This window comes from Lathyrus oleraceus, chromosome 5 (genome assembly GCF_024323335.1).
Source record: "Lathyrus oleraceus cultivar Zhongwan6 chromosome 5, CAAS_Psat_ZW6_1.0, whole genome shotgun sequence".
NCBI classification, from domain to species: Eukaryota; Viridiplantae; Streptophyta; class Magnoliopsida; order Fabales; family Fabaceae; genus Lathyrus; species Lathyrus oleraceus.
Window position 1 is genome coordinate 203852549 of NC_066583.1, and position 72089 is coordinate 203924637.

A 72089-nucleotide genomic window follows, 5' to 3' on the forward strand; every position below is an offset into this window, starting at 1 on the left:
GGGTATAACACATATTTATCTACTTTTCTATAATATGTTGCGATATTCTCATGTTCTATTTCAAATGATTAATAGGGTAAGTCAAAATAGATGATCACTACCCCATGTCCTATTTTTATTATTTTTTAATTCTATTTCAACTTTCACTAAACCATCAAAATCACGATCACTTTAGCTAAACACCGTTAGGATAAAATTCAATACTCATACACATCTCCCTGCGGTTCGATCTCATATATTACTTCACATTGTCGTGCACTTGCGGCCTTGCACATCAAGTTTTTGGCGCCATTTTCGGGGATATAATTTTGATATTGTAATTTGATTCTAATAAAGCTCATTTAATTATTTTTTTGTATTTTGCAAATAGCCCCTTTTCAAAATGATTCTCTCTAGAGGTTCTAACTAAGATATGATCAATTATGATAACTATTACCGTGGAAACCCACACACCTGCACCTATAATCCAAGGTGGATGAATTGCCCAGATTTTCCTTACAAGAACTACCCGTAACTCTCATACCCTAAATTTTATCCTGAGTTTATTTCATATACATCAGCATGGTATAATCATTCCATTTGACCATACATACCATCATTCATTTTATTTCATGATTATTTGCATTTAATTCTCTATTCACAAATCAACTGTATCATTGTCAGCATGTTTTGGAATAAAAGTAAAAAAAAAGTCAAAGTTTGACTTTGATAACTTTTGTTGCTAATTCATTTGAAATTGTTTCAAGGTTCATTTGCATTGTTTACATTTTTGCATTTTTATTTTCCTTACCATCTTATACCAAAAGTTGATTGGACTTACATCTTTGATATTTGAAGTTGCATTTCAAATATTAAAGTTGTTTTATTTAATTAACCTTTAGTATAAGAAAATAGATAAAACAAATTGCATTTTTTATTATTTAATTCAAATAATAGTTTTTTATATACACCATATTGTTGTGCATAAATTTCCACTTAAGCCATACTGCCCACCTGTCAAGCAAAAGCTCGAAAGGACAAGACCTAATATGGCCCTTAAAATCAGGGAAGAAGTCAAAAAACAGTTTGATGCAGATTTCTTAACCGTGTCTAACTACCCGCAATGAGTACCAAACATAGTACCCGTACCTAAGAAGGATGGTAAAGTAAGAATGTGTGTAGACTATAGAGACTTAAATAAGGCAAGCTCAAAGGATGACTTCTATTTGCCTCACATTGACGCGTTGGTCGACAATACCGCACAATTCTTTGTGTTCTCGTTTATGGACGGTTTCTCTGGATATAATAAAGTAAAGATGTCTCCTAAATACATGGAGAAAACAACTTTCATCATCCCTTGGGGAACATTCTGTTACAAGGTAATACCTTCTGGTCTAAAGAATGCATGGGAAACATATCAAAGGGCCATGGTGACTCTCTTTCATGACATGATTCATAAAGAGATCGAAGTCTACGTGGAAGATATGATTTCTAAATCCCAGACTGAGGACGAGCACCTTACTCACTTAAAAAGATGTTTCTACGACTGAGGTAGTACAAACCACGACTGAACCCGACAAAGTGTACCTTTAGGGTCAGATCTGATGGGCTACTTGGACTCATTGTCAGCTAACAGGGAATTGAGGTTGATCCTAACAAAGTTAGAGCTATTCAAAACATGCAAACTCCTAGAACAGAAAAAGAAATTTGTGGCTTTCTGGGCAACATGAACTGATCTCCATATTCATCTTACATCTAACGGCAACCTGCAAACTGACATTCAAGTGTTTAAGAAAACACTAAGTGATCGAGTGGAACCATGATTGTCAAGGGGCATTTGATAAAATCAAACAATACTTTCAAGATACACCGGTCCTCATACCACCGGTTACAGGAAGACCACTCATAATGTACCTAACAGTGCTCAATGAATCTATGGGGTGCATGTTAGGCCAACACGATGAAACAGGCAGAAAAGAGCATGCCATCTATTACCTGAGCAAGAAGTTTAGTGATTGTGAGACCAAATACTCGCTATTGGGAAAAACTTGTTGTGAGACCATTTATTACCTCAAGAGTGATGTACTCTACAAAAGAAACTATGACATGGTTTTGCTCAAATGCTTAGATAGACACGAAGCAGACCTAATCATCACTGAAATTCATGTAGGTTCTTTCGACATTCATACGAAATAGACATGCAATGGAAAAGAATATCCTCAGAGCTGATTACTATTGTTTGACGATGGAAACTGATTGCTTTCACTTTTAAACGTAGCACCAACCCTTTTGAACGTCCTGACATCACCATGGCCAAGAGGGGTCCTTGCCTTCTTATGTGGCGATTAAACTGTTGGATCCCTTAAGAGGGGTCCTTGCCTGCCTATGAGGTGATCGAAATGTTGGATTCCTAAGAGGAATCCTTGTCACCATACGAGGTGACTAAAATGTTGGATTCCCTATGAAGCGATCAAAATTCTAGAATCCCAAGAGGAATCTTTGATGTCTTATAACCCAATTAAAATAGTGGATTACCTAAGAGGGATTATTATCGACCTATGAGGAAATTAAAATGTTGGATTACCTAAGAAGGGTTCTAGCCTCCCTAAGAGGCGATCAAAATGTTGGAACCTTAAGAGGGATCCCTACCACCCTTAGAGGTGTCCAAATTCTAAATTCGATAGGAATCCTAAGTGTTCTCCATAGTCAAAAATCATTTAACCTTAGGATATGATATTACTATCAAGTAACCTTAAATAAGGGCTAACAGAATCACCCGGAATAGACAAAAGCTAAAGATAAATGAAGTTAATGTAAAAGGCTTCATGGGGAGCCCCATTATCTTATAAGTTTACAAAAGCACCATAGGAGCTAAGAAATAAAATAAAATCTACTAAGGGCTAAGGAATACCACGATAAAAACCAAACCATTAATCCATCTCCATAACCGCCTCCTTTTTTAGGGAACCCTATGGTTAGGGAGCTTTAGATTCAAACATTTCCATCGCCATGTCACCACCCTAACTTTGTTGGGAGGAAGCATAACCTTTAGGCTCTGAAGGGGCCACCGTCTCTTCATCCACTAGCTGGCTATCATAGAAAAATTTAAGGAAGTCCAATATCCTCAGATCCAGTTTGGGATAAAAGAAAGAAACCGACTCTTTTGCCCGCTTAAAGTACATGGCATAGGTCGACACCAACTCGTCTTTGAGCTCTGACACCTCTCTCTCCAAGTTCTTTTTGGAAAAGAGAGCAATATCCAGAGAATCCTACAAGAATTTCTCCTTAGCGGTGATCTCTATAGCCTTAGCCTTCACATTCACCAACTTTTCCTCCCAAGTCTCCTTGTCTTTCTGCAAGGCCTCTAGCAACCCCTGGCTTTCATTATAACCATCCACCCATTTCTGAAACTTTATCTCCATTTCCTTTTCGGCCTGGTATCGCCTTATTCAGTCGACGTCCTCCAACATCAATTCCCTTAGTAGAAGGTTATCCTTAATACCAACAAAGACATGAGGCAATTTACATTAAAGAACCTTATAATAGAAAGGGAACCCCTTAGAAAAAGGGAGATGGGAACCTATGAACTAGATAGGATCAAAGCTAGTGTCACTCCACAAAGTAGGAGGAGGTAGTGAAGCCTTGCCCCCAGGAGCCCCTCCTGCAGCAGACAAGATGTTACCAGCAGCCTGTGAGGAGCCCTCTTCCAGCCTCTGGGCCTTCATATTGGGTGAGTTAAAACAGGGTCCTTAACCTCACTTTTTCTTCCTTTGATCATAAATCCCTCAGGGTGAGTCTAGGGGCTACCAGACTCCCCATGAGCAACCTGGATCTTCTACCATATATTCCTTTTTTTCTCTGCATAAATTCTCATCATCTGGTATGAAAAATAGTTCACAGTGGCCAGACGCGCTATTTGAAAATACGTATAAAAGAAACAGGTTATCCAAAACTTACATTGGTAATCAACAAGATAATTTCTGCCTTTCAGTCATAGAGGAACTACTATGTACGAGCCCTTAGGAGGAGAATTATCCTCGCCTCTTCCAGGATAAGATATTTCTGCTCATATCCTGCAATCTCCACAGGCTCATCCATCCAGGCCTATGGGGAGAGGGGTTTTCATCATCCCTTAACACTACGAGAGAACCCTCTCACCTCATCATGAAGAAAGACTTGTCTCTCCAATTTTTTCCGTGGTTTGAGTTAAGCGTAAAAGGGGATCTTCCAGGCAGACCCCCTAAAAACACTCAACTGCCTTTCGCATGTCTAGTAGCATAAAATAAGAAAAACTCCTATAGTAGAAGAAATCTCTAGCTCTTCATAGACTATCTCAAAAACCATAATAAAACCCCAATTGTTAGGGAATAGTTAGGAGGTCACAACATTGAGAACCCTTAGAACCTCCACGAAAAAAGGGGAAGAGAACCCCCATATCCTTGATGGGGGGGGTAGAAGTAGAAATAAAAGAAGGGAGGATCAGAAGAGACATGCATGGTCATCCTCTCTGATGATGAACAAGCTTCTAAGATAACATCTTTTCGTCTTCTAAGGAAGAAATCCACACTTTTGTTTGGAAAGAGAGGATATGTTTGTCAGAAGTATATTAAGGCCAATGTCCTTGGCGTTCTTAGGCATGACGGAAGGGGCAACCATTGTATTTTTGTTCTTCGAAAAACATATGAACAAAAATAAAACACCACCATTGTCGTAATCGTTAAAGGGGATGATTATGATCCTTAAAACCTACAGCTTTACACTAACCTAAACTATATTTAGAATATTTATTTATAATACCTACTCTCTACAGAAGGAAGGGAGAGAAAAAGAAATCAATACATGAGAAGGTTGTGAACAAAGAATCATAGGTGTGTAGAGAAGCTATGTAGTTCAAAGGAACTTGCAGAAGTCATGGGAGCAAAGTACAACAAGGAAGCACAAGGAGAAACTTTTATAAGGGAGTTAAAACCACAAAGAAAATTTTAGGCTCCCATAGAATTTTGAAAATCTCAGCACGCTTCTGGCACGTTGCATTAATGTTTAAGGTATAAAAAAATAGGTCATAATTTTTTGCATTCAATGGAAGTAAGCATGACCATATAAATGACTGATTGACATTTCTAACTAATATCTGGTTAATCATGAGACATCTGGAAATGGGGGAGGTGACTCGTCCCTAATTAGAGGGGTCCGCCTCCCATTAAAAAAGTCGCCTTCACCTGAGGGACTCGTCTCATATTAAAAAGTCCCTTTTATCCGAGGGACTTACCCTAAGCAAGGGGACTCACCTCCTAAGAAAAAGGCCTCATTCAGATGAGGAGCTATCCTTAAGTTAAGGGACTCACCTCCCATTAAAAAGGTTTCCTTCGACTTAGGTACTCGCCTCAAGACGAGGGACTCGTCTCCCATTAAAAAGACCGTCTTTAGTTGAGGGACTCGCCTTCCCTTAAAAAAGCCTCCTTTAGCTGAAGGACTCACCCCAAGCTAAGGGACTCGCCTCTCATTAAAAAGGCAACATTCAGTTGAGGGACTCACCCCATGCCGAGGGACTCACTTCCTATTAAAAATACCTCATTCAATTGAGGGACTCTCCCCAAGTTAAGGGAATCTCTTTCCATTAAAAATTCTGCCTTTAGCTAAGGGACTCGCCCTAAGCCGAGGGACCCACCTCCCATTAAAAAGGTCACATTCAATTGAGGGACTCACACCAAGCTAAGGAACTCGCCACCCATTAAAAAGTTTGCCTTCAACTAAGGGACTCTCCCAAAGATGAGGCATTCACCTTCCAATAAAAAGGCCTCTTTCAGTTGAGGGATTCACTTCCCATTAAAATAGGTTGCTTTCGGTTGAGGGAAACACTCCAAGATGATGGTCTTGCCTCACATTTAAAAGGGCCATGTCCCAAAATATTGAACCTACCTCTTATCAAAAGTCTCGCTGTAGACTACAAGACGGAACCCAAAAGAAACTTTAAAACACTTCGACCTTTACAAATCCTTGTGCTTAAGGGATTGTATAGTGTTATATTTGTTAGGGTTCCTAAATAGGGGCGACGCGAATGGTCTTACCCACGAGATGACGCATGGGCGCTATCTTTGTAGTATATGGGCTCATCCTTCTAATAAGACACGTTCACGATGCCATTATCCCTCAATCAGTTATGCAGACTAAGTCATACCACAACTTCATAAAGAATAGGTAGTCAACAACCTCCCTCTGTCAAAAGGGAGCAATTACCACCTCATAGGGTTTCCTAATTCTTAGGCCCAAGAGCCTATATAAATACCTCCCCCCTAACAGGAGAAGAAAAAATTATAACTTAACCACATATCGCATACTACACAGAGCCTCTCACCTAAGGTGAACTGGCCTCTAATACCATTCTAAACATCGTAAAACCACCATACATGACTTCTCACCGCAGCGGGCAAGCCCTAACTGTTATAAACCTACTAAGACCTCTGAGTATCCCCTACCCTTGTAGGGATATAACACACAACTGTACTTTTTGACCAGTACAAACTTTAAGAAATTTCTACCCTTACCTCTCTAAGTTTCCCTACTAGAATTGTCACTTATTCCCTCGGTCTTTCAGACTACATTTTGAAGGTTGTTTTGGCAAGAATGATAAAGTTACATAAATATAATGGCTGAAACCCAACAAATCCACAACAGGATAAAAACATATACCATTAACAAATGGATCCACAAACCAAAACAACCAATCCCGTTACCCATAAACCCCACAAACTGGACCTGTTGCTTGAGGACCACCTCCCACCAGAATTGACATGCCGTCGTGTGCCAATGCCCGAACGAATCCACCGTGCAAACCGTTGCCACCCCCGCCATAACTAATGCCACCTCCTTGCCTCCGACACCACTGATTATTCGGTCGACCGACGGATCACCGCCTTATGGCTCCAATTTCCTCCGTCAACTTTTCTGTTGCTTTCTAGTAGTCTCAATACATTTTTTCTTTCTCTTCATCACTTGAGATTTTAAGGCTTACTTTTCATATGACATTCAAGTTGGGATATGTTACAAGAATTGATAGAGTTTTGTTCACCCTAATAACGGGTCCAAATACGAAGTAGGTCACTCGAATATTTCACAAGTAATTAATTTTAAAATTTTAGATCAATAAAAAGTTTTTTAAAATCTTAATTTAATTATAAATAAGTATCATTTTGTTAGTATAATGCTAACAATACTCTATTTTCAACACTCTCTCTAACACTCACTTTTTTATTGGATGAAAGACATATAAGTCATACAATTTTATGCGAGATCTATTTTATAAGTGAGGAACTTGCATGTATTTCACCCAATAAGATAGTAAATGTTAAAAAGAGAGTATTCCTAACACTTCTTTTTTTAAATAGGAAAATCTATAATTAAATATAAATTTTATAAAAAAATATTAATTTATAAATATCAATGATTTTTTTACATTATTACTTAAATATAAAATAAATTCTATCACTAGACATTAAACCCTATTTGGCCTAGTTAATTTAGATTTAAACCTTAGAGTGAGCAAAACTCGATATCTGTAAATCCATTGAATCTTCCCTTAAAAGATTAATTCTATATTAGGTATAAAAAATGTTACTACCTCCATTTTTTATTATAAATCGTTTTGAAAAAATATTTTGTATTACAATATAAGTCATTTTATAATATCAATAAATCATTAATATTATTTTTTATTATATTTTTAAATATTTATTATTCTCTCTTTTTAATTCTGTCAATTTATCTTTCCAATATCATTGATGAAAAATAATTCTATAAAATTGTTTATAATTCTTTTATACCATAATTATTATGTTTTTTTAATATATGTGTAATATGAAAAACAATTTATAATTAAAAAAACAGAGAAAGTAATTCATAAAGATGCATTCAAATGCCATAAAACGTGTTAAATATCCTAACTACTATCAAGTAAAAATATCAATTAATTATTCCATTAAATCAGTTCATTTGACACATCCTAATTAAATATGTACATTTTTACTTATATTTAAGATTGAATAGAATAATTGAATAAGATAAAGGATACTTTTTACTATTAAAAAAAGTGATTACATCATTACTTCTTTTGTTGTCTGTGGAATGGCATTACTCCTTTGGTTCATTTAAAAGCATTAAAAACAGTTTCATCATTTCTAATGTTAACATTTCAAACACACTCCTCAACTAATATTCTCATAAAAGAAGTTATCCCAAAGATAAATGATAGTTTTTTTTATCTATGATTTTGATTAATACTACTCTCTCCGTTCCTTTTTAAATATTATTTTTGACTTTTTACGCGTATCAAAAAAACTAATCATTATTGTTACTTTTCACACAATAATTTTTCTTTTACCTATAATACCCTTAATTATATATTACATTCATTTTACTTTTTTTCTCTCTGAAGTAATTATCTACGAGTAATTTTGACAAAAGAACAATTAATACTACAGTGACAATTAAAAAAAAATATTTTTTCTCAAGAAAATGAAATTTATAAAGGAACGGAGGGAATATTATATAGATATATTTTCATTAAATTTTGAAAATTATTGAAAAAAAGAAAGAAGTAATAGTTCATAATAGACTAAGTTTGCTTATATAGGGGTTGAATTGAAAGGAATCTTTGTCTATGAACTAACCAAAGCACCTAAAGAGCTTGTGTTTGGTCGAGTAATTAAGTAGTCCTGTAGCTACACTAGAGCTTCCAGATACATTGAATCTAGACGAGTTTTTGAAGAGCACTCTAATTAGGCTCTCCACAGTCTCTACTTTACATTGAATTAAAGAGAGCGTGACAAGTGAATGACATGGAAGCCATCCATTACTACTATGGTGCGTAACGATTGCACTCATATCAGGATTTCAGAATTTTAGTGGTTATTATTGTTAGGATTATTTTTGATACTATTTTTTTTTAATTATCAATCACACATATTTTTTTATTACTTTTAAATATAATTAATAAAGTATCTTTGCTTTCACTAGAGTTGGTAGAGTCAAATCAATTTTGAAGTTAATATTAGGGCATGTGAAAATCACATCACATATTCATCTAAGATTTTAAAGTAATAGGTGCGTGAGTTTTTTCACTTATAAAATATTCAATCTCTACTTTTATTATTAATATGGTGTTAGTCTGAGATTTTTAGTTAAGTAAAAAATCAAAAAAATGATGGTCAAACTACGTTGACATTATAAGTGTCTAAAAGCTTAAGCCAAAAGCTTCGACATATTGACTGTATTGACCTGTTGGATCGACTAAGTTGTAAGTGAATTCAAGGGCAATAATTGTTTGGAGAAACAAATCCACAAGATTAAGACCACTCTCTCTTCCAAACATGTTCTGAATTTTGCAAAATCACATAACAAACTTTTAACATGAAGTCGAAGTCGACACTTTTAAGTATTAAGGACTTAGGATATTTTTTAAGTCTTAAGACTAAGTGATTTGGAGATGTATTCGTCTTCGACAGAGGCAAGTAACACGTTCAGAAATGGTTATCTGTATATTTATCACCATGTTTGTTTGTTTTTTCAGGAATTACATCCTTGAAGACGCATGAAGGCAAGTTGGAGCATGAAGGCCTAAAAAGTGGGATACATGCCAAATTGATAGGGTATAACCATTGTCGACGGTTTTCTTTGTAATATTATATAATGTAAGCTTATGCATTGTAGTTGAGGTCGTAAATTCTCATTAATTCCCGGTAGAACCAAATTACTCAAGTTATAGAATGAAACAATTTGTTTGTGAGACATGTGAGTATGCGTACAACATTTAAACTTTCTACAAATCTTTTTTATTCAAAGCATTCACATTAAATGTCATTTAATTTGTTTGTCGTTTATTGCATTTATCTGAAGTCTATCTTTTCACCATACACTACTGCAAAATAGACTCCTTGTGCCACCAATTTTACAACTCTCTCTCTCTCTCTTAACTGTTGAAATAGTTTTTTTTACACTTGTTTTTTACTAATGGACATTTCACAGCGGTCATGGGTACCAACTATAGTGAAATGTATCTGGAGTGAAATGGTTCAATAGCACTGATCTCCGAATTTCAAAATTTTAGTGGTTTTATTGTTGAGATTATTTTTGATACATTATACATTATTTTGTTTAATTATCAAACACACATAATTTTTTATTACTTTTAAATATAATTAATAAAATATCTTTGCTTTTATTAGAGTTGGTAACGAGTCAAATCTATTTTGGAGTCAATACGAGAGAACATTTGCATTCGTTAATGCATTTTTTTATGAATAACATATCTTATAAAAGATATACCACATATTCATCTAAAATATTAGGATCATAGATGTGTGAGTTCTTTCACTTATAAAATATTCAATCTCTATTTTCATAATCAATAAAGTAAGTCGATTCAATAGACAAAGTTAAAGCAAGCTGAAAACGAAAAAAGTCAATTAGTTGAAGGTGATTTGCAAGAGTGGAAATTGGGCAGAGCGGACAAGCTCGCCAAGTGAAATTGAACTTAAAAATTTGTCCAATCTGACCCTTTTATGAGGGGCTTAAGAAGAGACGGACTGAGCGGATAGACGGACATAAAATTTCAACCCAACACGCAATATTTGGCGGGTACGCGGGCCGACCCAACGGAACACGATCCGATTTACCACCCCAAGTGGAATCATTAAGGAAATAAATGCTTATGTAATGATTTAAGAGACATTAATGACCTCTAAGATGACTTGTTATTATCTTTTTGAAAAAAAATAGTAAATTATCTAAGCATTTGTTCACTTAGGGAATCTTCACTTTTATTTAACATATAAAAGCAGTTGAATAAATGAAGAATTCAATTTTAAAGATACGATGTATTTTGATATTTTACTTATTTTTTTGTAGTATATGTTATTGTAAGTATGTGTAGTTAATTTTCTTTTGTGTTGAATTAAGTGTAGTTAACTATAAAGTATATCTAAACTAAATATATATAGTCGATCAAACGTATACATTAGATGAACAATTAATAAATATAATCTAAATACAACTTTTTAATCTGTGAAATATCATTGTATATGCGACATTTGTTTATGTTACAAGAAATTCACCAAACCCTAACTTAAAATAGTGAAATAGACTATCAAATGACGCTTTTGCCAAGCACTTGTGTCAATATTTTAACATTGCAATGATTTACACTATTCTAAGAAATTTTATTTTTATATTTTTATTTCCTGTATATATCTAATTCAATTTCACATTGATGGTTTGTATAGTTTTTATTTTTATTTTTTTTAGTTTATATGAGATAAGATTCCAACTGATCAATTTCCTTCTTATTCCAAAATCAAAAGAAATAGAAGAAAACACAACAAGACCAAGAAGAAAAATAAGTTTTTCAAATTCCTAGTTCAACATGGTGAATCTTCCAATTCCATGACTTTTAAAATGACAATTCTATATACATTGGAAGATTCAGGTGATCCTCAACCTCAAATCAACAACAACAGTATGAGGAGACTTGCACATATCAAGAGGCATGATGTCCATAAATGGAAAACATAGATAAAACCATGGATATAACTTAATTATACTCTAATGTGTTCACTGTATTGGATTATGAAGATCCTATCTATCATCTAGTAAATCATGGAGGCCGCCACCAAAATTTTTGTTTTTGTGAATAAAGTGATTCGAAGATTATCCAAAGGTTGACAATCTAAAGTGAAAATAAAAATAATAACGAATCCATTAATCCGGACACAACGATGATACCTACACTATTTAGGAAATAGGAAGAACATAAAAAGAGCTCATTGAATAAACTAATCACGAAGAGATATTGAAGAAGAAGAAAGACAATGACACGGAGAAAGAGAAAAGTAAAAAGAGTTTAAGTCTTGCACCATCGTCCTCTAAGAATAAAATGGAGGAACGTGTTGAAGTGTAATCCAAATTCAATATAAGTTGTATTTAGATTTAATTTGAGTTTCATTTAGTTTATTGTGGTATAAATACTGAACTCAAGTTTCAGTTTGTAACAAAATTCATCTTGTAATTGTTTTCATTTCAGAGTAAAAGTTAGTTAGAATTCTCTCTCTTCCTTCATCTTCATCTTCATCATTCTTGTGCACCAACAATTGATATTTAGAGTTTCGGTTCTGATTCAAGAATGGGAAATACGAGTGTACGTGAGACGTCTGTGATTGTTCTGTTCATTCAATTCATAGTGAATTGATGATTTGAATTGAAACAAAATCACATTTCTTGATTATGCGGGATTGAGAAACACGAGCATTGGTGAGATCTGAGTGAATTTGCACAAGAACGAAGGTGAACAGTGGAAACGGTAGCTTGAACACAAAACTACCAATATTTGATGGAAATAATTGGAATCGGTGGATGATTCAGATGCATGTGTTTTTTGGCACTCAAGATGTTCTTGATCTCGTTAATGACAATTATATGGAGGTTACAATACATGCAACAAAAGCCCAAAGAAATGTGCATAGAGAAATGAGGAAGAAGGGTCAAAAGGCGGTATTCTATATCCATCAGTGTATGAATATGAATGTGTTTGAGAAGACCGTTGATTCAGCGACGACGAAGGATGCCTGAGACACACTGGGACGGCGGTACGACGGTGATGAATTAGTGAAGAAAGTGAAGCTTCGGTCTCTATGTAAGCAGTATGAGAATCTCAACATGAAGAAGAATGTGAAAGTACCTGATTACATCTCTAGAGTGATTTTAATCACAAATGAGATGAAATCTTGTGAAGAAACTCTCTATGAACAAGTAATCATTGAAAAGGTAATAAGATCACTTACTCTTCATTTTGATTACATTGTTGTAGCAATTGAACACTCTGAGGACCTTAACACCATGAGAATTAAAAAGCTGTAGAATAGTCTAGAGGCACAAAAGTTGTGTCTGATTGAGAGAAACTCTGAAAGAGAGGTAAAGCAGACTCTGAAAGCGTCTTCTGGTAAGAAGAATCAGAAGCAATCTTGGCTAGAGGCCAATAAGAGACATGATGATGGTTATCAGAAGTCAAAAGCCTCCAACTCTAATGAGAAGAAACATCATAAGAGAAAGGAGAAGTTTAACAAGAAGAAGGTTTAATACTATTGCGGTAAGAAGTTTGGTTATTTTGCTACTGATTGTTGGTCAAACAAGGAAAGGAAACCAGAAGAAGAAAATATAACTAGAGGGTATTTTGATGATGAAAATGTGTTATTGATGGTTTCTGAATCTAATGGTGGATATTTGGTAGACTGGTGGTATATGGACATTGGCTTCTCAAATAACCTAACTGGAAACAAAAAATGGATTATTGATTTTGACTCTAGAAAAAGGACAAAGATCATATATGTTGATGATAAGTATCTTAACACTGAAGGAATGGGAAATTTAAAAGTCAGAGTGAAGCATGGAAAAACTGTTCTGATCAAGGATGTTTGGTATGTTCCTAGCATGAAGAGTAATTTGATGAGTGTAAGACAACTAATTGAGAAAGGCTTCTCAATTACTATGAAGGACAATCTCTTGAAGTTGTATGATTCTGATTAGAAGCTGATTATACAATCTAAACAGGGAAGCAACAGAACATTCAAAGTGAATATGGAAACAAATGAAACTAAATGCTTTAGTGTAGAAGGTGCTAAAGGTGACAGCAAACTGTGGCACAAAATATTGGGGCATCTGAACTTCAGAAGCTAAGGAAATTTGAGTTCTAAGAAGCTGGTATATGGAATTTCTAATATTATGAAGCCTGGGAAGTCATGTGAGATATGCATGAAAGGAAAGCAACCTAGATTGTCATTTTCATCATAACTGACTCCAATGGAGTAATGCATTCTGATGTATGTGGACCATTTGAAGCACCTTCACTTGGAGGAAATAAGTATTTTGTGTCATTTGTGGATGACTTCACAAGAATGACATGGGTATTACTCATCAAGTTTAAGCATGAGGTGTTTGATGAGTTTACGAAGTTCAAGATGAAGGCTCAAAAACAGAGTGGTCAGAACCTAAAAGTTCTCAAAACTGATGGCGAAGGTGAGTACAACTCATTAGAGTTCAAAAGTCTGAAGAAGATTTTGAAGGTGAATCTGATTTTGATCTAGATTATGATGATGATCGAGACTCTAGTGATAATCATGCCTATGAAGGTGGTCATGCTTCTCAAGGTGGTCTAACCTCTGGAGGTAGCCTAACATTTGATATTGTTCCAGCATCTGGAGAATATTTTGACCAAGTTCAGAGGCCACAAAGAATCAGACAAATACCAAGAAGATTTGCAGAGTTTGACATATTGCAAATACTAAAATAGACTCTGAAGGAAAAGTCATTTAATGCGTCATATTGATAGACTCCGAACTAGTTAGTACTGAAGAATCTCTCACGAAAAAAGTGTGGTTGAAGGCCATGAAAGAAGAACTTGAGTCTATATAAAGAAACAAGACTTGGAAGTTGACTAAGCTTCCAAAGAACCAGAAAGCCATCAACATGAAATGGGTTTACAGGTTGAAACCGAAGCTGGATGGATCAATCAACAAACACAAAGCAAGGTTAGTAGCTAGAGGATTTATACAGAAATATGGCTTAAATTACTTTGAGGTGTTTGCGCTTGTAGCTAGGCATGAAACAATCAGATTGGTGATTGTTATATCTGTTAATAGAAATTGACCTCTGATGTTTTTAGATGTGAAATCTCCTATCAGGATACTGATGTATATTAAGGGGACTCTGAGGTATGGAGTTTTGTTCCCTTCGGGTGCTAAATCTGATTCAGAGCTGATATGCTATTCAGACTTTGATTGGTGTGGAGATAGAGTTAACAGAAGAAGTACTTCTGGATATTTCTTCAAGTATCTGGGAGGTCTCATTTTTTGGTGCTCCAAGAAACAACGGTGGTTGCATTGTCAACCTGTGAAGTTGAGTACATTGCGGATGCTTATCTGATCATATAAAGAGAAAGTGCCCAACTCTCATAAAAAAAATGAAAACCTTTAACAAAAATCAAAATTTAAAGGCAAATGTCAAAGAGCATAAATATAATGAAGAAAGACTATAAAATATCTTCAAATAGATCTAACGACAAAGAAATATCAAACTTGAATCTCATGGCCTATATCCATGAAGACCACAAGATGCATTAGAGAAGTTTACCTTCTTATGATGAACTTCAAAATGCATTAGAGAAGTTTTATGATGAAGAAAATAAATGGCAACTAAAAGTTTAGGATCCCAAAGAAGAATAATTCTATCTTTGGAGTCTCAAATTTTAAATTACAAGAAAAGTTAGCAAATACCTTTCAAGTTCTCATGTAAAACTTTAAACATCTAATGTCGAACCATGTTGGTCGATGAGTTATGCTAGTTATCTTCTAAAAGTCAAATTGGTATCATTTTAAAATAAAAGCTTGAAACTTGAAATGTGAAAAAGCTTTTTAAAATACTGCTTTTATACAAAATCAATTTTTGCAGCACTTTTTTCCAAATTGCTTTATACATTATTTGAATTTCTCTAATTTTTCTAATCAATACTAACTTTTGAAATTTCCATTTCCATAATAAGACAGTGATCAAATAACATCAAAAACAAGTTTAGATCAAATTGTTACAAGTGATGCTGAAACCCTATTTTCTTTTTTGCAAAAATTACCTAGGCCATAAAATTTCACCCAAAGTAAAACAAATAATCACAAATTTTAATCCTTCCCCCACACACTAAAGTTCTTATAAACTAGCAACACAAGATTCCACGATGATTTAGATCAAGTAAGCAATGAAATGTAGTCTCATGGGAATCAATTCAATAAAATTTCAAAGGCATCTATATGTAGGTATTTTGGAGGTTTCAAAGTGTAAAAGATGAAATGGAAAATAAGAAGAAACTAAAATTCGTGGGTATTAGAATGACCCTGTATCTAAAAAGACGTACGAAAGGAACCATGTATGAAAGGAGTCATCAAAATTAATAGAGTAATTAGATTAGGACCCGTGTGATGCGCAGATGGTAAAGAAGATCGTGCGGATAATAAATAAAAATTATTGAAATAAAATAAAACTTTATTTATGGTAAATATTATTTATTATAAAAATTCTAATATAGATAATAAGATTAGCATAACAAAAAAAAATAGTCTAATTTTAATTAAAAAGTAATACATTTATAAATATGAAAATGCAATGTGAGACGTCAAAATAAATGTTAAAACATGAAAGATGACTTCAAAATTAGAATCATTTTTTATGATTTTTTTAGTTATTTTTTTCTTAGATGAGCCGTTGTTATTCATTTGTTTTGTTTTAATGGATTTTTGAGTCTTTAATTTATAAATGAGAAATGACTCGTCGTCAGAGTATAATACCTGAAATTCATTCTTTCTAACAATAAAAAATATGTAGAATTGATTGAATATAATATAATTAATCATTGAATACCTATATTTATTATTTATAATTTAACAAAAATATGAAGAATATTATTTTGATTATAAACAAAATAAATATAATTAATTATAAAGATGAATAAAATGATGTATAAAATGATATTTTTTATATTGATAATTTTCTATGTTATATTTTAAAAAAAATGATATTAATCTTTTATAATAATAATAATAATAATAATAATAATAATAATAATAATAATATATAAGTAAACCATGTATATTGATTATTAATTATAAATTATAATGCATTAAGAATCTAAAGAACAATTAATTGTCATAAATTTAATTATTAAATATATAAAATATGATTGTCATAATAATAAATGAATATCATTTCTAAATTATAATACAATTAGAATCTAATTAAACTCTTATTAATAATGATAAAATTGAATTAGTCAATTATTTAATAAATAAGGAAACAGACTTATCAATCCATTTTAAGAGTATGAATTGTGAGTTATAAAATTTTTTAAACCATTATAAAATTTTATTATTATATTCACCAAAACGTGTAACTCAATTCCATCCATTCATCTTCAATTCAATTCTCAAATGAAATGGATAATTTTTTATTATCATTATGAAATAAATAATTATAAATTTGATATAATTTTATTGTTTAGTAATAAAAATAAAAATTAATTATTATATTCTCAGTAATAATGTAATAGAATTCAATTAGTTTTTCAATTCTCAGTAATAATGTTAATAATAAAAAATTTAATATTATTTATTATATTCATTATTGCATTTAATTGGGAACAATTTTAAATATAATTTATTATAAATATTTTATCTAACCTTCAGTTTTTTTTTTAATAATGACATTACTGTTTTGAATAATTTTTTTCATTGATTTATGATGTTTTATCTTAAGAATAATTATTAGTGGTAAATAAACTTTATTTTTATAGAGAATAAAATTAAGATTTTCTATTAAAGAATAAATTTTATATTTTGTTGATTCAAATTAAATGTTGATAGATCAATTTTAATAAATATTAATTATGAATAATTTTTAGAGTAATATTTGTTTTTATTGAATATTTATCTTAGTAACCATTTTTATTCCGTGTAATTTTATTACTATTAGAGATAATGATGAATATGTATAATACATTGTACATATTTCGTATGCCTCTAATATTTAAAGGTGTAAAATTTAGTTCTCATAATAATAATATAAAATATTTACTTTTTTATCGAATATAATCTAATACGCCTTTATTATCTATATTTATTATTTATAATTCAAATAAAATAAAATTTATTATTAAAAATAATAAATATAAATAATTATTATCAAGAATAAATTAATATACAAAAATGATATCTTCTATTTATTTTCATATTGATTGTTTTCTATGTTATATTTAAAAACATTATATGAATATTTATAATAATATTAATGTATAAGTAAACACTTTATTTTGGTAATTTTTTGTCATGGTCCTTGTGATGCTATTAATATTTGGGATTAAAATATTTTATATTTTATATTTTTCAAAAATTGATTAAAATAAAATAGTATATTTATTATTCATAAAAAAAATTAAATTGACCAAAAAAATGTATAAGATTATATATTCCTATAATATTGATAATACAAATTAAATCAATGTGAACCAATACAAATTTCCCCATAGTTTCACTTCAGTAGAAAAAGTACAGCATTGTAATCATAGATCATGGTGATATTCAATCTCCATCATTGGTTTGATCGTGGGCATGAGATACTAAATTACCCCATAGAAATACAATCGCCAAATATACAAATATAACAAATTTCAATTGACATTGTAAAATAAATTGGTAAAATGAATGCTTAAACTTAGATAAAAAATAATTGGATTTATATACCCCAGGGACATGAGATAGTAAATTACACCATAGAAATACAATCAGCAAATATACAAATATAACAAATTTCAATTGACATTGTAAAATAAATTGGTAAAATGAATGTTTAAACTTAGATAAAAAATAATTGAATTTATATACCTGTCATTTTAAATTTGAGTTGGTCGTGTGAGTGAGGTCTTAAAGAACTTCCTTGTACATAATGTTTAAGACAATATTTTCACTTGGATGGAAACTGTAGGAAGGGGAAACTCGAACAATAATTAAGGAAATCCAAAATCAAATTCTGCAAGAACAATAGGAAGTAGAAAATTAAACTGTAATTGGAGAATTACAAAATCTATGTGTCGGTAACGATAGGAAGAAGAAAATCGAACGATAGAAAGAAGGAAATCTAATGGGAGAACAACCACACTTCCTGAGATATTTGTATGAGTAGGAAAAAGAATTTGTCATTTGTAACGTGTTATTGGAGAATTAGGAAAGGTGAAAGGGGGTTTTGGAAGAGAAAAAGTCAAAAATTGGGTGTTGGCAAATAGTAGTGTTTTGATTGGTTGTTTAGTAGAAGATGTACACATAAGCTAATAAGATGACGTGGATTATTTTTGAAAAAGTTAGGGTTAGGTGTCGCAAAATAAGTTGAAGCATTGGATTTAATATATATAAATAGATATTATTCTTACACACTTTGATGGCACCGTAATGTTTTTATTTTATTTTTATATAAATAACAAAAAAACCACATATATCTTTCCCTTATTGGACTTGCATTTGCAAAACAAAGCCAAGCTGATTTTATACAAACAACGAAAACTTCGGGCATGTTAATCGCCATCGGATATTGTTTTACATCACCAAATGCATCAGTCCCTGGAAACCTTCCAATAATCGTTATACCAGGTTGAATTGATATCAAAATTATCTTCGTAAATGATATTGTGACCCCAATCGCAAGGCCTATTTCGACCGATGAAAACAACACTCCTAAGAATGCTCCAGCACATGCAAGAAAATCTAGTTTATCAACTTTCCAAATTTCATATGCTTTTTTATAATCAATAAGTCCTGGTACAACCCAAAGACCCGACGTCGTCGTCTCCTTCGAAACCTGTCGAAGAACCTTATCACCAAGGCTCAATAAGATGGCATTGTGGGTTTTTTCTATCATAATCAATTTTTCTTTATCCTTTAACGCAATGTCCATGGCTGCGGCTCCCTTCAACACTTTTAAACAACCCTGCTGAACCAGTAGGACTTTCACCTTCAAACGCCACAGATCAAAATCATTCACTCCGGTGAACTTTTCAATCTTATACTTTGTTGACGACATCTTCTCCACGCTTACCGCACCAATTTATTGTGAAAACGATGCCGAAATTATAAAGTATAATTGGTTTCTTGATCAGTAAGAAACCCACAAGGATAGAAAGGAAGAAAACAATAAGAACACAATAAAATTGGTTATAAAATGTTATTCTTTACTTTCTCTCTAAAACAAGATTACAAGTGTTACAAAATAGAAAATAATCTCTCTCACTCTAATTAGGATTTGCATTATTCAATCATGAGAGACTAGTATGCTATTTATAAGAAAACTAACATACTAAACTAATGGACTTTTACACACATGCGCATTACACAAGTTAACTTAAACAATTCGATATAACAAACATGCCCAATTTGACATGCTAACAATCCCAGCATACTTCGACTACAGTATGTGAACAGACTTCGACGACATGCTAAGGTCCTGTCGAATTGTCGAACCAAGAAATTAGCCTTCGACCATACTAGAGTTAGATCCAATATATCACAAAAAGGATTATGAGAATAATACAAGCTAATTCGTCCTCTGTGTCAAGTGATGTTAGAGTTTGTTAGTAATTAGTTTTGTATAACTAATTCAATTAGATATAGTTAGTTTTCTGTTTTTAAATTTGTTGTGTAAACAGTTATTTAGTGTGCAAGTGACAACCGACTATAACTATATAATGCTCTATGTGAATCAATAATAATTACTTCTTCCCTCATTTATATAATATCTATCTTTTCACTCAACTATCTATCTTTTTTCTCACAGTATTTTCCCTTTATAACAAGTTATCTCCAACAAGTCTTTTTTTTAATAATAGCGATTAGAGGAAATAGATTATACAATAAAAAAATATATTGAAAATTAAATCGAATAATAGATGATTATTTTGACCTATATAAAGTACATTTTATGTATTTCCTTATATTTAAGAAGACTCTCACATTTAGGGAATATGCGTGAGGGTTTAAAGGATTCTAGACATCAGTTACCAGCCATACTTTCTTTACTTCAACTATTTTGTAATTTCAGATGTCTTTGTTGGAAGAGTGATTATGATATTTCTCGGGAATTGAAATACTCAAGTATTACGTGTGATATAAATGACTGTTGATAACCACTTCAAGTTTCTTTTTGGAAGAAAGACTAACCGCTTCAGAACGCTAATTAGAAGGAAGACTAACCGCTTCAACCACCGTTCTTTGTTTAGTTGGAAGTTAGCCGAGAACTTAATTTTTCCTTGTATAAGGGGGTTCAAGAGATTAACCTACTAAAAGCTCTTAAGCGCTACTGGATACTCTTAAGATTAAATGTTACGAACGCGATTATGTCTTTTTGGCTGAACCTGTATAATTCTCTGGTGATATTTCTCTTACCCTTAACTCTTTATTTTTTTGCATATTTACTTTATGTTGCTATTTCTAAAACATTTTTTAAAAATAGTTTTAAACTCTTAAAATGGTAATAAAATATTTTCAAATTATCTTGTGTGTGAAGTCTCATGTCCAATCCAAACTGCACAGGGTCTTATATGACCTAAAACAAGCATCAAAAGCCTGAAACAAAAGAATTGGCAAGTTCTTTGTAGATTAAGTGTTGAACATGGAGTCTATGTTAAAAACAAAGAATGAGTGAGTTTATTAATAGCAATAAGTTGTGTGAAAGAAATAGATCAACTCTAGGATAAGATGAAGCTTGAATTTAAAATGACTAACATTAACAAGTTAGGGTATTTTCTTCGCATGGAATTCCTAGACACCTCAATGGGAATGATTCCGTCAAGACAAGTGTGATAATTAAATTTTTACAAAATTTTAAATGTTAGAGTGCAATTTTAGAATCACATCAGCTCATACAAATATGATAAGTGAAGAACTAGGTACAAGTGATGAGACAAGGTGGATGCTTGCATGTTTAGACAATTGGTACGATTACTAAGATACTTATGTCATCCCAGGCTAGACATAAGTTTATTTGTAGGATTGGTAAGCAGGTTTATGAGTAATCCTCTTAAACAACATTTTCTTCCTGCAAAAGGGACCATGAAATATATTACTGGTACACTACTCTATGGTCTTCCGTTTCCATTAGGAAAAAGGCATGAAAAACTTGAGCTCATTAGATTCTCTGATACTGATTGGTGCGGAGATAAGACTGATATGATAAGCACAATTAGGCACTTCTTCAAATTCCTAAGAGCACCAGCCTCACATTGTTCAAAGAAACAATCAATAGCGTCTTTATATAGTTGTGATGCTAAGTATGTTGTTGGTGTTGCTGCAGCTTGTCAAATAAATTGACTTCTATCCTTGTTGAATGATTTAATCATCAAGTTAGAATGACCAAAAGTTGTTGCTTGATAATAAATGAGCCTTTAATCTAGCTAAAAAAACCATTGCCCATAGGGAGAATAAACACATAAAGACATGTTTTCATTTTTTTAAGAGATCAAGGGCCCGTTTGTTTTGCCTTTTTTTAAAAATGATTTTTATAATTTTACATATTTTAGTGTAAAAAAATATACAAAGAAACTTTTCATAAAAGCTTCAAATGAAAATTTGGTTTGAATAGTTATTCTTAAAATGTTATTTTAGGTATTTCATCATTTTATCGAAACTTTTTTTGGATATCAAAATTTCAAAAAATCACTTAATTTTGAAGCTATTTCAAATAGCTTTTCATAAAAATCATTTTTAAGATACAACTTTTTGAAAAAATTGTGATTTTGACTATATTTTGATCTTCAAAATAATGTATATTTATATTATAGAATGAACAATTCAATCTTTTAATTTATAAAAAGCAAATTTAGAAAAACTTATAATATTTTGAAAAACATTTTTGTAGAATTCATTTTCAAAAATACAAAGAAAAAATCCATTTTTTTAAAGCTAAAACAAACTGGCCCCAAGTCATCAAGAGCAAGTGAAGATTGTGTACTTCCCTATAGAAGATCAAGTTGTTGTTGTTGTGTTTAGTAAAACCATCAAAATGGTGTAATTTATGAAGTTGAGATGAGAACTCGAAGTTATAACTTTTGATAAATTGAATTAAAAAGGATGATGAGAATAATTCAAGCTAACTCCTCCTTTGTGTCAAGTGATTTAGAGTTTGTTAGTAATTAGTTTTGTATAACTAATTCAATTGGATATAGTTAGTTTTTTGTTTTTAAATTTGTTGTGTAAACAGTTATTTGGTGTGCAAGTAACAACTAACTACCATTATATAAAGCTCAATGCGAATCAATAATAATTATTTCCCTTATTTATATAATCTCTATCTTTTCACTCAATTATCTATCTTTTTTCTCACAGTCTTTTTCCTTTATAACAAGTTATCTCTAACAGATCATTTTTTCAGGATTCATACACGGGTTTCGGTTAATGAGTTCGTTATACGGTAGCCATTTTAGCACTAAGTATTGCATCAATAGCTTCTCCCACAGACAGAAAAACCCTTCCTCCAATACTTTCAATGTCACTTTCAATGTCACTGACATTCATGAATATCAAGCAAATAAGGATCTTTATCAAGAAGAGAACTCGGGGTCGAGTTCTTTAGAGATGGAGGAGACTGATCTAGGAAGGCTTTTTAAGACACAAGTATTTGTTTTAGTCCCAAATATAATATTTTAATATTTTCCATAATTTTTTATTTTTTTATGGATTAAAAGCCCATTATATTTTATTTTTCTGTATTTAAATACCTTTGGGTGTGGCCGTCAAAATTATTTTTTGATATAGTAAAGTTTAGTATTTTCATTATATGGTGGATTCCAGGGTTTATTTGACAAGTTTTGCTCTTGTAATCATGTGTTCTCATTCTAGGCTTAGTGCTTGCTAATCTTTAGTGTTTCTGACTGTGTCAATTAAAAAAATTGAGTATTTTTTATTGAGATTATAGATAATGTACTGAAAGGGTAAAATAATGTTATAGTATCATCTAATAGAAATTGATTAATCTAACATGTCATCAATTAAATTTTAAAATACAAATGTGATTTAACAAAATACACGTCATTGGTTGATTGACAATGTAAAATTCGATATATCTTTTTTGTTACTTTTTTTTTATATTTTTGGATAACAATTTCTAACTAAAAGAATAATGAGTATTTTATATAGAGTTTAATTTTTATGTATTAGTAATGTAAAATAATTTTATAAAATTATTTAATAGAAATTTAGCACTTAGATATGTCAAATCTATAACTTAAATATTATAGTTTAATTTGACAAAAGTATGATAGTGATTAACTGAAGGTGTAAATTATTAATGAGTCTTTTATATATTATTATTAAGAATTAAACAAAAGAAAATCTATAGAGTACGAATTTTATTTTGTCATTTATGAGAGATATCCAACTCTAAGGTAAAATCTATATTCATAAAAATAAAAATAAAAGACCGTTGTAAGAAATTATTATTATAAGGCTAAAATATCATATTCTACTAGTGAAGTCTTTTATATATTATTATTATTATTATTATTATTATTATTATTATTATTATTATTATTAAGTATTAAACAAAAGGAAATTAATATCATATCATATCTATGAGAGATACACGGTAAAATCTATATTCCTAAAAAAAAAAGACCGTTAAGAATTATGAGTGTTAAACAATTATTAAATAATGAAATCAAAATACTACATAAATAATAAATAAATAAAGAGATGCATTAAATTCTCTGAATGTTTCAAAAACAGAATTCTGTTTTCATCTATAAAGTGTCGATTGATATATATGTGAGTATCCACCAATGAAGAAAACAATCAGGAATTCTCCATCGGAATTGAAGCAAAGAAAAGTGGTTAATGGTGAACTCAAGGCAAATCCATTGTTTGCGAGAGGAAAATGTATCAAGAAGAAAAACTTGATTTCCATTAGAGTGGTTGGGAGAAAAATAAGAAAATCAGAAGAAGAAGATAAAAAGGTTAATGATCCTAAAGTGAAGAATAGTGATCAGAAAAAACTAGTTGATATTTATGTTGATGATCAAGAAGTGAAGAGAACTCTATCTAATTGGAGACTTGTGAAACAAGTTACTCAACACAAGGTTGAGAAGATCCAAAACATTAGAGAAGTGGCTCGACAGAATCTTGACAAGATTCAAAATACTGCTTGTTTCAATGATAACATTGATGCTATGAATGAATTTTACAAGCTTATTGGATATTCCAGCTGATCGCATTTTCACATGTCTTTTCGCATCATTGTATGAGAATGGTTATTGTGATTAGGGTTTCTCCATTATTAGTTTTATTTTGAGTCAAACTTTGTATTATATTGTGTTATAATGAAGTTTATATTTTTCTAAAGAATCAAATTTTAATTAAAGTATTTGGTATTTTTTAGTTTATTGGTCTTTATATATTATTTTTATGATTGTTATTATTCTACTCATAAACTATTTGAATTTCCATTTATGGATAAGATGTTTGAGCCAACCATCCAATTCTACTTCCATGTGAAGATGACGAAGCTTAATACATAATTCTTTATTTTTTCTTTGAAATTTGAAAAAAGTATTCATTTGGCCTCTATAATATTCTTTAAAGCTGAATCCTTAATTCTTTTTACATACTTTAAAAAACAATTATATGGCGATTCTTTATTTTTATAGAAATTACTTTTTTTTAGTAAAGAAAGAAATAACCGATTAGGGTTCTTGTATATAGTATCTTAGTCAAGTTAAATGTAGGCATTCTTTTTAGTTTATACTTTTTGTTATGAGTCGGTCATATCGACTCCAGGCGACAATCACGAAGGAGCCATATTCCTTAAAAATCATCTAAGCACATGAGAATAGTCGTCTCAATAATTGTAAAGGATATCAACTGCATTCACATTCAACGGTTCTCTACAATTTGCATTTACCAAATATTGAGTTCGTTATTTCCCTCTCTCTCTCTCTCTCTCTCTCTCTCTCTCTCTCTCTCTCTCTCTCTCTCCTCTCTCTCTCTCTCTCTCTATATATATATATATATATATATATATATATAATATATATATATATAATATATATATATATATATATATATATATATATATATATATATATATATATATATATATATATATATATATATATATATATATATATATATATATATATATATATATATATATATATATATATATATATATATATATTATATAGAGATAGATATAGATAGAGAGAGAGAGAGAGAGAGAGAGAGAGAGAGAGAGAGAGAGAGAGAGAGAGAGAGAGAGAGAGAGAGAGAGAGAGAGAGAGAGAGAGAGAGAGAGAGAGAGAGAGAGAGAGAGAGAGAGAGAGTCATACTTAGGTAACAAATTTCCAATTCAATTTCCCTTTACTCGTCTCTGTCACATATTGTCACACACTGACTTGAGTGTTGAGTGTTAACCTTGCAGATTCCCTCTCTCCATGATATTGAAAGCTTTAGTCCACCGTCACCACTGCTTCTAAACTCATTTCTATTATCTTAGTCAAGTTAAATGTAGGCATTTCCTTTTAGTTTTTATTTTTTTTCTAAGTCGGTCATATCGACTCCAGCCGACCATCACGAATGGGCCACATTACTTTAAAAACCCTCTAAGCAAATGAGAATTATCGTCCCGATAATTGTAAAGGATTTCAACTGCATTCACATTCAACGACTCTCTACAATTCACTCTTAATGAATAATGAGTTCATTATTTCCTTCTCTATAATAGAGAATGTGCCATACTTAGCTAACAAACTTTCAATTCAATTTTCCTTTACACATCTATGTTACATACTGTCACATATTGACTTGAACGTTAAATGTTAATCTTATAGGTTCCCTCTCTCTATTATATTAAAAGCTTTGGTCCACAGTCACCACTGCTTCTCAACTCATTTTTAATTTTAGAAAAAAACAATAGTGCATTTCGTAGGATTATTCAAAGAATTAACTTCCTATAGGATAGATGTAAAATTATTCCAAGAATTAATTTTCTGTTGGGATTCTCACGAGTTTAAGGAAATATCTAAAAAGGCAAAAAAAAAAAAGAAAATATCTAAAAAGGCAAAAAAAATTAGAGTATTTGAATTAGAACCAGACACAAGGAAGCATGAGTGTTGCTGAAATTGCACAATGTATAATAAATTTAATTATTTTTAAATTATGTTTTTATTTATTAGTTATATTAATTAAAATAATTAGATTTTTTTATCATGTTTTTAATTAGTTTGACAATATGGGAAGAGTTCCACTTCTTAATGAGTTCATGGTAAGATGACTCATAAAAAAACTGGTGAGTTTGTTGATGAACGTTCTAGAAAAATTTAATTAAGTTTTTATTATATTTAGTAATTTATTTAATTATTTTGTAATCTTTATGTCTAGTATTATATTGTGTTATAATAAAGCTTTTTTAGTTTATTGATATGTATATATTATTTTATTATTGTTCTTATTCAACTCATAAACCATCTAAATTTTCATTTATGGATAAGATGTTTGATCCAACCATCCAATTCTACTTCCAAAAGAAAATGACGAAGCTTAATACATAATATTTTTTCTTTTAAATTTGAAAAAAAAAAGTTCATTTGGCCTCTATAAAATTGTTAAAAAGCTGAATCCTTAATACTTTTTACACACTTTAAAAAAAATCAAATGGCGATTGTTTTATTATTATAGAAATTATTTTTTCAGTAAAGCAAGAAAGAACCGATTATGATTCTTGTATATATTATCTTGGTCAAGTTATATGTAGGCATTTCATTTTGGATTTTTACTTTTGTTATAGGTCGGTCATATCGACTTCAGCCGACTATCATGAACGGTCCACATTCTTTCAAAAAATTTCCTATGTACACAAGAATTATTGTCCCGATGATTGTAAATGATCTCAACTGCATTTACATCCAACGACTTTCCGCAATTCGCTCCTAATAAATAGTGAGTTTGTTATTTCCCCCTCTATATATAGAGAATGTGCCATATACAGAACATACAAACATTACAAAACCTGGCCGGATGTACCGACCTGCTCTGATATCACTGATATAACACCCTAAAACCTCAATAGCGTCTTTATATAGTTGTGATGTTAAGTATGTTGTTGATGTTGCTGCAGCTTGTCAAGCAAATTGACTTCTATCCTTGTTGAATGATTTAATCATCAAGTTAGAATGACCAAAAGTTGTTGCTTGATAATAAATGAGCCTTTAATCTAGCTAAAAAAACAATTGCCCATAGGGAGAATAAACACATAAAGACATGTTTTCATTTTTTTTAGAGATCAAGGACCCGTTTGTTTTGCCTTTTTTTTAAAATGATTTTTATAATTTTACATATTTTAGTGTAAAAAAATATACAAAGAAACTTTTCATAAAAGCTTCAAATGAAAATTTGGTTTAAATAGTTATTCTTAAAATGTTATTTTAGGTATTTCATCATTTTATCGAAACTTTTTTTGGATATCAAAATTTCAAAAAATAACTTAATTTTGAAGCTATTTCAAATAACTTTTCATAAAAATCATTTTTAAGATACAACTTTTTGAAAAAAATTGTGATTTTGACTATATTTTGATCTTCAATAATGTATATTTATATTATAGAATGAACAATTCAATCTTTTAATTTATAAAAAATAAATTTAGAAAAACTTATAATATTTTGAAAAACATTTTTGTAGAATTCATTTTCAAAAATATAAAAAAAAATCCATTTTTTTAAAGTTAAAACAAACTGGCCCCAAGTTATCAAGAGCAAGTGAAGATTGTGTACTTCTCTATAGAAGATCAAGTTGTTGTTGTGTTTAGTAAAATCATCAAAATGGTGTTATTTATGAAGTTGAGAGGAGAACTCGAAATTATAACTTTTGATAGATTGAATTAAAAAAGGATGATGAGAATAATTCAAACTAACTCCTCCTTTGTGTCAAGTGATGTTAGAGTTTGTTAGTAATTAGTTTTGTATAACTAATTCAATTGGATATAGTTTAGTTTTCTGTTTTTAAATTTGTTGTGTAAACAGTTACTTGGTGTGCAAGTAACAACTAACTACCATTATATAAAGCTCAATGCGAATCAATAATAATTACTTCCCTTATTTATATAATCTCTATCTTTTCATTCAATTATCTATCTTTTTTCTCAAGGTCTTTTTCCTTTATAACAAGTTATCTCTAATAGATCATTTTTTCAGGATTCATACACGGATTTCGGATAATGAGTTCGTTATACGGTAGCCATTTTAGCACTAAGTATTGCATCAATAGCTTCTCCCACGGATAGAAAAACCCTTCCTCCAATTTTAGTTACAAAGTTAGCTAGTCTTAGTTTGTGAATCACTTGCCACCTTGGGTTAGCAATGGATAACTGAAACAAAAACATAGCAAGAGTTAATACTAATCTTCACCCGGACTCTACTTGAAGTAAATCAAGATAAGACTATCAATAGATATCATGAAATAAACAGAAGAAAATGAAAAGAAACGTAGTAAAATCTCACCGTGACTCCATGTGACTTAAGATTATTATTCAGCTCGACCAAAGAAGTTATTCCTGCCGTATCAATACTCACAAGACCTATCAAATTATAAAGATAAATATTCAACAAATATATATCTAAAATTTATGCCATATACATATATTTAGAGACACACAATTTTATTTACGAAATTTGTTAATTAATTAGTTTGTTAATTTTAGTTCAAGAACACTCACTTGATGCATCAATAATGACTACTTTGATGGTGCTTTCTCCTTTACAATTTTCACCATCTTGTTCTTCAATCACCCATCTCTCAATCCTTTTAAAAAAAAGCATATGCATAACAAAAGATTGCAGAAATATTTGAAATTTTTTAGCGCGAATTTTAAGTAAATTTATATAACAAGAAAAATGCAGAAAAAACCCACATATATACCTTTCCCTTATAGGACTTGCATTTGCAAAACAAAGCCAAGCAGATTTTATACAAACAACCAAAACTCCGGGCATGTTAATCGCCATCGGATATTGTTCGACATCGCCAAATGCATCAGTCCCCGGAAATCTTCCGATAATCGCCACACCAGGTTGAATCGATATCAAAATTATCTTCGCAAACGATATCATGACCCCAATCGCAAGGCCTATTTCGACAGATGAAAACAACACCCCTAAGAATGCTCCAGCACATGCAAGAAAATCTAGTTTATCAACTTTCCAAATTTCATATGCTTTTCTATAATCAATAAGTCCTGGAACAGCCGAAAGAATTATTGCTGCTAGCATTGCTTTCGGAGTGAAATATAACAGTTTTGTCAAAAATTTAAGCGATGTCAACACCGTGAGCGCCATCACTATGCTCGACACCGTTGTTTGCGAGCCAGCGTTATAATTTACAGCCGTTCGAGCAATAGAACCTGCAATATAAGCTAGTCGTAATCAAAATCGATAATAATCACTTTTTTCGAAAACTGATTATAGAAAATAACAATAAGAATTTACCTGATGCAACATAGCAAGAAGTGAAGGATCCAAAAATGTTCATTATCCCCAAGGATAGAACTTCTCTATTTGGATCAATATTGTAACTTCTTAGTGATGCATATATTCTTCCAACAGCTACAGATTCCTATTATATAATTCAACACCAGAAGAAAAAAAAAAGCTATTATAATTAGAAATTAACGTCTGTTTGGATAAACAGCTTATTTGAATAAGGATCCACCTTACCGTGGTTGAAATAATCGCAACTGTGAATGCTATTTTGATCAAAGGAACCAAATATTTACCATTTACATCAAGCTGTAATTGGTTGAGTGAACTTGGATTCAAACTACCTCCTTTGATTGGGCCTAAAACTTCGATTTTATAGTCTTCGAGTTTGAGTTGATGAACATTTACTCTATATGCTATAACAGTTGATATAATGAATGAAACAAGAGGAGCCATGTGTGATAACCACAAGAATTTCTTTTTCCTTTTCCCCTAGTTTGATATATTCAACAATAGTTTAACTTTAGTATAGACGAAATTCTGATAGAAAAATGAGAATCAAATAATTAAGTTCATTTCTAGAAAATTTACTAACCAGGAATCTGGTAAATATGATGAAAGACAAAAATGAGAATCCGATAATAAAATTGTAAGGATGCCATTCTGACTGAAAAAGTCAATGAAAAAAATGTCAATGAAGGAATTTGAGATCGAATTTGATGATGAATGTTTTTGTTTTTCATACTTGGTTTTTGTAACATGTCCAAAGAGATTTAATCACAGAGATTAAATCTGCCTTGTTGGTAAAGTTGGTGATTCCAAATAGTGCTTTTAGTTGTTGTAATACAATGCCTATGGCAACTGCGGCCAAGAACCCGATGATCGTGGCGTGAGAAAGATAATCCACCAAAAATCCAAATCTGTATCATAAACACTTATAGATAAATGATTATTTCGTAATCGCTTAATTAAGTTGTTTATCCAAAGAGACAGAAGATAGTGCAACGCGAACCTGAGGAATCCGAAAGCAACTTGGAATACACCAGTAAAAAAAGTTGCAGTCAAAACAAGTTGAGTATAAGCAGTAGAATCATTTACAGGATCTTTCAATGTTTGAATCATTGAAGAAAGTAGCAAAGAATCGACAGTTACAGGTCCTATTACAATCTCCCTCGAACTCGCCAGAAACGCATAAATTATAGGTGGAACAATACTTGTATCTGAATAAATATATAAATCATGCTTAATTTTTTATCTTAAAGAAACAAAGAGATTTCAAAATCAATGTGCATAGATAATTTAGAATCACTATGCAATGCAACTTACATAGGCCATATTCAGGACTCATCTTCGCCAAACTCGCATTTCCCATAGCCTGAGGAATAGCGAAGATCGCGAGGATCAAACCCGCCAGTACGTCACACTTGAACTTATGAACATCATAGTTTTTGAATGAATTAAGAATGGGAAACAAACCATGCAACAAAGGTAACACTGCTTTATCCAAAGGTTGATGTTTGAGAGAAAAGAATCTGTTCGGAATCGGACAATGTAAGACGCTGTCCTTGATATTGTCCACGACCCGATGCAGCATGCATGGTGGCTCTGGAGGATTCAGCACCCATAGTTTTCTGTTTTCTCTACCATTGTTCTCATTCTCTAGGTCCATCAACACTTCTAGTGGTGGAAGAGATGGTGTTGATGGACTCATTCTTCAATGCTTGTTTAGGACATTATAAGTATACTTATAATAAATAATACAAGGGTTTAATGATCATTGAAGATGTTGGACAAGGTAAGTTTAACCGTCTTAATTTGTTTAATCCACAAGTTGGTGAATATGAACTTAAACTCTTCATTTAAGGTCATATAATCTTCAATTTAAATCATGTCAATGTCCCTTTTCGTTGTCACATTTATAATAATAGTAATCTTTTTAAGTAGTTAGAGGCAAAATAATCTCACCGTTCGCACACGCCTGCGAATTTCTATTTGATAGACAAAATCATTATAATATAAAGGGTAAATTCTTAGGTACCCAATCAAATTTTTTTGTTTTGTTTTGACTATATAATAAAGATAAGAGTGTTTCTACTTAGAGTTATTATTGAAATATTTGATTACTTATTCATTGAATTACAAAGAGATACAAAAGCTATGTATATATAGCAATAGGAAGTGTGTAGCACAAGCAACCGTTTTAACTAATTTAACTTCTGTTGTATCTGATGCTAGTTAATCAATTTTAGGTTGTTCAGAAGTTAGTTATATGGTGGTTATGTACTTACAATGTCATTACCACTAGTTATGTATTTGGTTACCACTGATTGTGTATGTGGTTATTAACTAACATTTTATTAGAGAGTATTATGGCTCTATACCAGTGATGTAACTCATATTTGTATTTTATTAGATAGTATTATGTCTATATATAAGTGATGTAACTCATATTTGTAGGAACAACGTGGCACAATTGAAAAAAAATCCTCATTTTGATCCCTTATAATTCTCTCTTTATTTTTCTCTTCCACTTAATTTTTGGAGAGAGCAAAGAAGCTCTTGTTCTAACAAATTTGGTATCTTGAGCTTGGTTTTTGATTGTGTAGAATATATATATATATCCGGGAATTTTCTGTAATTATCAATCAAGTAAAGATGACTTATGGTAATTGTGGATCTATGTTCTTGCAGGTAATGAAGATCAACATCTAAAGTTTTGATGACGACAGTGCATGACAATAGTTTTCAATCCTAATGATAATCAAAGCATCCTATGATTTATCAGCGGAGGACTCAAGATCAAAGTGTCTATACAATATGATACTATCTAGCAAAAAGTTTCTTTGGAAAAATATGAGAAAACTCGTCAGGTCATGTCTGTCGGTCTGAGTAAATCGAGTAATGTAAAAGTAAGATAGTAACTTCAGAGTACTAAATCTCTCACACGCACACTTAAAAATCTGTTTCAAAATGTTTTTATCGTGCAAATTATTCTCTAGGCCAAGCCAAGTGATTAAGAAGTTGTCCAATCTCTTTCCAAAATCTTTTTGAACTAACAAATCAATTGGATATTAAAGCAAATCAATTGGGAAAACTTTTTCTGTTATGTAATGGATTATAACGTTATGCCAATCCATTAAAAAATGGCTAATCGATTAACCAAACAATAGGAACAACACCTTAATGACCTACAACGACTATATATCATATATTTCTTTTTTGGCATGCAAATCATTTAAAAATATGTTTTATAATCGATTAAAGCGTTTTGCCAACCGATTAGAAAAGTGTTAATCGATTACAAAATCGAAAAGGACAAAATATTTAAGTCTTGCAACAACTCTATATCTAAACTTTCCTATTTTGGTTTTATAATCGATTATATTTGTGTTTTCTAATCTATTAGAACGTTTTGCCAACAGATTAGAAAATAAATCCGACCCATGATTCATTTCATTTCTTAATGCTTCCAACTACTATATAAGGGAGAGTCTCCCTCACTTCAAACCACGCCACTTTCTAATGTTTTCATATTTCTTTGAAATTTATCTTTCTCTCCCTCTTTAGAAAACATTTTCTTTCGCTTTAAAAGTGTCTTAGTGCTAGTAAATGAAATTTTGCTTGCGAGGAAGAATATTTTATAAGTGGTTGTGCTGGTCGTTAATATTCTTAAGGGTGCGATTTCTTTAAGAGATTGAGTTTAATCAACCTTTATAAAATTATTGTTTTTGGTTTATTAAGCTTTATCGGAAAAATCTTTGTTTTGGTTATTTAGATCATCCATAAATATCTAAACAGTTCGATAGCGTAGCCTGGGATAAAAGTTTTTATTTGATTGGGGATAACTTTGTATAAACAGTTTAGAGGCACAATCTTCAAAAGCTCAAATTTTATAGTGATACTCTTAAGAAGACCTCTTGGGGGATGGGACTAGGCCAACGTTCGACGAAACCTGTATAAATCTATGGTGCAATCTTTCTAACCTTATCTTTTTACTTTCTGCAATTTACTTTCAATCTTATTAACACGATCTTAAACGAGAAAAAATTAAAATTAGTTACGAATTTTGAATACCACAATTCACCCCCTCCCTCTTCTGCTTGAAGTCACTTGTCTAACAAGTGATATCAGAGTCTAACTTATGTTAAGGACTAATCGCCTAAGGAGGCAAAATATATTCAAGCTATTCACTAAAAACACCTTCATCCTTCAATGGAGAATGGTACAATTTATGGAAAGAGAAAATGAAATTTTTTATAGAAGGTATGGATAATGGTACTTAGAAGGTTGTGAATGAAGGTCCATTTGTTCTTACACATATAGTCAATGGTGTTGTAGAAAACAAACCTAAAAAGAATTGGACCAAAGATGATAAAGAAAATGTGTAGCGCAACTTGAAAGCAAAAGTTGTCATCACTATTTCTCCCGATCTTGATGAGATTTTGCGAGTTTCTCATTTCAAAACTGCAAAAGAAATGTGAAACATCCTCCAAATCACCCATGAAGGTACTACTTAGCTGAAGAGGACAAGGTTGGACACATTAACCCATGAGTATGAATTCTTCATAATGAAACCTGAAGAGAGCATTAACCAGATGCAAACACGATTTATCCATATCGTATGTCATATGAGAACTCTGAGAAATACATTTTCAAATGAAGAATTGGTTATAAAGGTTATTAGATGTCTGGACTGTAGTCGGCGAACTAAAATCACTACAACTTATGAATCTAAGAACTTAGCAACCATGGAGACACACAATCTCTTTAGTAAATTACATGAACATGAAAAGGAGCTGAAGAGACTTGTTAATGGTGAAGAAGATAACAAAAAGAATAGTAAAAGTATTGTGCTTAAAGCTACCAATATCAAAGATATGGAATCAGACGATGAAGACTGTCAAAGTGAGATTAATAAATTCATGAGGTTCATGTGTCAAACATTCAAGGAGTTCCTAAGGCACGAAAAACAAACTTCAAGAGTCCAGAAGAAAAATGAAGAAGGTTCATCATCCACACTTACATGTCATCAATACAGATAGAAAGGTCACATAAGATCAAATTGCCCTCAAAATACAAAAAGAAACCGAAATTAAGGAAAGTTCAAGAAATCCAAAAAGAGAGCATACATATCTTGGGATAAAGATGATGTGGAATCTTCATACAAAGAAGAAGTAAACCTATGTCTCACGGAAAATCATCAAGTCAATGAGGTAACCTCTCATTTTTCCTATCAAGATTTATTTCGCATTTGTAAGAAGCTAACAAAAGAAACGAGTAAATTAGAATAAATTATCTCTACCTCCAAATACAATCTTTCTTCCCTTGAGTTAAAAAATAAAAACCTATTGGAAGAAATAGAAATAATTAGAGAGAGAGAGAGAGAGGGAGAGAGAGAGAGAGAGAATATGATATAGTTCAAAAACTCTTTCTCATGTCATAAAGCCTTAGAAGAATCTATCAAGTGTGATCAATGTGACATTTTAAAAATAAAATTGATGATATTTAAAACACACTCGATAAATTCACTAAAGGGACAAACAACTTGAATCTTTTGTTAGGAAACCAAAAGGCGTCTTACAATAAGGCTAATATTGGTTATGAACCTAAGAAAAATAGCAAAAGCTTTAGAAATATTTGTAATGCCCAAATAACACCTAATGCAAAACCCTAAAATGTAAGTATTGTAATAAAGACGACCATATTGTCATGTTTTGTTTCATCAAAAAGAGTCATGAGAGAAAAGAAATATATCCTCCTTCATACTTTTATAAAGAGCATTATAAATATAAAAATATAAAGATGTATATTACTAACATTAAAGTACCCAAAAAGATATGGGTACCAAACAAAGAAAAGTCAAGTTGTAATGCAGAAGATAATACCAATAGTTTATCCTCAAATGACACAACTGAAGAAACAAATATGTTCTATTGCGCCACCTCTACAAGGGAACAAATCTCTTCACCTAATAACAACAAGACAAAATCATTGAATCTTTTATTTTTAAGAACATCTTTGACAGAAGACAATCAAGGGACAGAAAAATGTCAAAAGTCTAAATGAAGAGATTCAAGTTAAAGAAGTCAACTCATGAGAATCAACGTATAACTAAAGAATGGAGGACCATTTCATTCAGAATGACAATGGAGATATTTATTAGGGAATTACATCTCAATACTCACTTATCAAGATTAAATCATAGGAAATCACTTTTAAGAGTAGAAGAAGAAGTGATTGTTAATCCCGACGGAGTTTGCTTTTTATGTTGATGATATCCCTCAACAAATGTGATAAAGGTGTTGAATTTGATGTTGTCATTCAACGACTGTGAAAAACAGAACCTATTAAAAGGTTAAGATGATAAATTTCTATTAGATTTATCAGTCCTAATTGTTGACCCAACTATCTTATCAAATGATTCGTAGAGAAGCAAAATCGACGGTGGCTTGTCGTTTTCTCGAAAGGGGGAGTTTCTCAAGTTACCTTGAGATTTTGTGGTATTACACTTAATAGAGCATGAAAAATCAGGAAAAACACTGATTAATTCTCTAGTAAGTGATTTACTAACTTCTTAGTCAATAAAAAAAATCTACTAATCTATAGTTGGGGTTTCAAGTTCTTTTGGAGCAAAAGGGGGCCAAATATTGCATTCCTAGAGTCCAATATTAATCTAAGGCCCATGGAGAAGTTGTCCAAAATATTTTATAGGACGAATTGGTTATCCATCGAAAAGAATATGGGAAAGAAAGAAGTAGACAAAAAAATTCCCTCTCAGTTTGGAAAGCTTCAAAGACATTTGAGTTCTGATCAAGAATGAATAATCAAGGGGAAAAAGTTCTCCAAAGCATACCTATCAGATGATTTGAAAGATGAATATCACCTTACGTGGGGAGAAATAAGATGTTAGATCCTATGTCTTACTCAGGACTGCTATTGTGCATCTCTATAAGGTATCTTGTTCCTTTTACATGGGATATATGTGCTTTGACTATGTTACGTCTTTTTTATAACAACAAAGGGGGAAAAGTATACTTTCAGGGAGGATATAGTATACTCTATAATTAACTAAGAGGGAGTTTAATCACTCTAAAATACTTGTATTTGTTCTTGTTACCACTTCTCCGGAAGAATGTGGATCTATGCGCTTGCAGGTAATAAAGACCAGCATGTGAAGTTTTGATAACAATAACGCATGGAAATAGATTTCAACCATAATGATAACCAAAGCATCCTATGAATTATTAGCAGATGACTCAAGATCAAAGTGCCTATGCAATCAGATACTATCTAGCAAAAGTCATAAAGCCTCTTCGGGCAAAGATGTGAAAGTTCGTCAGGTCATGTCTATCGGTTTGTCTGAGCAAACCAAGTAATGAAAGAGTAAGGCAGTAACTTAAGAGGCTCGCACACACACACACACACACACACACACACACACACACACACACACACACACACATACACACACACACACACACACACTTAAAAATATTTTTCAAATTTTTTTATCATGCAAATTGTTTTCTAGGCCATGCTAAATGATTAATAAGTTGTCCAATCTCTTCCCAAATCCTTTTTGAACTAACCAATCAATTGGATACTTAAGCTGATTGATTGGTAAAACTTTTTATATTATCTAATGGATTAGAACGTTATATCAATCTACTAGAAAATAGTTAATTGATTAACCAATTGATAGGAACAACACCTTAATGACCTACAACGACTATATGTCATATATTTCCTTTTTGGCCTAAATATCATTTAAAAATTTGTTTTCTAATATATTATAGTGTTTTTCCAACAAATTATAAAAGTGCTAATCCATTACAAAATAAAAAAGGATATCAGATTTAATTCTTGCAACGGATCTATATCTAAACTTTTCTATTTAGGTCTTACAATCGATTATATTTGTGTTTCCTAATCGATTAAAATGTGATGCCAATAGATTAGAAAATAAATTTTGCCCATGGATCATTTCCTTTCTTTGTTCTTCCAACTAATATATAAGGGATGGTCTCCCTCACTTCAAACAACGCCACTTTTCAATGTTTTCATATTTCTTTAAATTTTATCTCTCTCTGCCTCTTTAGAAAATATTTTCTTTCACTTAAAAATTTCCTTAGTCGTGAATATTTGATTGTGAGGAATAATTTTTTTTAAGTGGTCGTGTTGGTCGTTTATATTCTTAAAGGTGTGATACCTTTAAGAGATTGAGTCTAGTTCTTGAGATCAACCTTTATAAAATCATTATGATTGTGTTATTAAGTTTTGTCGGGAAAAACTCTGTTTTGGTTATTGAGATCAGCCATAAATATTTAAACAGTTCGATAGCATAACCTGGGTTAAAAGCTTTCATTTGACTAGGGATAAGTTTGTATTAAAGGTTTGTGGGCATAACCTTCAAAATCTCAAAGTTTATAGTGAAACTCTCAAGAAGACCTCTTAGGGACAAGACTCGGGCAATGTTCAGCCAAACCTGTACAAATCTCTGGTGCAACCTTTCTAACCTTATCCTTTTACTTTCGGAAATTTACCTTAAATATTTTATTTATACTGCAATTACTCTCATAAAATTAGTAACATAATCTTAAACGAGAAAAGGTTTAAATTAATCATGAATTTTGAATACTACGGTTCACCCCCCCCCCCCCCCCCTCTTGTGCGTGAAGTCACTTGTCCAACAGTAATGGTCGTCCAAACTCTCTTCTAATCGTTGAAGGCAAAAACTATGTGAGATGGCACAAACAAATGAATGCCTTGCTTGGCTATCAAGAAACACTCGAAGTAGTTGTAAATGGAGTTCAAAAACTCGTAGAAAATGCAACTGAAGCACATAAGAATGTTTATAAGGAAGAGAAGAAGAGAGATTACAAGGTTATAACCTCTATACCAGCAACTCTAGATGCTATGAATTTTGACAATACTTCTCAAGCTGAGAATGAAAAGGAGACATAGGATATCTTGATCAAATACCATGAAGGAGATGACAAAGTGAAGGGTGTTAAGTTGCGATATTTTTGAATACAATATGAGTTATTGCAAATGGAGAAGAATGAAACTGTTACATCCAATGCATCAAAGATTCAAGGTTTGGTTCATACAATGAAAATCTATGGTGAAGTGTTTACCGAGAAAATGGTGATTTAAAAGGTGATGAGGATATTCACTCCTCATTTCGATCATGTGATAGTTGTTATACAAGTATCTGGCACCTTAGTAGCTATGAATGAGAGAGAGAGAGAGAGATTATTTATATTTTCTTTATTAAAACAAAATATTAAAAAATGAAAAAATTCATATATATTAAAATTATTTGGCTTTAATTATTGTCTAAATATTTTTTATTATTTTATTATAAAATAATTTAATTGATTTAAAATATATAACAAAAAATGATCTATTTGATATTTTAAATATATTGGATAAATTGCATTTATCCATATATATAAACGGAAGGATTTGATCCAATCCATTAAGATACTTTTCACATAATAAATGGATTGGATTGAATGAGTTTTGGCTTAATGGATCCAATTGTCACCCCCATAATAAATAGACAATTGATTAAAATATTCCATATTTCAAAATCAATTGCTTTTATAAAGTTTTCAAATTGTGGTTTCTAATATATACATGTCACTATCAATTGTTGAAGGTGTATCTATGAAAAAACTTTTATCCAAAACAAAAGTTTTTCATTCGTAATCTTCCTCCTGAGATGATTAGAGTCTAAACACGAGTTAGACTCTAATTATACTTGTTGAACAAGTTACTCCAAACACAAAGGATGATGGTGAATTGTGTGGGTTTAAAAAACGATGTCCCATTTTTTTGGACAAAATAAGAGTTTAAAAAAATTATCAAACAAATAAGAGATAAATAGCGAAATAGAGAAAATAAGACAGAAGGAGATACAACCGAACTAAATAGCTGAAATATAAAGAGATAAGGGAAGAGAAAGATGCACCAAAAATTTATAGAGGTTCAACCTAATGATTTTACATACTCCTCTCCCCCCCCCCCCCAAAATCTTGAGAGTTTTCATTATAATGTGAGATTTTGACAGAAGTTGCACATGAACCTCCTTACAAAAGGACTTGGGTTTTACAATGGATTTTCTCACAAACAAACATGAAAGTTTTAACTACGGATACCTCTAAAACAAGATGTTTTACCACATGAACAATCTCGAACTAGCTAATAACTTTTAATACCAATATACGCTCACGAACCATACAAGAGTTTTGATTATGAAGCCCTCACAACCAAACATATGTTTTGCAAGGTTCACCTCAACAACCAAACAAGAGTTTTTCAATTTGTTTAACTCATAAACAAAACAAACTTTTTACAATGAGATATTACAATAATGCCCAACACCATAACCAATCACCTCGAAAATAAAATATTCACTCTCAAAAGCATTAAGGCAGAAGCGAAGAGAGAGAGAGAGAGAGAGAGAGAGAGAGAGAGAGAGAGAGAGAGAGAGGAGAGAGAGAGAGAGAGAGAGAGAGAGAGAGAGAGAGAGAGAGAGAGAGAGGTATTTGAAATACGTTTTCTGGTATATTTTGAAATAAGGGGAAACCCTCTATTTATATGAAAAAAGGTGACTCAAATATGGAAAGGATTCATGGATCTTTTAATGTCAATAACCGATTATCAATATCACATAATCGATTATATGATAAAAAAGGCTTAATGCATCTTTTAGTTCTTTAACATAATTTAAGGTTTCACTTTTGTCTCGTATATAACAAACGTTACGTTTTAATCCATTAAAATATCTACTAATCTATAGTTGGGGTTTTAAGTTCTTTTGGAGCAAAGGGGGGCCAAAAATTGCATTCCTAGAGTCCAATATTAATCTAAGGCCCATGGAGAAGTTGTCCAAAATATTTTATAGGACGAATTGGTTATCCATTGAAAAGAATATGGGAAAGAAAGAAGTAGACAAAAAAAATTTCCTCTCAGTTTGGAAAGCTTCAAAGACTTTTGAGTTTTGATCAAGAATGAAAAATCAAGGGGAAAAAGTTCTCCAAAGCATACCTATCAGATGATTTGAAAGATGAATATCACCTTACGCGGGGAGAAATAAGATGTTAGATCCTATGTCTTACTCAGGACTGCTATTGTGCATCTCTATAAGGTAACGTGTTCCTTTTACATGGGATATATGTGCTTTGACTATGTTATGTCTTTTTTATAACAACAAAGGGGGAAAAGTATACTTTCATAGGGGGATATAGTATACTCTATAATTAATTAAGAGGGAGTTTAATCACTCTAAAATACTTGTATTTGTTTTTGTTACCACCTCTCCTGAGAGATACACTGTCATCATAAAAAAAGGGAAGAATGTGGATCTATGCGCTTGCAGGTAATAAAGACCAACATGTGAAGTTTTGATAACGATAACGCATGGAAATAGATTTCAACCATAATGATAACCAAAGAATCCTATGAATTATTAGCAAATGACTCAAGATCAAAGTGCCTATGCAATCAGATACTATCTAGCAAAATTCATAAAGCCTCTTCGGGCAAAGATGTGAAAGTTCGTCAGGTCATGTCTATCGGTTTGTCTGAGTAAACCAAGTAATGTAAGAGTAACGCAGTAACTTAAGAGGCTCGCGCGCATACACACACACACACACACACACACACACATACACATACACACACACTTAAAAATATTTTTAAAATTTTTTTATCATGCAAATTGTTTTCTAGGCCAAGCTAAATGATTAATAAGATGTCCAATCTCTTCCCAAATCCTTTTTGAACTAACCAATCGATTCGATACTTAAGCTGATTGATTGGTAAAACTTTTTATATTATCTAATGGATTAGAACGTTATGTCAATCTACTAGAAAATAGTTAATTGATTAACCAAGTGATAGGAACAACACCTTGATGGGCCTTCAGATAATTTCTCCTTCTTCTTGCAATTGGTTTACGCATAACGTTTGTTGCAAATTGGGAAATGGGAAAAAATTTGGCTTTTGGAAGTTTATTTGGATGTGTAATGAACCTTTCTCTTCTGTTTTCCCTCTTATTTTCAATATTGCAGCAAATCAGGATGCAAAGATTGTGGACGAAGGTTTGTGGATCAATGGAGCTTGGGTCTGGAAAATCAATCTCGACAAGGAGTATTTGGATGCAATGGAAACTGCCCAATTAACAGAGTTGTACCAGTACCTTTTACAGGTTTCTCCATCTGCGGATTCTAAAGATAACTTCATTTGGTGGGCTGACAGTGGAGGTTTTTCTATCAAATATGTGTATTCAGTAATATTGGTGATGCTAGAAGATCCAGTGGTAGGTGAGGCGAAAAATTTGTCAATTCTTAGCATGATTTGGAAATTAAAAGTACCCAGTAAGACTCAATTGTTTTGTTGGAGATTGTTTCTCAATCGGTTATCAATGAAGGATCAGTTGAATCGTCGGGGTATTTTGACAAATTCCAACATTTTGCTTTGTTCTTTGTGTTCGTCCTGTGATGAAGAGGTGTTCCATCTTTTCTGGTCTTGTGAGTTCAGCAAAGCAATTTGGATTAAGGTTTTGAATTGGCTAGGTATCAATTCGGTTGTTATGGCCACATCCTTACCCGAGATTTTCACTTTATTTTCCTATAGCTACACCAACGTGTATAAAATTCAGTCGGTTTGCTTCTTTTGGCCGAGTGATTGCTGGTTTATTTGGTTGCGAAGGAATTTATCAATTTTCAAACCGGACAAAGCACCAGGATGAGACTATTTGGACAACATTAAGAGGTTAACTTGGGATTGGTTTCAAGCTTTATTCAGTGGTTTCTCCTTATAAAATTGGGAAGATTGGAAGGTTGATCAGTTTGGATGTTTTTCTTGATTTTTTCTCATGTTTCTCGCTCGCTTCTGTTTGTTGTTCTTCCTCGTTTTGTATTAAGGGTTGAGTACCCCTTGTACTCCTCATAATACATTCTTGCTTATAAAAAAAGTACTACTTTCATTACACTTCATGTATGTAGTGAAAAAGGGGACTGACCCAGATCTTTGGATAAGTTCTACTTACATTATTAAATCTTTGGCAAAGGGGTCTGACTCAAAAAATGATGTTTGAAATTTAATATTGTCATGGGTTTAATAATTTTTAAACAATTTTGAGTAGGGATGGAAATTTGACCCATCCCCAGTGGGTATCCACAAAAATACTCATAATGGGCAGAGTAAAAACCCGCAAAACTGGGTACGTGCACGGGCTTGGGTAATTACTCATTTAAATAAGCGGGTATGGGTGCAGGTATGTGCACCTTAGTACCCACCCCGCCCCATACCCACATAATATATTTATTTGTATATTTTAATTTATATTATTATATAAAAATAAATTCCTATCAATTTTTAAGAATATATCAATGTTAAACCATTACATAGTTTAATATAAGCGTTTGTATATTTCATAATTCAACAATAAATTATTTCAAAAAATTTTAATGATCTTAAAAACATAAAATGATATGATATTTTATACTTGATATATTTATTTTTATTAGAAATGCGGGTAACGGGTATGTGTACTTACACACCCAAAAGGCACGAGTACTTGTGCTAACGTTGGTATCCAAGCAGATATGGGCTCGGGTATGAGAATTTTTTCCAACCACATGTATGTGGATGGGTACTATAGTATCCTGCCCAAACCCTGTTCATTGCCATCCCTAATTTTGAGGCTATGTTGGTTTTGAATTTATGAGTTACAAGGTTCTAAGTTTATCCAATGTATGGGTTTTTGGTTGTGTAATTTTTTCAGATAGTGTAACCAATTTGTTTAGACTAGTTTGGGATTGATACTGCTTGAGATTTTTTGGTTCTGATTGTTGGTATTGTAATTTCTTTAATAGGTAGGTGACCATGTTTTATCGTAAATTTTGATTGGTTGAGTTGTCAAATAGTAATAGAGTATGATTGATTTGATTCGTCCTTTATAATTTTTATGATTTAATTTTTTAGTGGAGTATGAGCTGAAAACAGTTGGATTTAATTAAAAAAATTATATGTTTAAGATGAATGTATATGAAGGTGATAATGAAGATGAAGATGATAAAAGGTAACAAGATAAAAATATGAAAAAAAAATATCAGAGGTTAATGGTGTACCATTATAATTAATAGACCGTTAAGATCAATTGTATGAAGTTCATTAAAAAGACCAAACAATTAAAATTATAAAAAAAAAGTCTATGGTGGAAACTTAAAATATTTGCTAACATAAAACATTTAATGTTTAATGTTAAACGAATAAACTAAGTTGGCATATAATAGTTTCTTGTGGAAAGGAGGCTAATTGCTTTGATCCATTAGTTGGAAGGAAGACTCGACGTTTCTCTCCTATGTTTGTTGTTTGGTTGAAAGTTAGCCACAAACTTCATTTTTCTTGTATAAGGGGGTTCGAGAGTTTAATGTACTAAAAACTCTTAAGTTTATTGGATACTCTCAAGATCAACTCTTTAGGAGAGGAGTGAGTCTTTTTCCGTTTTTGGTCGAACCTATATAACTCCTGATGTTTTCTCTCTTCCCTAAACCATTTACAATTGTATTGATGCCTACCAATACAAGGAGTGAAGCCACTGACAAAAATCCTCTGAAAATAACCACTTCTAATTTGGATGTGACAGTAAAGAGGAAGAAGCCGGGGAAGATGGTGCTTCCAGAAGATGAAGAAGAAAGAAGAAGATGAAAAACCTTTGGTCAAGAGGACCAAGGTTGTGTATAAGGTTGCTAAAAACCTCTCTACATAATATGTTAAAGAATGAGCTAGATTGATAGCATCTTCTTTACTCAATTAGGCCATGGAACAACATTTTATTACTTAAGTTCTATTGAAGTAAGTGGAAGCTGAAGTGGAAGAAGAAGCTTTGTTAAAAGAGGATGAGGGTACTTTTGGAGCTGGAACTTCTGTTGTGCCAGAAGAAGCTGTTGCTCAAGCTCTTGAGACTTTTGAGGAATAAAAGCATCCTGCTTCAGATGCTGCATAGTTTGTCTCCACATGTAATCATCTGAATTTTATCTCAAATAATTTCTTAAATTCTTCCAATTCATCTCTTGTGACCAAATCACCAACCATAACACCATCTAATTCTCCCACACCCTCATCAGAACACACACCTTCATTGAAACATGACCAAAACCTATCATTAGGTCCTATCATATCATCTCCTTAACCAACCCATGAATCAGATTCTCTTAACATTGGTCAGATGCTAAAGGACTTTTCTCAACAAGAAACTGTCCTTACAACATTTTTCCTAGAGGAATTAATAAGTCATCTATTTTGTGAGTTACCTTCTGAACAAAACCAGCTAGCATATATTTATGATTTTGAACAACCCGAGCTTATCACATTATGCTTGAACCCTCCATTGAGGTTTCTAGTGCTAAGTCTTCAAGCCCTAGTTCAAGTTCCGATTTTGATGAATCATACTTAAACCCTATTAAACCATACCTCTTCAAGCCATTCCTCTTGAAACCACACCCTCTATTGAACTTAACCCAACAAACCTTGTTAAGTTTGAAATTCTAGTTCCATCTAAAACTGAATAAGTAATCCAAGACCAACCTATACCAGAATCACAAAACTTACCTTAACTTGAATAAGAAATTCCAACCCAAACTATATTGAACCTCAACCAAACCTTGTTCGACCTTAACATAATAACAACCTTGAACAAGTCCCTCAAAACCAATCTTAACCAGATACAACAAATGACCAAACAATACCAGAAACACACCTTGACCAACAAAATTAACCATCTGGCCATCATCTCTCACCTTCTAGGGAAGCATATGCTTTGTCAGAATCTGGCACAATAGCTCTACCTAGTCCTATACACTTCACCCCTCTCTAAACCTAAACACCCCCTCACATAAAATACCAAAAGGAAGAGTTTAAGACTAATATTTTTGATAGAGTTCAAAATATGGTTGTTGAGAGGCTCATTGCATCTGATCCCATAACATATGCAACTAAATGGGACACTCTCAGAACCTCTTTGGATACAACTATGCATAATATGAAGTATTTCTCATCTGAGTCTGTAACTTCTTCGATTCAGAAGCATGACCACCTGGAGGAGAAATTGGATTTTATTGTTGCTAAGCAAGAAGAGATGGACGTCAGTTGAAGATAGTGATTGCAAGCAAGATGATATGGGTTATGATCTCAAGGCTATCCTAGAGATTATGAAGAAAAAACCATAGGCTTTAGGATTTAACTAACCCTTTTATTTTGTCTTTTCAATTATTTTTGAACATGTTTTCTCATTCTGACAATCTTATTTGGTTATTGAAATATTGTTCTTCAGTATTATTTCCTTTATTTTTTTGTTGATGACCAAGAGGAGTATATATTGAAGTATTTAAGCACCTGAATCTGACAGTTATTATCTTGCATAAATTTTGAAGATTTATTATTGTGCTTCAAAATTTTAAATTTAATTAACTTGGATAAGACTTAGGGGAAGCTTACAAACGTCACCTTCTGGACTATTAGACTCAGGGGGGACTTACAAACCTTAGACCCTAAAGTCAACTTGTTAATTAAATTATCAACCATTATTCCTAAATACTTATGTTTGTCATCATAAAAAAGGGGAAGGTTGTAGGAACACAATTGGGTTTTCCTATATCCCTTAGGTTTTGATGATGATAAAGTATTTAAAGAACAATTGGGTATACTAATATTTGTTCAAGTGTGTAGGATCATACTAAAATTTCATGAACAATCTAAGTATTGGTTTTCATATTGAACATCTAAAGAGAAGCTTAGAGACCAGAATCTGAAGACCAAACTCTTAAGAAGTCAACTTATGAAGAGGTCAACGTCTGAAGGTCAGAGTCTTAATAAGCCGGCCTCCGAAGACCATGCTTTGAAGAAGTCTGCTTCTGAAGATCAGAACATGAAGACTAGTCAAAGCGCAATGACCAAGGTGACTCTGATAGGTCAACACCAACCTCTGAGCCTACTTTGTCACGTGAAGACCTAAGAGCTTGTTCTTCATTGAGTATATTGAGATGCAACTGGTAAATCCACTTGTAGTAAAGGAATTTCAAACAAGCTTTTAACTAATTTAACCATTTATAGAAACATCTCAGCGTCTCTATTCAAGCTTCTCAAGGACTCTCTTGTGTTGAATCTTCAACGACTCGTTTCCTTCTCTATTTAAACTTTCAACGACATTAACCATTTAGAGAAACATCTCAACGTATCTATTCAAGCTTCTCAAGGACTCTCTTACGCTAAAGATTTGAAGAAAAAAGCAACAATTAACTATTGACATTCAAAGAGCAGTTACTCTGTCAAAATAAAAACACAAGTTTAACTTAGGATTTCTTACCTTTGTATATTCAAGAAATCCCTAAATCTTAAATAGTTCTTCTTGAGTTGTATTTTATTTATACCTCTTATTGTATATCAAGTATATTACCCCAACAATCTTTTATCTGTTAGGTAGATTGTTAGAAGTCTCTTACTAAGTGTTTGAGCATTTGAAGTCTCTTGCTTGTGTGCTTGAGCATTTGAAGTATCTTATTTGTGTGCTTTAGCATAGAAGTCTCTTGCTTGTAGGCTTAAGTATTGAAAGTCTCTTGCTTGTGTGCTTGAGAATATAAATCTCTTATTATGTGTTTGAGCATTGGAAGTCTCTGGCTTGTTTGCTTGAGAAAATTATAATCTTATGTGATTATAGTGAAAATCTATTGTAAGTACAAGGGTATTGGATTACTCTCGAGTAGGGGTGTTAAAAAACTTGGTTAACTGAACCAAATATCTAATATGAATTGAATTGAACCATAAAAAATTTAAACCATTTAAATAATTATTGAATTGAATTGTTTTTAAGCAATTCAGTTAATTTAATTTGATTTTAAAACAAATCTGAATTGTTATAAAGTCTTTCTATAATTTTATCAAAAATATAAATACTTCTATTTAACAATTTCAATAAATTTAATAAATCATTATATTACTCTAAAGTCATGCAGGCTAGGAGAGGAGTTAGGCAAGGGGACCCTATGTCCCTTTCCTTTTTGTCATTATCATGGAATACTTAAACATATGTCTTCACAAGATGCAGAAAATTCCAGACTTTAACCACCATGCTAAGTGTGAGAAATTGTAGATCACAAATCTAATGTTTGTTGGTGATGTATTGCTCTTCTCTCGTGGTGATCACAGGTCAGTAGAATTATTGGTGAATGCTTTTAAGAATTTCTCCATGTCTACTAGCATGAAGGTGAATCCTAGCAAGTGCAAAATCTACTTTGGTGGAGTGGATGATTGTTGGTATGATGCTGCATTGGAGTTCCAACCTCTTGAGTTATGCTGGGAGATTGCAGCTTATCAAAAGTATCTCCTTTGCCATCACTAACTATTGGATGCAATGCTTCCCATTGCCGAAGTTTGTGATAAATAAAATTGATGCCATCTATAGATCATTCTTGTGGACAGGTGGAGTTGTGATCAGTAAAACGATCCCTATAACTTGGAAGAAGATTTTCATGTCCAAGATGCAAGGTGGCCTTAACATAATTAAGTTGGATACTTGGAATAAAACTGCATTGATGAAGCTTTTTTGGAACCTTAGTGGTGAGTCGGATATCTTATAGGTTAAATGGATGCATACATATTATTTCAAAAACAATAGCATGATGGAGATCAGAATTAGGCCTAATAGCTCTTGGATTATGAAGGTGATTTTACAACAAAGGGAAAACATAGAGAATGTGTAGCAACTGTTACACCCTTCAATTACTATTATAAACAACAAAAAATTGTTACTTGAGAGAGCAATATTGAGAGAGGGTGTACTTATTATAACTTTTTTCACATTATCTTATAGTTAAGAAAAAAAGAACAGTTCTTCCCCAAATCATGTGAAGTGAACCGTAGAATCTCAAATCGATCTCATAAAATACCATTCTCTCAAACTGACATTAATATTCAATTTCAATTTCACCCGATGTCAATTTTAATTTCACATTGCTTGTTTTCACTGGATTTATTTTTCAACGATTTCACTCGGTTTCGATTTCAACTTGCTTTCGACTACGGGGTAGCTACAACTTCTCTCGTCACAAGCAATAACATCTTCTCTACTCCGATCTTGTTCATGCAATCTCTTCTCTCTTTTTGAGGTCAATCTGCTATCTCTATTCTCAAATTCACTTTGAGTTTTGAAATATAAATGCTATGTTATGCCACTCGTGTATGAGGTTTATGAAGAAATACTATGTTTTCTCTACCTGCAACTTATATGTTAGTTTTCATTTATTTTATATGCTTTATATGGATTATTAATGTTCATTATAGTTGAAGAAACGTGTTGTTTGAGAAATTGTTGTGGTAGGGTTTTATTTGTTGGGATTTTTAATTGTGCATTTCATGAAGACAATTTAACAATGAGAGAGCAATATTATTCGGAGAAATAACTTAGTTACTGTTGTCTTAATCATTATATGCAAGTTTCCTTGCTACAATAATAGTCAAACATTCGAGCGTATTGGTTTAAGTTTATGATATCCGTTAAACATAGGATCTTGCTCATTCATGTAAATAGCTTTTTAGAGAAGTGCATTCTATACTTGATCACTGATATGTTAAAAAGTAAGAGTGTTTCATTTTTCTTTTCCATAGCAAAACATATACTGCAGTTTGGATTATCTTTAATCTTGACAGCTAGTTCCATCTTTTTTTAGTGTTGGAAATTAAGATATCTGAGATTGGTTGGGAAATTGATTTATTTTTCATACATCAAATATGATATTGTTTTCTCAGTTAGGAATATCTTGAGACAGTTTATATGATACTGAGATATTTAAAGAAAAATCCTGAAAAAAAATTATTTTTTAAGAAGACTAGTGAAAGAAATATGTCTATCTTCACCGATGTTGATTGGGCAGATTTAGTTACAGATAGAAGATCAATATCTAGATAATATACCTATGTTTGGGGTAATCTTGTGACATGGAGGAGCAAGAAACAAGGAGTTGTAGCAAGGAGTAGTGTAAAAGTTGAGTTTAGAGCTACGTTTCAAGGTATTTGTGAAAGATTATGGATCCTTAGAGTCCTAGAAGAATTTAAGATGAAAATTGAGCTTCCATTGAAATTGTACTCTGACAGTAAAGCTGCTATTAACATAGCTCATAATCCAGTTCAACATAACAGAACCATACATATTGAGATTGACCGACACTTCATAAAGGAGAAGTTAGATGCTGGAATCATATATCTATCTTTCGTGACTTCAAATCAGCAAACTACAAATATCCTGACCAAAAATTTGACAAGACTTGCCTTTGAGAATTTGATAGACAAGTTGGGCATGATAGATATCTATGCACCAACTTGAGGGGGTGTTGGAAAATAATTTATTTCTTTGTTTGATTGTTTCCATTTATTTTTATTTATTTTATTTTATTCTCCATTAAGGAGAAAATTAAGTGTATTGGTTGTATTCTCACTATATAAGCTAGCCTTTTGGTTCAGGAATAAAATATAATAGGATTTTACATATTATCTCCAATACTTAGTATTGAGGATCTCGATAATATTGATTGAATTGAGGATGGTAAGATGTCATATATAGGATTTTGAAAAAGTGTCTTATTACTATTGATACGTATTAAATATGTTTTCTTTGTTTTGCAAAACTATATTCTACGATAGATGTTGTCAGATATTCAACCTTTGTGTTAGTTGTTGATCATTGAGGGTAAGTCATGGAGGTATTAAAATTATCTATTACATGGTTTGTTTACTATTTGATAATTTGAACAATTCTACCATGGTTTTGCACAGCTTGAGTTGTTGAAAACAATTGGGCTGTGACCTAGAGATCTTACTGCCCGATGTCTTGTTCATTTTATAAAATATTGCTCTAAATGAATATAGTATTTATCATATACTTGTTATGATGGAATTTTTGTGTTTGATTTTATTGAAACTGTTAAGAGTCTCACATCGGACAATATATGGTATGAACATGTGTTTATAAGTGGGGGCAATTCTCACTCTACCAACCGGTTTTTGTAGGGTTGAATTAGACCTAACTACATTTCTTAACATGGTATCAGAGTCTCGTTTAAGATCCGGTGAGCCACCTACTATGGTTTCTACTATCGGGCCACCCACTATTTATTTCCATGCTCCAGTTGTCTAATCTTGAGCGTGAGGGGGGGGGGGGGGGGGGTTAAGAGTCCCACATCGGATGATATATGACCTGAACATGTGTTTCTAGTTGTCTAATCCTGAGTGTGAGGGTGTGTGTTAAGAGTCTTACATCGGATGATATATGACCTAAACATGTGTTTATAAGTGAGGACAATACTCATTCTACCAACCGATTTTGTAAAGTTAATTTAGTCTCAATCACGCATTCTTAACAAAAATTTAAATCTAAGTTAAAGTTGCATGTTTCTTTTATAAGAAAAGACGACACTAGTATTTTATGCTTCGAAGGTGCGAGATTGTCATTGTTGGTGTTGGATTACTTCCGATTGTTTCGAAACACACTTCTTACTGTGGTATTTTCTAATTATTACTTATATTAAAATCAAAGAAAGTAGATACATCACTTTCAATATATATATATATATATATATATATATATATATATATATATATATATATATATATATATATATATATATATATATATATATAAAAGGTCTATTTAAACAAATTATTTTTTAAAAAAGATTCGAATCCAATTTTATTAAAAATAACCACAAAAAACTGGTTTTTAAACATATAAGAAAACCAGTTTGAATTCAGTTTAAAAAATAATTCAATTCTTAAAAAAAACGGGTTTTAAACTAGTTGAATTGGTTTAAAATTATGAATCGGTTCTAAACTAGTCTTAAACCGAATTGTAACTAATTTAATAGATTAACCATTTTTTGTTAAAATGGTTTGTAAGAACTGCACTTAACCACTAATATGGTTCGGCTTGGTTCAATTCTTGAACCACGAACACCCATACTCTCGAGTTGTGAGAGGAGCCATAATAAATCCATGTTTCTCTCTTATTTCTTGCATTACTTACCCACTGTCTATCTCTTATTGATTCATATTTTATATCTTGTGTTTAGAATCTGACTAAGAGTTTGAAAAAGTAACACAATTCAACCCCCTTCTTGTATTTTTCTCACCTTCAACTTTCTACTCCTTATGGGTTCGACTTCCTTAATACTTTATCACTTTCTACTTAAAACATACATGTATCATTGCATGTGACATCACATGTTTTCAAGCAACAAATTTTTTACGCCATTGTCGGAGAGTGTGTCAAAGATAACATTTTGATTTTGTATTAAACCCTATTTTTTTTTTGTTAAATAAGCATTTGAGCTTCTAACGTTCTCTATACTTTGGTGCCACGACAGGTGTTTAGCTGTTACATGCGTAGGTTGTTAAATCCAGTATATAGAGGCGATCCTAAACCTAAACGAACCTTCAGATTGTCAAGAAGATTCCAAGCTACTGGACATTTGCCAGGAATCCCTACTTTATTTCTTATTTTAGACATAGAGGAGGAACAAACTCTAAGAGATATTGTCATGGAAGATAACGAAATCATTGGCATTTCCAATGACATGGCACATAACATCAGGCACTATGTAGTATTTGATCCAAACGTTATGAACACGGGCATTATTAGACCAGAAATTATTGTTGCAAGCTCGAATTCAAACCAATGATGTTTCAGATGTTGCATGCCATTGTTCAGTACTCAGGTGTAGCAAATGAAGACCCTCATATGCATTTAAGTTAATTCATGAAAGTGGAAAGTAACTTCAAGATTCCTAGCATATCAAATGACGCTTTTAGGTTGAGGTTGTTCCCCTATTCGTTGAGAGATCGAGCCAAGAGTTGGTTGAACTCTATAGAGCCAAATTTCAGAGCCACTGGTGGAATGTTTTAGCTGCATTTTTTTAGCTAAATACTTTCCTCCTATCAAGAACACCAAGATAAGGAATGAGATTACTTCGCTTAGACAAGGAGACGTAAATCCTTATTTGACGTTTGGGAAAGATTAAAAGAGCTCCTCAAAAAACATCCCCATAATTGAATACCAATCTGCATACAAATAGAAACATTCTATAATGGGTTGGTGCCCTCATCCAAAAACATTCTTGATGCATAAAATGGTGGAGTTTTGTTGCCAAAGTCATATGAAGATGGTTATAAGTTGATTGAAAGTATCACTCCAAACGCTTACCAATGGCCTGTCACAAGAATTGTTGTTGTCTATACTCAAAAGAAACCATTTGGGGTTCATGAAGTCTCTAAGACTACAACACTAGCTGCTCAAGTGGCTTAGATTCACCAAATGGTGAAAATCTTCATGACAAACTCTGACGTGCCTATAATTGAACTTGTCAAGGTGAGTCACTTACGCATCAGAGATTTCCTGTGTCTACTATATGTGTGTCCACTTGTTTGAATATTGTTATGCAAATCCTTTCTCTGTTAATTATGTTGGTAACAACAAGTATAATAACCCTTACAATAACACCTACAACCCTGGTTAGCCAAACCATCCAAATTTTTCATGGAGCAACAATCAGAACCAACTTAAACCTCAAGCACCATAATCATTATAAGTCTCACCTAGTTTTTCTGTATCAAACAATGTCGTGGCTAATCAAGGGAAACAACCAACATGAAAACATACTTTAATCCATCAATCAAGAGACCAAAAATCAGTTTCAAGCTCAAGGAGTGAGAATTAAGAACTTGAAATATCTAGTGGGCAAATAGCTTCTTTGTTGGAACAAGATTTGTTCATATCCCTTGGGTTTTGATGATAACAATGTACTTAAAGAACAATTGAATATACTAACATATGTTAAAGTGTTCAGGATCATAAAGCTTAAAGTCTACTCAGAATTGACCTTGTTGAAAGTATTTGTTGATAAATTGAATGTCTCATATTTTGATGGATCAAAATCTGATGACTTCGAAGGCTACCTATGAAGGATTAGACTCTGGTCATGATACGTCTGCCTCTGGTGACAACTCAGACTTTGGATTCCTTAGCTTAAAAAGCTCAACCTCTGGTCCGTACTCTATCCCCATAACAGACCTATCTCGTCAATACTATACTAAGAAAAGCTGGCAGAACTTGTCTAGTTCGCCCCCTAGCCTGGTTAATTCCTAGTATGCAGTGGACTATGTTTTTACACTCTGGTTGAAGATATTAACAGGATTTGTCTTCCAACGACTCTCTCTTAGAGCTGCTGTATTTCAAAATGTTTCTCTTGTGTAAACTTTCCAATTACTCTTTTATTTACCTCTATAAAAGGTAGCTGGAAACATGAAGTAAAGTTACACAACTACTACAGAACCTAAAACAATATGTTGAGAATAAACTTTGAGCTAAAGTTTCATCTGTTCATTTGCATAAGCTCTTAAGATTTCTTATCTTTTGTATATCTTGGAAATCTTAAGTTTTTAGAAACATTGTAGTTGTTGCAATACTTCTATACTTTTGATTGTGTATCAAAGTATAATTGTAATTATTTCTACTAAACTATTTGTTTAAAGTAGAGGAAGTCTCTTGCGAGGTTGCTTGAGCAAGGAAGTATCTTGCAAGGTTTATTGAGAAAGAAAGTATATTTCCTCTGTGCTTGAGCATTGAAGTCTCTTTCAGGTGTGATTGAACAGAAGTCTCTTGCAGGATTTCTTGAGCGGAAATCTCTTTAAGGATTGATTGAGTAGTAAAGTCTCTTTCTGGATTGATTAAGCAAAGTTGTAGTCAAGATTGATTATAGTGAAAATCTCTTATCGGACAAGGGGACTGAACTACTCTTAGTTTAGTCGAGGAACCAAGATAAACTTTGTGTGTTGATTTACTTATTACTTTTAATTGTTTATCTTTCGGTTGCAAACTAACTTTGTGTTCAGATTCTGAACTTGTTCATATTCTAAAGCTGGTTTTTCATAAGTTGAAAAAGAATTAACATACACAATAAAACCCCTTCCCCCCTTCTTGTGTATTTTTCTCACATTCAGTCGTCATTAGAGCACGATCTTTATTATAACACTTAATAGTGGTGTAGAAAAGATCTTGAGAAAAATACTCCATTCATCATCCTGATGGTCCTGAAGTCTCGTGGTAATAGGAATACTTAACAAGTCTCGAGCCATTACTGAAAGTTCAGGAAATTTTTGTCTAGTGTTCTTCCACCATTGTAGTACATCCAAATGTTATGTATAATCAAGATCCAACGCCGACTCTTCCAAATACATGACAAGCTAACTTTGACCATTTCTTTTATCTGTACTAGATTGTTGTCTATCCGATCTAATTTCCTAAAATTATGACAATTGAATAATAACATAAAGTTAAATGAAACTAATTAATAAATCATGCTTTCATATTATTTGAAAGAAACCAATTAGTAAATCATGAACAAAAAACTTACATCAAATAAGCCTGGCTCAGTTGACATAGATGAAAAGGTAGGAGGACTCATTGAAGCATTGGAAGAAGAAATATAATATTATGCAAACAACTTGTATAATTTCTACTTTATGTTGTCCAACTTCAATTCCCAATTTAGGGGATCAATGACTTTATAACAATAGCTCGATGAATCCAACTTCATTCTTGAATCTAAGACAACCTCAAATGTAAGAATAACACGATATTCATCCCAATACTTCTCAAATTTCAAAATCATGCTTTCAGCTTTTTTTTGTAACTCCATCTACATCTTTTTGGTTGTCTATCATAAGACGTTGAATTTTCCAAATTTGCAAGAAGTACAAATTGGAAGTGGGATAGCTTGTTCTGGACATCAAAGTGGTAATTTTATAAAATGGCAACAAGAACATACTTCTTTTTTCAAGTCTCACTCACTCTTCCTTTGAAGGATTAGTTGTATAATTTACATTATAACAATGAATATTTTCAAATACACGTTGATATTTAAGAGCACTTTTAAGCATCAAATATATTGAATTCCATCTTGTAGGCACATATGTAACTAATCCACTTGATACATCAATGTTATCAACCATATCAATGCATTGCTTAAATTTTACCATTCTACTCTCTGAACGCTTCACATGTTTGATGTTTTCCTTAATATTTTGCAAAGCACCAGAAGCTACTTTAAATCCCTTCATATGCTTTATCATCTTATTCAAACTTTTTTTTAGATCAAATTTTAAAAAATCATTTAATTTTAAAACTATTTGAAATAGTTTTTTTTATAAAAATCATTTTCAAAATACAACCTTCTAATTTTTTTTGCAATTTTAACTATGTTTTGATTTCAATAATGTATGTTTATGTTATAAAATGTCAAAATTAACCTTTCAATTTATAAAAAACAATTTTGAATTTTTTTTAATATTTTAAAAATCATTTTTGAAAAAAAAATCTATTTTCTTAAAACTTAAACAAATCGGATAAATTAATCGAATATTATAATCAAATCTTCATTACTCCCATTAAATTTAAAACGGATGTAAATTTAGATGGACTATAAAAAATATTTAATTTTATAACTCAATATCAATCGTAGTTACTAATTAAGTGATTAACGGATGTAAATTTTTTTAAGTGAATATTATATAAATGAATTAATCTAAACACATTAACAAACAACAAATTTTATATTCTCTTCCATCAAAACATCCGTTAATTTGTCATATAACAACGAACATCTTTAATTTTCATCAAGACGCTCAATTTTTCACACTCTTTTAATTTTTTTCAATTAAAAAAAGAATAAAGAAATAAAAATGATTTAAAAGAAAAAAATATAGAAAAATCAGGATAACTTTGTGTGGCCTAAAAGTCTAAACAACTATAAAATGTCGTTGAAATGATTGATTACGGCGGTTATTTTGAGGAGGTTTTCAAAGCTCCCCAATATTAGAACAAAAACTGACCAACTATGTTTTGTAGAGAAATATTTGGACGATTTTAAACTCCCATAATTTGTTGCAATTTTATTACTTTTTTGCACTTTCTCGTATTTTTAAAATTGGTTTATCGAGTGTTTTTTGTCTACAAATTTGTATAAATAAAATATATTTGTCAATTAATTAAAAATAGCTAATAAGATACACAAATTCTTATGTAAGAATTTCAATAATTAGGAAAATGGTTATACTCTGTTGCGGGAAATTTCGTATTTGTTTTGTTACCGTCACAGTATTATACTTCATTAATTTTATTTAAGAAAACATTACAATTTGTTAAGAAGAGGAGAAAAAATAGCTAATAAGATACATAAATTCTTTTTTATTACAAAATCAAGAAAAATATTATCAGGTTGATGTACTTTGTCTAATCTAATTAATTCTAAGATAATATTTCATAATTGTATTACTCTAACATACTAAGGCTTCAATTGATATTATTTACCCATGTTAGATTTTTTAATTGGAGGATTATGTCAAATAAGTTAGCTTAGGTGGTCAAGTATTTAGTTGTGCATTATATGATTGAATACAAAATCTAATTACTTGTTTTTTTATTGATGATATCTACATATTTGAAATTTTCATGAAACTGCATTTTGACATCATTATATGAAATTTCTCTATTTCTCATAAACTACTATTTTATCTACATTTACATTATGCCTAGTAGTTACAAAATTAATAGAATGTAGGATGAATAAGTCACTTTTGCAGATAAGCCAATTGTTGTTGCACTTAGAATATCAGGGAGTTAATGAAAGTCAAAGGCTTATGGTGTCCTTGCACAAGTCTTCATGAAAGTGCAAAAGTGCTTTAGAATCATTCCACACAACTATGCATTCTATCTAAAGATTGTGACCAACTTGATTATGTCAAATTGGTGAAAGCTCTTTGTGTTAAGCATAAAGTTACTTTGTTGATTGTTCCAAATACAAAGACCATTTGAGAGTGAGCTGTATTTTGCAAAATTAATATATAAATGATTTTGGTGAGGAACACAAAGCTTATAATATTTTGTGAATTCCGAATTCTAACTAAAATAGAGGGTAAATGAAATTAAATATAATATAATTATCAAATATTTTACACCCGCGATAGTTAAAATAGGGTATAATATATCATATTTTTACATCCTATTTAAAGAAAATAGAGTGTAAATTTGTTGAACACGTGATTTTTATCAAATAAGGTGTAAATTTGTTTGATTTAAATGTGTATATGTAATAATTTACATCTGTTTTCTCTAAAAAGAGTGTAATATACTTTCTATTTACATCCGTTCTAAAACGAGTGTAAATTCGTCAGACATTTCTCACCCTATAAATTTACACCATATAATAATGGGTGTAAAATGTATAAAAACGGGTGTAAATTCCTCTTTCTGTACACCTACCTTGTCATTTAAAAATCCTCAACACCGTCTGGAAAACTCTAGCGTGGTTGTCTAACCGGAAGTGAGAGAAGAAAACCATTTAGTGGGGTTACTGAGCTGACATAATAGTCCGACAAGTTCAGTCATGGTGACAACGTTGAGAGGATTTTTGGAATGGTTTCTTTCGGCGACGCAGAACAACGTAAGATCCGCCAAGCTACATTTGTTTCTTATAAGGAACTGTGAAATATGCATTTTTCTTCTTCTGGAATGAATTCAAGAATTCCCAAAGTGATGGATCCAAGATCATCAGTGGCGAGTTAACCCAATAAGACGAATTTCATGTCTTAGACCAACAACATCAACATTTTAAGGGAAGATTTTGTTACTTTCTCTCATAGAAGGGCTCTGCCATAGCTTTTGACACGATTAAGATAAGGAACTACTTCTGCGTCACAATTGAAGCCGAGTTGGGAAGGGACCATCAACAGCGAGCGGATAGACGATAGTGGAGCCAGTTCTGACATGAAAGAGTAACACACTAACACTAGCCTCTTTGTTCTCTCCACTGACGACAATATCACATAGGTTAAACTTAAGACTCACATGATTTTTACCAGGCCTCATAGTAGGCACCAATAGTACTTGCTAAAAAAGTACAATAAGGTAGTCTTGTATTTGTAGGGTTGTTTGTGTTCAGAGGATTTGGATAACTTATAGGGTTAATTTACGCAAAGTGGTGAGAAACTTGATTTGTATATTTTTGTGAGAAATTGGAGATTACTTCCCCATTATGGGATAGAATTGGATAAATATATAAAATTTCATGCGTTGGTTAATATGATTCGTGGAAGATTAATCATTTCTTTATTATACAAAGAACAAAAAATTCTTCATTGACCGACTTCTTCTATCAATTAATGTGGGGACACATCATTGACTACATTTTACTAAGCAGATGGATGATAAGCCAGATAGATGGCCCAAGCACAATCTGAATGATTTATCGTGTATTCTGGGTGATTTGCATCGCAACTTCGTGCGGCCTATAACTCTATTTATAGCTAGCTCAGCGTTTGTATGTTTTCCTTATCCTTATACTTTATGGACCGTCTTTTGTTAAGCTCAATAAAATCATTCCAGTATATATATATATATATATATATATATATATATATATATATATATATATATATATATATATATATATATATATATATATATATATATATATATATATATATATATATATATATATATATATATATATATATATATATATATATATATATATATATATATATATATATATATATATATATATATATATATATATATATATATATATATATATATATATATATATATATATATATATATATATATATATATATATATATATATATATATATATATATATATTCTAGAACTAGAGTTGGATGTTATTGTTGAACAGAGGTTCTTGAATCGATGATGTTGATCTCCGTTACGAGGATGCTAGATGAACCTGTATGGTTAGCACTCCAACGCACAAGTTATTTTAAGATTAAAGATGAGTATAGTGAAAAATGGAGATCAGAGAATGTACTTTGCTTTCCGTGTAACCTGACTTTTATACTTTGGGTCAATAGGTGTGGATTTGAGATGAATTCAACCTTAGTTATTTTGGCATTTGGCCGATCCAAAACAGTTTTCCCTCGGGTTTTGTCGAGCACTGAGTGGGATGGAGAAGCCTTTAGTGATTTTGGACGACCTCCAAGATGTTTTCCGGTGTGAGTTAGAACTAGAATGACTGGAGGTAGTTGAAAAAGTAATGGAGAATAAGCGCATTAGATACATTTCCATCATTGAAACGTTTTGTCACCTTCTTTTGTCACATGTGTTGATGTGACCCATTAGGGTATGGTGTGGCTCATAGTGCACTTGAGTGCACTCGAGTTTGTATGTATCCCTGAGGATGAATCGAGTCATTTATCTCATAACTCCTTTCATTAGTTGATTTGCATCGTCCAACCGCTTTCGCATATAAATAGGAAGCGTTAAGTGTTTTGGGAACTTTTTGCAATCCCTCATTCAAGTTCATTTGTATTCACTATCTTAGTAAAAGCTTTCATCTCATATTTTGTGGGAGAATTAACTAGGGAAATTGCAGTGCCTTAATCAGGATCTTTGCATTTTTTCATCTACTTGACTTCATCAATCTCACACAACTAGGTATCCTCCTCAACTCAACTTTTATCTTTCATCATTTCCTACTCTTTGGTAAGGATGAGTGATAGTACAGTTAACTTACTGAGTTGTTTGGAGAGCAATATTTCTTCTGTTGTATGAATGGGGAACTCTTCTAATTCTCATCTCCCCATGTTCATGATTGCTTGAACAAAGAGATGATGTCTCTATCTAATGATTAAGATTCAGAGAGTGTATCTAAGAAGCCCTTTTATTGAATGTCGGCAGAGAGATAAATCTTACCGAGGTCCTTATGCCCCATCCTATTTTAACTAAGGAGGAAATTTAAGATGCCAAGCGGATGAGGGAATGCACCGAATATTTCATTCAACTTTCCATGAGACCCTTAGCTAGGAACCTAGTGATGTTGAGGTGAAGGCCCACTTAGACCATTTGAGTAAGCCAGATGCATTATCTTGGCTAAAGCTTGACGAACATCGAAGATCGACCACCTAGCTCAAAAGGGTATGACATTAGTAGGGTTGGACGATGCAGTAAGGTATGGTTGGATGAAGCCCGAGGTGGAAGGTACCTCGTCTATTTCGAATACTAAAGCAGCAATAAAGGCAGGTAGCCTCATGGTATGAGATCCTAGGGAATTGTCAGTTTTTCTCATGGGCCAAGAGAAGAGGATACATAGTTCCTTTGACGACTATACGATTCTGCTCTGTGAGTGCCTGTTCACAAGGATATGACTACAAATGCCTTTCTCCTACTTCGAAGTGGTCATCGTGAAAATTTTAAAACTTCCTCCTTCATAACTTCATTTGAGGTCTTGGGCCTAGATTAGGGTATTCCAGTTGTGTGTCGAGCATAAGTCCTAGAATCCCTTGCTCAAATAATTTTTCAAGTTATTTTATCTGGTCCACACTTCTCGGGACGACTACCACGACCAAGAGCTCATTAGTTTTCACACTAACAACCCTTGGTTCGATCACTTCACCTAGGGTTAGGGCGATTTCTTAGAGAGCTTCTTATTGGTGAAGCCCCGTACGTTGGATGACCATCTCACTTTTTTCCACTCCCTTGTCGAGTTTTCCTACTTTTGCAAAGGCATGTTTCTGAAGTATTATTCTGCCTCTCATTTCCGCAAGGACATCCTTTCCTACTGCACCAAACATATCTCCTCTCTCTTGAATAAGCGATGATGAAGGGAGCTTTGCATTCCTGGTTTCAAGGACTTGGTTACGAAGAAGGATTCTGGCCCGATGAGGTTCCCTCCTCCAAGGTGAGGAATGGGATAATTGATACTCACGCCATTGTGAGTGCGGTAAGTTGAGAAGAAAGGAAAGAGATTTTTGGTGAGGGAAAAGTCTTAGGTTTTTTTTTACATGTGTAGTTGCATTTTACAGATAACATGGACAAGTTGTAGATGTTTTATGATCTTGCTAGCTCCCAAGGTATCAAGGTTATGGTACCCCATTCGTCGACCACTTCTCCTGATCTAAACGTTGCTTTCATCTTAATGTCGAAGTTTCTACTATTGTTCCTGAGGTCGGCCAACTTGTCGATGTTGTAACCATTTTTACTATGGAGGAGTATGCACCCTTTCCCCATTTCAATAAAGAGGTGCCAAGATGAGGACTAAAACTCCCCCTGGGGAATAGGTTCTTATAAATGGGATTGTCTTTATGGTGACGACACCTCATGAGAGATAACACCTTTCCTGCATATGCGCGATGTTTTCTCGTCCCTTATTGCACGAAGTTCCAAGGAGAATGTTGATATCGTATCAATGCTCGAACTGTCATTCGTTCAAAATCTCTATGGGGAGAGATTATAGAGCTTGTCTCTCAGATCACCCATAACATGTACCAGGTTACGTATTTGTTCTCTCTGGTTGTTGCTGGAAGAGGAGACGTCTTGGCGGCTGTAAATCCATCAAAGGAAAGGGAGACTTGGAAAGGGAAATGTAAAGATATGGAGAAAAAATACCTCTCTCTTCAAAAGTATTTGGTTGAGTTGTAGAAGAAGGCCAAGCTTCCCGACTCTTTACAAGAGGATATGAAGACCCATAGTTCCCCTTCTACTCTGGTTGCATGGTAATCGAGTCGGGGGCTACTCTTAAGACGGAAGAGAAGCAGTATTAGGATGCTCTTAAGGCGGAGGAGAAGTAGTAATTGAGTTGGAGGCCGTTGTTGAGAAGATCCACCGTGTGGAAGAAGATTGAAAAAATCTTTGCTAGGAGGCTGAGGCTTATGTCAAAGCCTTGAATACTCTTGAAGATAAGATTGTATGTCTGAATATGTCACTCTAGTATTTCTTTTAACAGACTACACAAGCTATGTTTGGGGTCCATAATCAGGTTGTGGAACAGGAGAAGAGGTTATGCCACATCGCTCAGATTCATGTTGAATATTTGAACCCCTACCAGGTTGCTCTCAAGGGGGCTTGGCTCCGGGTATTTCGGCTTCGGATGCTTCAGCTTGACCACTTCTTTTTCTTTGTACTAATTTCTTCTTCTTTTTTTCTTGTAATATTTCTCATGATTTGCACCTTGGGTGTAATGACGAATGGTATTTATGAAAATATTTCTACCTCAGTGAGTTGCGCATTATTTAACTTTGGGTTTTGTATTGGATTCCCTTCATTTGCTGTTATACTACATTTTGGTTGTTTGTGAGTTGTTATAGTGCCATGGTTTGCTTGTATTTACTGTAATGTAAAGTTTGTTTGCTACAGGGGCGTTGTCGGTGTTCACAGGTGATCTACGAGTGTACCATGGGACCTGCAGAGTGTTGCTCCTTTTGGGTGTAGGGACCCTGATTGCTTTCCCTTAGGAGAGAAAGAGGTTCCTTGTTGTGACAAAGTACTCGATGTCTTATTTGCACTTTCCTGACAAAGGTCCTCAAGATTTGCGATAACACATTGAATAATGTTAGCTACCATGTCTGGTTTATGTGCTTGTTTGCTATAATTGGTGTGCATTGACCCAAAGGATATTTGCTTTCCCCATGGTGGGGTATGGATCTAGAGAGATGTGCGTACATCTTTGTGCTATGCTCCACATCATAGAGGACCATTCCTCGATGAAGGATAGGATCCTTGTCCCTGCTCGTGAGGCTTGGCTAAAATAGATGTGGATGTCTTAGAGATCCACCTTCTAACACCCTTGGACTGGATAGATACAAAGGTGGTGCGCTCCAGCTATGCAGAAATGTGTTTAATCCATATCAGATACACAAAAATGAGTGTAATATGTATCAAATATGCCGAAATGTGTGCAGTCTTTATCATTCCTGTCTTTAGCGCTCTAAAACAGAGAGATAGACAAAAAACATGGAATAGAGGAAGAAAAGAACAAATAGACAAATATTTTTATAATCATAATTAAGTGAATTTGTTGCAATTAAACAATGGAATAACAATATAAATAGGCCTTCAACTATAACACTGCTTCAGTTTGACGATGTTCCAAGTCCTTGGTATATGTCCTCCCTTGGGGGGCTCTGAGAAGTATTCTCCTATTTATTAAGACATTTCCTTCAGTAAGATAGGACGCCAGTGTCGTGAGCCATATCGTTGTCACAAATGTATCTTGAGGACGACCCCTAAAATCTTGGGGCCACTGAATTATCTTTGTTGGATATTTCGGCATGGCCTCTTCCGACCACCATGACGAAAACCCTCCTGCTCCCTCTTATTTTGGTGTGGATATCAATCTCGGCCAGTTGATACATGACTGATGGTGTGCTTATAGGCATATGGTCTTACATTAGGATTCCCCTAGGGCCAAGAGCATGGTTGGAAGAAGGTGACGTCCCTTTAAAGGACCGTCTCCCTCACCTTCACGGAAGAAGACTGGCCCCCTCTTTTACTTTAGTAATCTCTATAAGGAACAACAGTGCCAAGTGAGGAACCAAAGATAACTTCCGACCAAAGGTGTCTTTGGGGGGAGACTTTGTTTCCTTGCTACCAAAGTCCAGGGTACTGCTCTCCTGGGTGTATTCAGTGAATCTCCAATATTTTGTTGGCTCGACCATCGAGATTTGGTTGATTGGCTACATTGGAGAGGGCACCGACACTCAAAGAACATTAATTATGAGTTATTTCATACACGATTTATCCTTGATGGAAATTATTTCTCTTATCAGGTGGTCTGTGGCTTTAGTTTGTTTAGTATTCTCGCTCTTTGACCGTAATTCCCCCTAAGCTTCTCTATTTCTTGATGAAATGCTCCAAAGCCATATGGAAGAGGAATTTTACCAAAAGATTGACATCAAAATTAACTATCCTTCTAGCCTAAGTGATAAGGAAGAGGTGTAACAGAGTTGGCATGCTCATCCGCAAATAATTTCATGATGGAAACTCGTTTCACTTTGTGGTGATTATGTGGTTTCAGTTGCAATACGAGCTTCATCATGATCTATTGGATCTGGCCTAGGGAGATATTCATTCATCAATTGGAGATCCTTTGGTACCTATAAAAGGTGCTTTAGTACCAAATATGTGTCAACATTAACTATGAACTCTTCAAATCTTCAACTTCCCCATGGTAAGTGTCACATTAGTTGTGGGAGATGTAGGTGTTGTTAAATTGGAAGATAGACTTTGAATCTTTGACATAATGTTCAAGGAAATTTCCTTCACTTTCTAGAAATTTTAGTGTTGATATGCATTTGGATCTAGCATCCTCTCTTATTTTACTCCGCGGAGTTCTCAAGGGAATCAGAGATTTGGTGATCTAATGAATCATAGTTAAAATAATAACTTATTTGACCATATATGATGAATCTCCGCGCTCGGTTTTGAATTCCCTTGATTAGGTGAACCAAGGAGGTTACGAATTGGTAATTCAGAGATTGAATATCAAATCATGGAAATTATAGATGGCACCACTGTTCTGTTCCAGAAAAAAAGTTGCATGTAGTTGATGAGCATATGATCTTAAATCAATGATGTTGATCTCTGTTACAACGGTGTGGAGTAATGGTTAAAACTTCAACACCCAAATCAGTTCAAGATTCAATATGAGTATAGTGAAAAATGGAGATCGGAGAATGTATTTTGCTTCCCATCTAACCTAACTTTTATACCTTTGATCAAATGGAGTGGATTTGAAATAAATTAGGCATTAACTATTTGGACCTTTGGCTAGTTTGAAATTTTATATATATATATATATATATATATATATATATATATATATATATATATATATATATATATATATATATATATATATATATATATATATATATATATATATATATAGAGAGAGAGAGAGAGAGAGAGAGAGAGAGAGAGAGAGATATGAAATCATTATAACTTATTCTCATAAAATAAAATAGATGTCTCACACTTTTTTTTAATCAATGAAATATGATATAACCAAAAACAAGTATGTACAACGACGATCCAAAGATCCATCCCAAAACAAGAAATGCAACTAACAACCAAAAATACAAACCTAAGATAATTCATCATTAGTATAGCTACATACTCTTTTAACTTAGGTTTGGTCCAAGCCCTACAAATTAAGCTATCTATAATATGGTGTCCTATTTTTCTGCTTTTCTGTTACTCTCCTTGATAATCCAATGAAACTCACTTGTTTTGCTGCTTGAGAATAACTTTGAGAATCCACAAACATGTCATATTTATCCAAATTGTCATGATATTATTGTTTTTTATGTAGTACCAGCGGATTCACTTGATCCAAAGACTATAAGGTTTTCCACTATGGTTCCATAACAGATTTATCAAGTTTACATTATTCCACTCATACAACAAAACCAAGTCAAGGCCACCTTGCTTCTTCGTGGTGCAAACTTTTCTCCAAGCTATAGGTGACTTTCTTGTGACATCACCTCTTCTAGTCCAGAAGAAAGTTCAACATATTTCCTCAAATTTATGAATAACTTTTTTTAGGAAAAGGGAAGCATTAGAGGGAGTAATTTGTTATTGAAAACATAACACTTCTAATGAGTTGAACCCTGCCAGCATAACTAAGAAGTTGAGTACTCCAATTTCTAATTATCGTGGTAAGTTTGTCCACCAATAACATACATTGTTGATTGGTTAGCTTCTTTCATGTCAGAGAATCTCCTAAATACCAGAAGGGGATAGGGCCTTCATCAAAGGAGGTGATAACATATATCTCTTTCTTTGTTGTATCTTCAACCCCACCATAATATACTTTACATTTTGCTGGATTGACTATAAGACTTTTTGATTTAGAGAAGTCATTGAAAGCTTTCATCAACAACTTCACAGAAGTGGAATCTCCTCTAGCGAACAATAGTAGATCATCAACAAAGCTGATATTTATAATGTGAAGTTTCTCGCACTTTGATTGGAAAATAAAGTTTGGTATATATTTAAGTTTGTGTAGGATTTTGTGCATGTATTCCATGACAATGACAAAAAGAAGAAGGGACATGCGGTCACCCTGTCTCAAGCCTCTATTTGCTTTCATTATCTTAGTGTGCTCTCCATTAATCGTGAACCTGTAAGAAACAATAGTCACAAGCAGCGTAATCCAATTAGTGAACATACGAGGAAAGTTGATCTCTTTAAATATGGTTTCCAAAGCATTCCAGTCCATAGAGTCATAGGATTTTTGGACGTCCATTTGCATCACCTTTATAGGTGCTCCTTCCTTCCTTGAGTGACCTCTTATAAGCTCATAAGCCTTTAATATATGGTCATGAGTGTTTTTCCCAAGCATAAAGGCTGCCTGGATCTGATCAATAATGCAACTGAGGACTGACCCCAATACCATGATTATCACCTAGGAGATAATCTTGTAGATAGTAGTGCAACAAGATATAGGTCTATAGTCTTGTTATCCTGGAATTTCTAGTTTGAGAAAATTCAACAAAGAATGTTACGTTGATAAAATGCTAAGTGTTAGGATTTATTGACAAGCTTTAATAGGAACAAATGCGTCGAGTGGAGCGTTTCGACTAGCATGTTGAACATGGTTTGGAAGAGTCTCGTGAATAGATCTTAAATATGGTTTGAAAGAATCTCAAGAGCAGATCAAGTTGATATTTTGACCCATGTCAAGGTCGAAGCTTTCGATAGACGTCAAGGACTTAGAAGATTTTGGAATCCAAAGACTTGAAAGGTTATCTCAACATTAGTTCACAAAACACCTTTGGCAAGCAGGCAGTTATATGCTTGTAGCAATTGCGAACATGGGATAATGGTTTTCGGCTATTTGAAAGTTCTGACAACATGGAAGTGCCTCAGAAGACCAAGTTGCATGTTCTTAATACGTGTTCAGTTTCTATGAATAAATTGTCGGAGATGATTATTTCTAGTTTAGTATAAATAGCAGGATCATACATTGTAAACAAGGTCGCAAAATTCATATACTTCTCTATAGAACTGGACTACCCGATTTAAAGAGTGAAATAGTTAGTCAGTAACATGTAGGAGTCTGCGTCACTTTCTTTCATTGTCTTTATATTTCCTTAATTGAAACACTTTACTTTAATTTTGATTTACTACATTTCTTGTTTAATGTCATTTATTACACCTTTCATTTATTACATTGATTCAAGCTTTTCCATTATTAAAGTTTGTGTCCATTTTTTCTTCATACAGACATTCAGATTCACTTCACACACATTATTTCTTTACATTACTTTGCACAAATTGCTCCATATATTTTTCGAGTTAATTTCACAAGCGAACTACAGTTGTGATTGTTTGCTAAAAACACTTGTGAACAAATTGACACACCTGGTGGGATGTTTTTATGCAATTTTTTTTTTACTTTTACAAGAAAGTGTTACATTATTTTGTTATTTCCATTTTTACATGAAGTATTTCCAATGTGTGAAAGTTTATAGGTTTAAGAAGTGGTAGGACTTTGGCTGGAATTGTTCCTCCAAAAATTACTTATCGTCCCCGAAATGATACTCCAGATATTGTCACCGGTCACATCGATGGTTGATACCGCAGAGACATTAAACCCTGTCAAAGTCACATACCCAATCCTAACCCCAGTAACGACTTCGACGTCATTACCAGGAGTGGTAGTCTCGTCACCACCAGTAGCTAATATCCTAACTACCCCTAAGGCTACTCTGGTTGTTCTAGGGCACCCTACGCCCCTTATGTCCCAAGTTTTATGCTACCTCTAGTCAATAGAGATTACCTATATGGCATTCCAACTACCATGATGGAAGGTTTGCAAAGTCCCGCTTTGACGTTTGTAGATAATAGTGCAAGTAGTGTCACCCTTAAATCCATATTTGGCGTTAGGATCTTCCTTAAGCAACCATAGTCGAATGGAACAGCAACAAGGAGCCTTAACTACAAATTCTCTTGTATCCAAGAGGCAACAAATGGGTGAAAGTAATGACGAGATGGTGAACATGTTAATACAATAGATAGGTATTGTGTTTCATCCATTAATTTAGAACACAACCCAGAGTTACCAGCAGTTGGTCCACCAGATGGGTAAAATTGTCGACTTTTTTGGTGCGCTTCAAGCACTATTTATGTCATTAACTATTAATCAGGTGTTTGTCAAACAATCTCCATCGAGGGTAGTTGTAGGCAACCAAGGACAAAATGGCCTAGAGGTAGTTATGGTGCAAAGAGACCAGGATGTCGACCAAGTGCTTAAGAATGTCCAACAAAATAATTTTTGGGGAAAAATAATATAACTAACATGGTCGAACATATTTTGGCCCAAAATAGCCTTAACACTGGCCTTCATAGACCTAATGATATTTCCCCATTGTCAGAATATGTGCGACGATTGAAATTTTCAGGGGATGGAAGGTCCCTAAATTAACCAATTTTGTTGGCGACCCTAATGAGTCCACAATCGAACATGTTGCTAGGTATCAAACTAAGGCTGGTGATATAGCCAACAACGAAAATATGAAAATGAAATACTTCCCAAATTCCTTGAAAAATAATGCCTTTATGTGGTTCACCATATTGCCTCCACATTCCATATTTAAGTTAAATAAACTAGAAAGGGCGTTCCATGAGTAATTTTACATGGGCCAAACTAAAATTAGCCTCAAGGAATTAGGCAGTGTGAGACAAAAGGTGGTTGAAACCATAGGCGACTACCTAAATGGGTTTAAGATAATGAAATAAAGGTGTTTCACTTAGGTGCTTAAGCATGAGTTAGTCGAATTGGCTACAAGGGGTCTTGATTATTCCATTAGGAAAAATCTAGACACCTAATACTTAAAATATGTGGCCTAATTAGTATATAGAGTTTGACAAGTGGAACTTTTGAAGGCTGAAAAGGCCAGGTCGAGTAAGTATCATAAAAAAGATAAAGTATCCTACGTCGAAGTAAACGAAATAGAAAATTTGTCTGACATAGATAGTGATCTCGTCGAGGAAAGTGAGGTCAATGTGGCAGAGATGAAGCCAGAGCCTCCTTATGTATGTAAATTGCTAAAACCTTCGAACGAAAAAAATCATGTCAAACCCTAAAGAGATAAATTTGTCATGAAAACTTATACATTTGATGTAACTAAGTGTGACAATTTTTTTGATCTTCTAGTCTGTGATGGCCAAATCATAATCCCTAAAGGGCTTAAGACTCCTCCATTAGAGCAAAGAAAGTAAAAGAGGTTTTGTCAATTTCATAACTTCTTGGGTCATAAAACTTCGCAATGTGTTCTTCTTAGGGTTCTACTACAAAATGCATTAAAAGAGGAAGGCTGAAATTTGCATACAAGTAAAATCCTCGAGTGGAGGAAGAGGTCAATCCCAAATTTGAAGAGGCTTTCCTTGTCAAGCCTGTAGTAATAATGATGCTTGATATCACTGATGACATTGACACAAAGGTGGTCAAGACCAATTATGAAGATCAAATGAAGGACTCTGAGGTCATGTTGTGCCCACGTTGTAGTGTTAACAGAATTAGGTATTCCATGTTTTGCTTGAGGAGCAAACAAATACAACTCTATAAATAGGAAGTAACCCTTATCATTGTAATATAACACATACTTGCAATTGCAAAAGGAGTATAAATTCTCAATTTGAGAGCAGAGAGTTGTTCTGCAGAAATTTCTTCTTCTTCTTCCTTATTTGAAAAGCCTAATCTCTTTTTCTTCCCCCATTCAACTTTGTTTCTTTTCATTACCATTGTGCGCTGAAATCTTACAATCAAAGTTGATTGATGTTAGATAATCGGGTATGATAATCTTGGATAACTTCGAAGAATCGTGTTAGTACACTTTCCGAACAAAGTATTTCGACCCTATTCTTGCCTGGGTTCACGAAATCTTTGTGGGGATAATTCTTGAAGAACAATTTGTTTCTGGCAAAGAGAAATGTTCAGGAATGTAGAGAGAAAGTTTGGTTTCGTTGTATCCTTTCTTTAAACTGAGGCCAAATGACTCCTTATATAGGAGATCAATAACAGAAACCGAAAAGATGCAACTGTTCAGAAACGGTTACGTCGGTTGGGAAAGGGTTCAACTGTTCAAAAGAAAATTTCGAACGGGGCGCTGCCCCGCACCCCGCCAGGGGCTTCGGCCCTTGGAACCCCGTTTCAATTATTCGCATTCAATTATACGTTGGCTTGACGAGCGTGCACTCCGCACTACCCCTAACTCGTTTCCAAGCTTTAACGCATAATTGCATCGGCCTATAGTAAATCACATTACTACTAAAATACATTAATGATACTAAAATCACCATCAAATCCCCCCCATTTTAGTGTAATCCTTGATTTACTCAGTATATACAAGAGTATAACACACAGGTATAACGATCAAACAAATGCATAAATGAAAATGTCTTGCGATTGAATTTTCATCTTAGTACAAATACACATTCCAAATACTCGAAAATCGGGGTGTCATAGCGATTGAACCCGTCAATCCATTTGAGTGTCTGAAGATATATTACACATATGTTTCTTACAATACTCTACTATTCATAGTTGACACTTTACAAGCCATGTGTCCTTATCCATTAATAAGCATATAGGAAGCCAAGTCCAAACTTCTTGAAGCGGCAAAACTTCATGCTCACATAGGTGATTCTTTTAATCTTGCACCTGCATTTGCAATTTTCCAAAAGAACCATTAAGAAGATATAATTCAACCTAGCCATCACTTGCAGGTCTGAGCATATACCTTGGGAAGATAAACACAATTGCTCCAATCTCTAATTATGATCTTTCCACATTGAATTATGCTTCTAATGTTGTATTAGAAGGGAATTGGGTATACCATAGCTAATAGATTTAAATGGACTTTAATCCCATCCCAATTACCGACTTCTTCACTAAGTCTCTAGCTAACCCCTTCGTCAAGTGGTCAGCTAAGTTTTGTTGCGACCGAACAAACTCAATAGATATCACCCCATTCATGATTAATTCCCTAATCATACTATGTCTAACACCCAAATGTCTAGACTTTCCATTGTATATTTGACTATAAGCTTTAGCCAATGTGGCAGTACTATCACAACGGATAGAAATTGGTGATATCGGCT

General features: G+C 32.8%; 2 protein-coding genes across 2 annotated transcripts; one reads left to right on the forward strand and one right to left on the reverse strand.

Annotated features, from left to right (window-relative positions):
• The first annotated feature begins 12684 nt into the window (after positions 1–12684).
• LOC127079729 (uncharacterized) lies at positions 12685–13551 on the forward strand. The gene is made up of 3 exons (XM_051020104.1): positions 12685–12792; positions 12886–13098; positions 13159–13551. Exons 1-3 carry the CDS (start codon positions 12685–12687, stop codon positions 13549–13551), a joined length of 714 nt encoding a protein of 237 aa, XP_050876061.1.
• Positions 13552–28821: 15270 nt separating this feature from the next.
• On the reverse strand, positions 28822–31781 carry LOC127087854 (early nodulin-70). The gene is made up of 10 exons (XM_051028771.1): positions 31397–31781; positions 31083–31290; positions 30816–30990; positions 30666–30737; positions 30308–30562; positions 30080–30206; positions 29514–29994; positions 29311–29396; positions 29096–29172; positions 28822–28962 (listed from the first exon to the last, which is right to left on the reverse strand). The coding sequence occupies exons 1-10, from the start codon at positions 31779–31781 to the stop codon at positions 28822–28824; spliced, it is 2007 nt and encodes a 668-aa protein (XP_050884728.1).
• Between the last annotated feature and the right edge of the window lie 40308 nt (positions 31782–72089).

Coding starts and splice junctions, on each gene's coding strand:
- LOC127079729 (XM_051020104.1), top strand. CDS start 12,685: ATGAAGAAGAATGTGAAAGTACCTGATTACATCTCTAGAGTGATTTTA. Junction 12,793..12,885: donor AACAAGTAATCATTGAAAAG/GTAATAAGATCA, acceptor AAAAAGCTGTAG/AATAGTCTAGAGGCACAAAA. Junction 13,099..13,158: donor AGAAGTTTAACAAGAAGAAG/GTTTAATACTAT, acceptor TGGTCAAACAAG/GAAAGGAAACCAGAAGAAGA.
- LOC127087854 (XM_051028771.1), bottom strand. CDS start 31,781: ATGAGTCCATCAACACCATCTCTTCCACCACTAGAAGTGTTGATGGAC. Junction 29,173..29,310: donor AGTCATTATTGATGCATCAA/GTGAGTGTTCTT, acceptor ATAATTTGATAG/GTCTTGTGAGTATTGATACG. Junction 28,963..29,095: donor TTAAGTCACATGGAGTCACG/GTGAGATTTTAC, acceptor TTTTTGTTTCAG/TTATCCATTGCTAACCCAAG.